The following is a 72,089-nucleotide window of genomic DNA, read 5'->3' as shown; positions in this document are numbered from 1 at the left end:
ATTTACAATTTGCGAAAATTGACGAAGAATGTTTTCGATACGAAAATTTTTTCGAATATTGTTTTCGTCGCTAAATTCTGCAGAACTATTGAAATTTTGTACAAAGAACTCTAGAACTATGGCATATCTATCAAGAAATCTGAAAAAAGTATACATTTCTGAAAAAAAGGGTGCCAGCTTCACAGTAGGAGCTCTTATGGAATTCTTAATTAAGTTGCAATTACCTCTTAAACTATTACCTGCACAAAAAAATTTCACTAGGATTTTCGATAGAACTCTTCACGTGGTGTCCAGAACTGTCATCAGAACTGTTGTACGAATATATTTATATTTTCCGTAAAGAAAGTGTGTCCCATATTAAATCAATTTATCTCAAACCATTATCGCCAGAGAAAAATGTTGTTGGGATTTTCGATAGAGCTCTTGGGGTTCTGTTCAGAACTGTCCTCAGAACTGTTGTACAAGTTTAATTTTTACGAAAATTGACAAAAAATGTTTTCGATATGAAAATTTTTTCGAATTTTGTTGTTTTCTTCGCTAATTCTGCAGAACTATTGAAATTTTGTACAAAGAACTCTAGAACTATGCCATATATATCAAGAACTCTGAAAAAAATATATCTTTCTGAAAAAAAGGGTGCCAACTTCACAGTAAGTAAAAAGATTTTTTCATTAAAATGCAATTATCTCGTAAATTATTAGCTGCACAAAAAAATGTTACTTGGATTTTCGAAAGAACTCTTGGAGCTCTATTCAGAACTGTGCTCAGAACTCTTGTACTTATTTACATTTTGCGGAAATTGCCAAAGAACGTTTTCGATACGAAAATTTTTTCGAATATTGTTGTTTACTTCGCTAAATTCTGCAGAACTATTGAAATTTTGTACAAAGAACTCTAGAACTATGCAATATCTATCAAGAACTCTGAAAAAAATGTATATTTCTCGAAAAAGGGGTGCTAACTTCACACGACTGACGGAAGAGCGCCCATGTCCTCTCGCTTCGGCGCTGTCTCGCCGACTCTGCTCCTTCTCTTCTCATCCATTCTTCAGCTCAGCTACCCATCGAAATGTTCTCCTCTCGCGGCGTTGCCATTGACGGACTCATTTTGCAATGTCTCCCAACGACTGATCGCCGTGTCATGGCCACGCCTCACTGTGCAGGGTGAAAATTTACTATCTTGCGTAGGCTGGTGTGTGCCTGGGGAATTGGTATCTTTCTCACGATTTCACATTCGTACGATGTTTTGCTGCATTCCGAAGCTGTTTCGAGAGCAGATACACAACACTTTCTTGTAACCGCTATCTCTGCGTGAGGCCTGGACAGACTCATGTTTGGGCTTCGTTTCAGAATCTGCTGGCGTCCGTGATTTACAAAGAACGTCCTTACGATTCAGAAAACATCCTTTTAAAAATGTTGACTTCTTTCACATGCTTCCCTATGGGCATTCTTTGCACTTTGTGTACGCTCCTCCTTGTGCTGGTGGGATGCTGGAATTGTGACACGTTTCTGCTTTCTAAGCCAGGTAAAACGACTGCTGTCAGGCCAGAACAACTCACGCTTTCGTGCGTACGTTTTTGACGTTCCATCCAAGTGGCTGCAGGTGTCCATTAGTTTTCGGCGCGCTTCTAATTGTCCGCCAGGCTCCTCGCAACGTGTCCATTCCTAAGCGAGACCAGGGCATAAGTCGGCTACTCTCTGTGTGCTTGTAGAATGGCTGCAGTGTCCGCTTCTCTGGCGCTCTCCGCATGGAGTGCGGCCGGCTTTCTCCTGGGCCTCTGGTGTTGTGGGTCGGCTAATGAGGCCCCGAGCGGAGGTATCAGGTGTTCGGACATTTGCCACGCCGGACATTTGCCACGGTTTTACCTGCTCCGAAGGGTCGGGTCCCTTGCCTTCGCCCCCCCCCCCCCCCCCCCCCTCCTCACCCGCACACCCAGTTTGCTTTCGAAGCTCCTAACGTGACCATAAGTATGGAAGTTATTACAACGAACAAGGGCAGGCCTCCTGCTCATTAGAAAGGTTACACGTATCTTAAACAGAGGGAATCTAAAGAAGGTGTTGTTACATGGATGTGCTTACGCCGAAAAGCGGATCATTGTAAGGGAAAGCTGCTTTCAGGGTCGAAATTATGAGAGGCACCCACATGCCTTGCTCATACTGTGGCATCAAGCAGTCAGGCCTGCAAGATGAGTGGTCTGCCAAGCGAGTGGATTCATTCTTATTTATCGAGTAACATGAACTCTCTAGTACTCACACTTCAGTTAAAAGTTATCCTCCTATATGATTAATACGCAACGGAAACACGCATCTGACTATCAGTAATTTACAGAACTCTGACTGTACACTACGCACTGGCAATACCACATTTTCTTTTTGTCTTTTATTTAACGGCTTTTATCAAAACGTGGCCACCGCACTGAATATGAATGGCGCACACATTATAAATTCGGGACATTATTACAACATACAATTCGAAGGAAAAGTCCACCAATATTTTTCTTTTCACTACCTTATTTATTTCGATAAATTCTCTAACCTAAACACACAAATTCTACAACCTACAACAATAACACATAAGAAATTCCGCCCAGTGGGCATGGCTTTACAATGGTGAATCTGTATATTATGGTCTCGTAATTACTTTTAACGCTACAGTGCACTTTCTGGATAGGATGGTGGATCTTTTATTATACCTCACGCTTCGACTCTCACAATCATCATCACTAAACTTTCCTCCAGACCGAGCGGTACCGAAGGGACAAGCATAACCCACTAATCTTTTGAAACTACCTCGCTACTCTCCCATGCAAACCACACATACGCAAATTACATGACATACACCACACTACAACATGAAATACTTCACAGAGAATAGTCACAACATTATCACTTTCAGCTTTCCCACTTCAATTAATATTTATCCCAGTTTCACACGTCACTGCCCCACTTCATAAGTCTACCTTCCTACTATGAACTCTGGAGATATTTGCACGTCTTCCTGTGCAATGCAAGCCAAGTGGCGTTGCTGGATAGACGGCCGACTCACCTTGCTTCTCTCTCAGAGTTTGAATCTAGCGTCACACGGAATCATATCACGCAAAGTAATATTAAGAACGTATTCATCACACAGGCGAGTCCTCAACTGATACCATGGACGAGTACTTCTCTTTATCTTTTGTCTCATACACAGTTTGAGACTCACACAGTACTCACCACGTGAAAGTACTCGTCTCTAATTTCAAGTCCTGCACACGCCATTTCAACTTATGGTACACACGCTATTTCTTAAATATTTCAACTTATTGTACACACGCTAGTAATTCAGCTTAACTTAAGCACACGGAAGTATTTCAACTTAATGCTATACGTGGTTTCATTGTGACCGTTGGTCACTTCCGAAGATTCCTATAATCCCATTAATATTACCTGCCTGACATTTAATTCTCCTCACAAAAGTTCCTGAAATAGAGAAATTATTATTTCAAACTACTCTTAAATATTCCACATGCATACCATGTCTCCACTCTTTCGTCATTACGGAGCACAACTAAAACAGGTCTTAACAGCACAAGATCCAGCGGCAGAGTGCTGAAACATGGCCGTTCTCTAGGTCCTCTCCCATCTCTGTCGAGGTGGGGGAAGCACCTTGCTATCGTATTAGTCAGCCACATTTCAGGTGCTCAAAGCTCTGGTAAATTTCATCTCTTTGGTCCCACCAAAGGTGGCCAAAGGATCGACTCAAAGATGATGATATATTCACATCCACTATCTGGGGTTAGCAGACGACCAAAAATTCATTCATTTCACAGATCTCACCAAACTGGATGTAGGGATTTACTTTGTGGGAGTGCACATGTGATCAATTAAATAAATAAATTGTCATTCTTTCCCACACTGGTATCTGGCTTCGCTGTATTAATTGAAATTGAGTTATTTTACAAAAAAAAATGTGTTGTTCTGACAAAAATAATGAAGTATGTTGTACCTATTTTCAATGTCGGGCGGTACTGTATCCTTTCAGTAGTAATTAAAGTAGGCACAAATGCAGTGATCAAAAAGGAATGATTAGCGTACATTCGCATTCTCGTTTCATCGTTCCTTTCTTGTTGCTCCCATGCCGATGGACTGTTTCTATCGCAATCAGTAAGCGTTAAAGGAAGCTACCGTACAGACAGAAGAATCTATATTTATACTTGGCAGAACTAATTACATACTGACATAATCGTCGGTATTGCTTTCGTTTCCGAAAAGTTATAAATATTTCGATTTCGGAAAAGAAGCTCTGTATTTGGCCAAGATGTCGAAGAAGAAGGTCCGTTACGTACTGGTTGTATCGAGTAAGATGTGGAGACGGCGGTTTGAAAGCGGACAGAGGTAGTGCGGGGAAGGACGTCCCTTACCTGAGGGATCGCTATTCAAGCTACCTGGCGAAGGGGCAAGTGTGGCAAATGTCCGGTGTGGCAAATGTCCGGCATTCGAGGTATCACAGAGTATTATAAAATACTTCCCCAGTACTATTTGCGTATATGCCACATCAGTTCACGAAACTTAGAATGGTACAAGAGCAAGGAAGAAAAAAACGAAAATAAGTCTAATACTTGGGCAAGGAGGAACTTTTTTCTTTTTCTACGTGTTCCTTACGTGATACCCATACATATGCGGCGCAATTTCTCTCCAATAAGTAGCTTCCATGCCTGAATCGCAGTTCTGGAATGTCTGTAAAATATATTGAGTGAACTGACAATTCCTTGACACCTCTGGACGTGTCGTCGTCCTTTTATTCATGTTGTCCCAAAAATTACCTTTGTTTCATTTCGATTCAGCACCTCCCCATTTTTCAACCGATCTACACATCTAACCTTCAGCACTCTACTGTAGCACCACAATTCAAAAGCTTCTATTTTCTTTCTGTCAGAACTTATTCTCCACCTTTCACTTCCAATCGGTCCTTCAGAAAAAGACTTCGTAATACACAAATTGATACTCTATTTTCAGAAACGCTTTTCTGGCTAATTCCAGCCTACATTTTATAATACTTGTCAATCTTTTACAACCATTAATTAAACTGGTGGCTTGTTAGTATTCAAACCTATCGGAATGTGCCTTTGGCGCCCATGAAATAGTCATTGGACTTAAAATTTTCTAGATACAGAATTCTCCTGATTGGGGAGTAGATGAACGCCAGAGGTCGCAAACTATTGTATTACTCTCTGCAATATAAAGAATAAGAAGAATCTCTTACGCATCCTGGACAACACTTTTAACCGTGGGCAAAGGGTCGTGGACATTGACCTAGTGCTTTGGTGTTGAGGAGTATTTGACGTTATTTTGCAGAATCACTTCTCATTCTCAGTTACAAAAAAAAAAAAAAAAAAAAAAAAAAAAAAAAAAAAAAAAAAAAACTGGCGCATAAAACCTGTTACATTGTTTTTGAAACGATGCAGATGTTCCAGAGGATTTTGTTTTCTACATTACTGCTGATCATCATTCTAAAATGCTGTAGCTATCTTACGTAAAGCTTGTTCGTAATTGGATTTTAAATTAAAGCATTCCGTGCTGTTGTCTGATACGCCCCACGCGCGAGATATTACATACGCCCTTAATCCATCAACCTATACCATGTTGCAATTAAGTCGCGCTGAATTCAGCGTGTATAACGTGACTATAACATGATATAACTGTCAAAAACCATCATGTTGTGACTGCACTGTACAGTGAGGTGACAGAAGTCATTGGATACCTCCTAATAACGTGTCGGAGGACCTCCTTTTGTCCGGCGTACTGCAGCAACTGGACGTGGCATGGACCCAACAAGTCGTTGGAAGTTCCTCCCAGAAATATTGAGCCATGCTGCCCCTCTGTCGTCTATAACTGCGAAAGTGTTGCCATTGCAGGCTTTCGTGCAAGAACTTATCTCTCGATTACATCAGATAAACGTTCGACGAGATTCGTGTGTGGCGATCTGGGTGGTTAAATCATTCGCTCCAACGGTCCAGAATTTTCTTCAGACCAATCGCGAACATTTGTTGCCAGGTGATAAGGCGCACTATCACCCATAAAAATTCCATCGTTGACTGGGAACACGAAGTCCATAAATGGCTGAAATTGGTCTCCAAGCAACCGAACATAAGCGTAGGACCCAGTCCATTCCATGTGAACACAGCATGCACCATTATTGAGCCACGATATCTTGCAGAGTGCCTTGTTGACAATCTGGATCCATGGCTTCTTGGGTTCTGCGCCACACGCGAACCGTACCATCAGCTCTTACCAACTGAAATCGGGGCTCATCTGACCAGGCCACCGTTTTCCAGTCGTGTAGGATCCAACTGGTATGGTGACGAGCCCAGGAGACGCGCTGCAGGCGATGTCGTGCTGTTACCATAGGCACTCACGTCGGTCTTCTGTTGCCATAGCCTGTTAACGCCAAATATCGTCGCAATGTCCCAACGGATATGTTTGTCGTACGCCCCACATTGATTTCCGCAGTTATTTCACACAGTGTTGCTTTTGTGTTAGCTAGTCTGTGCATACACCGCTGCTCTCGGTAGTTAAGCGAAGGCCGTCGGCCACGGCGTTGTCCGTGGTGAGAGGTAGTGACTGAAATTTGGCATTCTCGACACACGCTTGACGCTTTGGCTCTCGAAATATTGAATTCCTTAACGATTTCGGAATCGGATGTCCCATTCGTCTAGCTCCAAGTACCATTCCGCGTTCACTATCTGATAATTACCGTTGTGCGTCCATAATCACGGCAGAAACCTTTTCACTTGGATCTCCTGAGTCCAAATGACAGCTCCACCAATGCACTGCGCTTTTGTAACTTGTTTAAGCGATAGAACCGCCAGCTGTATGTGTGCATATTGCTATCCCATGACTTCTGTCACTTCAGGGTACTGCTTATATTACTGAGGAACATGTAGAAACAAGACATGAAAAAAATTTCATGCAAAGCAACGCCGACGCTATGTGGAACGGCCATTGTGATAATGTGGCTCTGCATGCCGGAAACAACGGTAAAAATAAATGTCGTGCATGATGTCATGATCAAATGTATCACAACAGAGAGAATGACAGCATGGATGCAGGTAACTGTGTTTATTGCTATCCCATGTTACTTCGCTACAACTGGTAGTCACTGAATGCGATGCTAATGACAGTTTTAATACAATGCACTTGAGGTAGCAGCGCGCTGCTATTCGATGCAAAGATCCCAGCTGCAAAGAAGGGAGCCGCATTGTGACGTACTCAAGTCCAAAGGCGCTAGTTTGAAGGAGGGGCGGCGCAGTGCTTTCTTCGCGGCGCGGCGCGGCGCGAGCTTTTGTGTGGCTTCGCTACCTGCCCGGGGCGCGAGCGCACGCGCAGTGCGGCGGGCGGCCGTGTCCCAGCCGGCTTGGCGCTGCCCGTAGTCTGCGGCGGGCGTCGTATCGAGCGAACGAGTGCACCCTCCTCGCATCGCATCGCGCCGCACCACACAGCAGCGCACCGCGTCACCTGCGCGCCACTATGATCCCCTACACGGCGAGCGTCTGCTTCAACAGGCCGGACCCCGGCAGGCCGTGGCTGATACCCGACGACTTGCAGGTGAGCGCCGCACACGTCGTTCTCACGCTCCGCCGTCTCTGATGCGCAGACAATGGCGGGACGCTTATCTGCCTTATCGGCTGTAGCGAGGAGCGTGAATGCGAGCTGATAATATACTGTGCACGAACCGCTACACGACAATTTTCAGCCCAGCTTCAAACGGCTGTTTTTAACACGTCAAAACAATCGGCCACGTTATCTCTACGAAGAACGAGTTCATGTTTCAATACCATTCGTTGCAATGTGTGTAGTTTCTTGACGTTCTAAGCCGCACCATCTGAGGCAGCGTGCCTGTCATATCTTCACTCCCCTTTCGATGCTTTTAACATAATATGAGAAATTTCGTTAGAGGAAATTTTGTTAGTCGTGTAGGTAGTATTTACAACATATGTGGCACTTACTGTAGCTTCACCATCATTAAGGACGAAAGTCGTCTGCTACAAACATCTTTGCAGTTTTCTTTGCCACAGCCGCCTCCTAGCCTCCACGCTTGTTATTTTGTAATCGCACCTTGAAAACTCACCTACCTAAGTTCCCTTAGAGACGAAATTAGTACGGCAAATACGAGTTCCAAGTTGCGGGAGGACTGACGAATGGAAGGAGTTTTCAAACAAGTGTCCCGCGAACACGTGGATAGGAATCCGTTGATTAGCTACGCCATACTGATGTTGGTGATCGTCAGCTGATAGCGAAACTCCACTGTATCTAGAGCCAAAGAAACTCAACGGGAAATATAATGTTGTATGTAGCTATCGACGGATCTATGGGTAATCTTACAAAGAAAATAGTATTTAGCATTGGAACCTGTAGAACTAATAGTAGTGTGTGTGAGTTATTTGCGTAAGTCGTGACAAAAACTAAAATAATGATATTTTAAAAAAAATTTAGTATGCGATGAATCTTGGCCAAACCGTAGAACACACTACATAACACAAATTAAATATAAAAATACATTTTGCACCTGCAGCCTTAATGTATATTAACTAGTTCTTTCCGTTTTAAGTAGCAGAAGTAACGTTAGTACGAGTGGGGCTACTACAAATGACATACAGAACTATGAATTATGCTGTTAAAAATAATCATAGTGAGCCCTGCAGAGGTTAAGTCTTCTAGCAGAGCTGCCCTTAGCATACTAGTGTTTTGAGGAGGAGTCTGCTAGCAGCAACGTTCCTTCGAAGAGCATTACGGACACTTTTTGTGACACCAGGTCAGTCGACCTTGCTGGGTACCCACACCCACAATACTTCTGAAGGTATTCGTCGACGAGAAAAGACTTGGTTTGTGGAGAGGCGTCGTCTCATAGGGTGGGATCATAAAGACGTACACTAAGAGGATGCTGTGCCTCTATACCCCCGCAGTGTCATTTCGAGGCCGGCCGGAGTGGTCGAGCGGTTCTAAGCGCTGCAGTCTGGAACCGCGCGACCGCTACGGTCGCAGGTTCGAATCCTGCTTCGGGCATGGATGTGTGTGATGTCCTTCGGTTAGTTAGGTTTAAGTAGTTCTAAGTTCTAGGGGACTGATGACCTAAGATGTTAAGTCCCATAGTGCTCAGAGCCATTTGAACCATTTGTCATTTCGACATGGTCTGCTTATACACTTGAACATGTATCTTCCCGCAGAGACTGCCTCGTCTAGATGTTTCCATTTCTGCTATTAACTGCCCTCCCTTGACCTGCAGTGTTGTGTATCTGATGGTACGCCCACTGCTGTGAGCACTGAGTTGCACTGGTCATAGTCGTGGCATACTACCTGCCCACTATACTCGATGTGGTCGCCCCGGTCGAGATGGGGTCGTGGAACCACTGCTTCAGGTCGCAGCAGTAAATGTTGGTAATCAGAATTTGTCGTACACCTTGGTCATCATAACTAGTTAGTTTCCAGTTATGTACACAGAGGTGACAAAAGTCGTGGGATAGCACTATACAGATGACGATAGTATTATGTACAAAAGCTATGAAAGGGCAGTGCATTGGCGGAGCTGTCATTTGTACTCACGTGGTTCATGTGAAACTGTTTTTAACGTGATTGGGATCGCACGTTGGGAATTAACACACAGTGGACGCGGACCATTTCGGAGATCCGTAGTGTCGAGAGTGTGCCGAAAATACCAAATTTCAGGCATTACCTCTTGCCATTAACATCGCAGTGGCCGAACTACCGAGAGCAGCGGTGTTTGCGTACAGTTGTCAGTGCTAACAGACAAGCCATATTGAGTCGCATAACCGCAGAAATCAAAGTGGGGCGCACGACCAACTTATCCGTTAGGACAGTGCGGCGAAATTTGGTGTTAAAGGGCTATGGCAGCAGACGTCCGACGCCTACAGCGATGGAAAACCGTGTCCAGATCAGATTTCAGTTGGTAAGAGCTGATGTTGGGGTTCGAGTGTGGCACAGACCCCACGAAGCCGTGAACCCCTGTTGTCAACAAGGCTCTCTGCAAGTTTGTGGTGGCTCCGTAATGTTGCAAGCTGTATTTACATGGAAGGGACTAGGTTGTATGGTTATGTTCGGCTGCTTGGAGACCATTTGCAGCCATTCATGGACTTCACGTTCCCAAACAATAATGGAATTTTTATGGATGACAGTGCGCCATGTCACCGGGCCGTGAATGTTCGTGCTTCGTTTGAAGAAAATTCTGGACCGTTGTAGCGAATGATTTGGTCACCCAGATCGCCACACACATGAATCCCATCGAACATTTACCTGACATAGTTGAGAGATCAGTTCGTGCACGGAATCCTGCCCTGGCAGTTACAGACCATAGAGGGTTAGCATGGCACAATATTTCAGGGGGGGGGGGGGGAGACAGACACTTGAAATGACTTGTTGAGTCCATTCCACGTCGAGTTGCTGCACTACGTCGGGCAAAAGGAGGTCCGATACGGTTTTAAGAGGTATCCCATATCTTTCGTTACGTCAATGTACAGTGATGCAACCGAACAGCAGAGATGGCGTTTTGCACGTGGTAAGAACACTGAAATTTTCTCTATCAGAATATTTATCTTCACTCTGAGAACCATTGATTCTTCTAGGGGCTTCTGCGTCCACTTCTACTGTATTGCTTGGCTAAGCGAATGCATAACTAAAGATGCTTCTTCATGTCCTGTTTGGTGTTGTCTTATTTGATTATAGCCGCACCATCTGAGGCCGCGTGCTCCTCTTTTTATTCTGTTACTGTCGTAAAAGAAAGACATAAGAAATTGACGAGCACAGTCAAAGAGGTCATTCGTGCACAAAAGAAGTCCGCTAATGTCAAGTATTGGTCTTCATTTGGGGAAGAAATATCTGAGAATGTACGCTTGAAGCACAGTTTGTATGGAAGTGAATGACGATTGATCGGAAAACAGGGAAAGAAGGGAAACAAGCGTTTGAGATACAGTGTTATAAAAGTGTGTTGAAAAAGTAGGTGAGCTGATAAAAAATGTTCTCTGCACAATCGATGAAGAGACAAACATCTGGAAAACACTGACAAGAAGGAGGACGTGTGAAGTTATCAAGGAATAGTTTCCACAATATTTGTGGGAGCTGAAGAGAACACTGTGTGCAAGTGACATTCTGAGACGAAGAAGTTGACACAGAAGAGGAATTCGTGTCAGGTTGCACAAACCAGGAAGAAGACGAATGATCTGTCCTTCCCTCCTGTACGAAAAAAATATTTCATAAATATTTTGTCCCTCGAAATCTGCAAGGAGACAAAAAATGGTTCAAATGGCTCTGAGCACTATGGGACTTAACAGCTGTGGTCATCAGTCCCCTAGAACTTAGAACTACTTAAACCTAACGAACCTAAGGACATCACTCACATCCATGCCCGAGGCAGGATTCGAACCTGCGACCGTAGCAGTCGCACGGTTCCAGACTGCGCGCCTAGAACCGCGAGACCACCGCGGCCGGCTGCAAGGGGACATCCCAATAAGACCTGATCTCATGTGACACAGTGACTGTTGGCCACCGTCCCACCAGTTCTGTTAAGGTAGGTAGGATATCACCCACGTCCTGAAAGTTAGTGGATCAGTCCGCTATGTGGTTCGAAACGTGTTAACTGAAACCTTTCATACACATCAGAAAGGAAGTGGTCGTTCTCTTTCTGTTGTTTGAGGAGTTCCACCCTTACTGCGATTCAATAATTATTAAATTCTTTCTTTTAACGGGTTTGTTACTGGATCACTAATGATTTCATGTATTATTCCGTATTGATTTCACTTTATCAACAGATTGCGACGCTTCTTCTTATCAGACCAAGAGCATACGCCCATTAGTACAGTTACGACGTCTGTGGAAGTGGTGCCAAAATCTGGACAAAAGCGTAGAAGTAGATCTCACTGTACCCCCCTCACCACAGCACCCTGTTTTACCATGAGCTCCAACAGTGCCTCACAGAGGTAGTTGATATAGTATCTTGGAAAAGTCTAATTATGTTCCTGTATTAATAATTTTAATCATTGTACTACTACTACTACTACTACTACTACCTTTCCTTGTTACTTATTATATGTGGACTTGAATTGTCCAGTGTGCATCTAGTTACACACCTAAATACGTACTGAGCTTACACATTCATATTACCATCTGAAATCTGTGGGTTTTATTTCTTGCCGGCCGCAGTGGACGAGCGATTCTAGGCGCTACATTCTGGAACCGCGCGACCGCCACGGTCGCAGGTTCGAATCCTGCCTCGGGCATGGATGTGTGTGATGTCCTTAGGTTAGTTAGGTTTAAGTAGTTCTAAGTTCTAGGGGACTGATGACCTCAGAAGTTAAGTCCCATAGTGCTCAGAGCCATTTGAACAATTTTTTTTTTGTTTTTTTTTTTTTTGTTTCTTGCTTCACATAACATATTTATTGATTTTCCTGCTTCTACGCTGCCTGTCCTTGGCACAGGTAGCCATGACACAACTTCTCCGCCTGGTGTGTAAGGTATAGGAGATTGCATGATTACCATCAGATTTCAGGAACAATGTAATAATTCCAGTTCGAAAGAAAGCAAATCCTGTGAGATGTGAATATTACAATGATTACAAGATACTGACACGAATTATATTCAGAAGAATGGAAAACCAGATGGAAATCAGCATCGGGGAAGGTCAGTTTTGGTTCCAGAGAAAATTAGGAACATAGGAGGCAATAAAGACTATGCAACATATCTCAGAAGATAGATTAATGTTTAGGGAGAAAAAAATAAAAAACTCTGCTGTCCCGTACGTAATGAAAGTGTCGTAGGCAACCTCAATGGACTTGGAAGAGCAGCTGATTAGAGTGGATAGACGCTTGTAAAGAGATAATAAGATGAGCAAGAACAAAATCCAGACAAGGTTATTGGAATATAATCAAATGAATTCAGGCGATGGCGTGAGAATTGGATTAGGAAATGAGACACTAGAAGTACTAGATAAAGTTTACTGTTAGCACAGCAAAATAATTTCTGATAATCAAAGTTAAGAGAATGTAAAAAACCTGAAAACACGTGGTGAATTTAAACTTACGCATTGGACTACCATAATCACGTTTGTAGGAGATGCAATCTTGTGAAATGGGAAGAATCTCCTTGAAACGAAATGTATTTCGTAAGTTGGGGTTGGGTTGTTTTGGGGAAGACCAGACAGCGAGGTCATCGGTCTCATTTCGTAGGTAATTTATTGTATTTTATGACCTGTGTCGACAGTTTTACCGATTGTACCTGTGTTCTATGCTTTCCTTCGAGGTTAGTAATGAGGGAATCTGTTACACAGACCAGGAGTAGTTTGTAATACGCTGGCAGAGCCATTCATTGTTATAATTCATGGCGTTTTTCGACCCTATCTATGCCAAATACCTCAACACGTGAACGTTTCTCCGCTATCTTACGTCATTTTACAAATTAATTTTGTATTTCAAGACACCCTGGAGCAGTATTATTGTATTCATGACTTGCTCAGTACCCAGTGTTGCATGGGTATGTTTTTATCCCAGTCTTCTATTTCTTCATCTATTTCTTCATCTCTTTCTTCACCACACTCTGTCCATTCCTTCCTCCCCCCCTCTCTATGTCCATCTCCTTCTGTTTCCTTTCATTGTCTATTTGCACCCCCATTCTCTGTCCAGTTCCTCCTGCCCCCTGTCTGTGTCCCTCTCTGATTTCTCCACGTTATCGCCACCAGCCAGTTGGATGTTGGTGGTTATTGCGGCGCCCTCTCCCCCCCTCCCCCCTCCCCTACCGTATTTCTTTCCAGATCGTAAGTATTATGTGTACCATGTTTGTGTGACATCGATTCAATGGTTTAGTAGGAAATGTATAATATAAAGACATCGTACAAACATATATGGGCAGTTAGTGGGAGCCTGAGCGATGTATTACAGGACATTCTGTAACGAAATTCTCAGTCTCGCAGCTCTACCAGGACGACAGAAAATGCCGGAGGAGGTCGTCACGTGGAAGTCAACAGTTCGAGGGCATGGCAGGGCAACAGCTCTGCCCACTAAGTCTCTCTCGGACGTAGTGCCACGCCGCAGGCCATCGGCGCAAGGCGCTGTTGCTGGCCGCGCAAAACAAGAAAAGGGGTTAGAAGCAGTGCGTCGCGTCCATTGGGGATGTCAAACCCGTCAAACAGCGCCGTTCAGTCCCGCCCTACGCAACGACGAACATGCTCCGCGCAGTGTCGATATGTCAGAAGAAACGGCTGATTCGTGTGCGCTCTGTTGGTACTGTGTACTGTCCTACGCGTTCCGCAGCAACAACTCCATTTTTAAGAACTGTATAGACATAATGGATGTTACATCTACTACAGTTTGTCATCCGAAATTGACTACGTAACATTTGTCTTGCGTATTAGCGAAAAACTTTCGACTATGCACTAACATTTTCAATAATTTGTCTTTTTTTATGACAGTACTACACGATGAGTCAGGTCTTTCAAAATGTAAATGTAACAATCATTGAGATGCCTTGCTTGGACACTTTGACGAGATACATCAACTAGTAAACAAATTTAAAAAACAAAGCTTTTGCTGTTCTCTTTCGATCACATTGCGTTCATATAATTAGTGTCTTGTTTCTTTATTAATGGTTTAATCAATCTGACCAAGTGTTGGTAGTCTTACGATATACGATAAAAGCGTGCAAACTGAACATTACATTTTTTTGGAATTAATCGACTTTACTGGTTTGATGCGGGCCACGACGAATTGAACTCTTGTGTGAACCTGTTCACCATCTCAGAGTAAGACTTGCACCCAGCGTCCTCAATTATTTGTTATACATATTCCAGTTTTTGCTTCCCATACTTTTACCGTCTATAGCTTCCCGTAGCACCATGGATATCGTTCCCTTACGTCTGATCAAAAGTCCCATCACTCTATCCCTACTTCTTGTCAGTATTTTGCACATGTTTCTCTCCTCGGCGGTTTGCGGGGATGCTCCTAATTTCTAACTTTATCATCCCACGTAATTTTAACATCCTTTCCAGCATCACATAACAAACGTTTCATTTGTATTTTGTTCTGTTTTCCTACAGACCATGGTCCACTCCACGGCCATTCGAGGTTTCCCAGTCATTCAGGCCATACGACTTCCTTTACTTTTCATTCATTTCATTCATTCCATTCATTGCTCTACTGAAAACGTACGTCCTCAGAAATTTCTTCCTCCAGTTAAGGCCGATGACTGATACTAGTAGTCTGTTTTTGGCGAGGAATGCCTTCTTTGCTTGTGATGGTTGGTTTTCTATGTTGCTTCGTTGTGTCACGTATTATTTTGCTTCGAAGATAGCAGAATTTCTTCATCTAGTCTACTTCGCCGTCCCCAGTTTTGCTGGTAACTTTCTTAGTAATCTCATTTCCCTAGCCCTTATTACTTTTGTCTCTCTTCAGTTTTATGCAAATCTGTATTCTGTTCATTCCTTTCACAATGCCCTGTAAGACTTACTCGCTTTCGCGGAGGAGAACAGTGTCATCAACGAAGTTTACTATTGATATCCTGATGTTCTCCTCCCTTCAACTTATGATAAACAATTACGAAAATAACACAAGTTTTCAGTTTCGTTTTCCATTTTTGTCGAGCTAGACCTGCAAGTATGTAAATACTTGTAAGTATGAATTATGCTATTTTTGTAGTTTTTAAATTATGATATCAACACGTGTCCAATATCCATTCAAATGTAATTAACGCTTTGTGCGTCGCTTGTGACGGCGCATCCGGTGTGGACGCGGCTAGGTGAGGCTGCCCCGCCGGCTCACTGCAGAGACTCGACGTCAGCATCACGGGGCGTGCTGTTTACACATTTTTTCAATTCCTTGGAGGCACCTCTTACCTCCTCCCATCACAGCGTACCATGTGGCACTAGAACCCGTGAGTGAGTGAGTGAGTGAGTGAGTGATGGAAGAGGAGGTGGAGAGGGATAGCAGGGGAAGAGAGAGGGGGGGGGGGGGGGGGGAGAGAGTAGTGTTGTTGAGGAAAACATCATTGCCACATCCTTTGGTCTGTGCACATTATGAATAATTTATTGCATTGCAGTTTGCTCTGTTCTAAAACTTGCAGACGAGTTAAAACTTGTTTGGAAAGCAGGGTGCAGGTTACAGGCGCACTGGCGGTTTTGTAGGTCGATATCAATTTGAGCAATGCACGACCTGATCGCTGTTAGCTTGGCTCCTTGTAATCTCAGGGGTCGGTCGTGCACCATCGCTTGAAAGCTCACACATTGAACTAGGCAAATCCTTTTAGCTGCCTCAAATCCCATGTACCAGACTGACCACCAAGAAACATAGTTCAATAATCTAAATTCCGGGAAACGTTTGCGTCCATAACTAACAATCACTTAATTATTCTAAGTCCAGAAACATACTACGGTATTTAATTCTAGCACTTCTTCTTGGCCATACAGTCTCTCGACAAAAACACACTAACCAGCACCGACGCAAGTTAGCTGAAAAAAGGCCTTGACAAGAGACTTCATTCGGCTTTTTCCGCACCTTTATGTTCCCTCCATGGCGTCACACAGTACTGAATACAAGTTACGTCTTATGGAATGACCAACATTTAAATTTAGTGAATGAATGCAGTATTTTTTCTGCTTATGGTATTACTTGTTTAGCCTTACTTTCATTCCACAACTGTTTTCGGCTTATGAAGCCATTTTATATCGATTATCTGTATAGAAAACTACACTACATGTTATTAATGCTGAAAACAGACACATATGAGCTAAGTACATTTAACTGCACTGTATCTTATTAATTCAAAAAATATTTGTCTCTGGTATCCTTCATGAAGCAGATTAAAACTAAATACAGATAGATGAACTAAGCCTCAGAAACCAGTAATCATGTTATGATCTGTCATTAAAATATTAGTGTTGAACAAGCTTTTAATAAAAGTTCATGAAGCACGCCTGCATCAGTTATATGCAGTAAACAAAACTTGGGAAAATTATACATACTTATGACAAAAAACTGTAGTTATTCACTCATAAGGAGTATTAGGAAAGGAAATGGGGAAACTCGTGCTTTCTTCATATTACAGTGGAGGATTAATAGTACTGGCACATTTGCTTATCAACTTTTAATAGACTTATCTTGTAATAATTATTAATACACATGACTGATGTTGTATCAGGATATGATCATATGACTGGAGTGCAGGAAGGATTATTAATTCTGATGAGGTTAACGTGATTCTGATTTAGCAGAATCACCAACGTACGGCCACGGGAAAGCCCAGCTGTCACCATAAACCACTACAGCAGTCCTGGTGATAGCTCAATACAGACTCTGATGGCCGATGCACAATTAAGGAAAATCCGCGAACAGCAGTTCAATTTGCCCTTGAACGCACTCCCATAAACACCAGAACAGCGGAAGGGATCAAAATAACATCTGTCATATAAGTTTTTCGTTCATTTTCATATCCAATTTATTTACTTCTTTAATGAAGTTAAATGGCTTTTTCTAATTTTTCTCCTCTTTTTGAGGATGTTTTAGTATGTACAAAATATTTTAATTTTCTTTGCCATTTTATTGAGTGTACATAGAACGGTGGAAGGGGTCAATTCCACCGCACTGTAATCTCTCTTCTGAATATCAGTAAATTATCCAATAATACAGTGGCAACAGTAAGCAGTAATGCAGAGCAGTTGCCCCTCATTGTTGCAACTTGGCACGTGTACATTTCAGTCCGCCATGGCTTATGTTGTCTCACTCAGGCAGTTTTTGTCCGTGAAACACGTTTTCGAACATGTCTCGGTAGCGTGGACTTTCTGATGAAGAAGTGTTACATCTCTTAGAGAATTCCGAAATTGAATCGGAAATTGACTTCACTGATGAAGACGATGATCATGTACCTACACAAGTGAAGATGAAGACATTGTGAACGTGAGGCGATTAGTGGAAGAGGATTCAGATGCTGGTATACGTCAATCATCACCTCTTTCACGACAGCAGATAGAGTTGGAACCGTCTACAAAGTTGATTGCAAGGGATGGAACCGTGTGGGAGATTTGAAATTATTCGTCTTCTGGAAGGCTGTGAATGATCTGAAAGAGAGAGGTGGTCCCACTGCCTATGCTTGCCAACGAGTAGATAGCTCTGTCATCAGTGCCCTCCGTCTTATTTTTGATGAAGCAATGCTACGTCTCGTGAAGAAATACACAGAATCAAATGCTGGAAAAGTACCAAAAAACAGAGACTGGACTGAGTCATTTGAGGAATTAGAGAAACTGATAGCCGTCATTTATGTTCGGGGTGTTATTGTGCACAAAAGGTATGTGTGTGGGTGATCTCTGGTCGCACTCTAGGGAGCCTGCTTTTATCAAGGACATTATGCCAAAGGACAGATTTCAGGAGCTTCTCAGATTTCTCTGTTTTGATGAAAAACGGCTGCCTGGGCTGAACGCCTGGCAGCCAACAAATTTGCTCTTCTATCTGAAATTTGGGGAAAGTTAATTGAGAATAGTATTCGTGCAACTATTACTAAGCAAGCAAGATGCAGGTTTACTCAGTTCATGTTCAACAAACCAGACAAATATGGTCTCAAATTCTGGTTGGCTGTTGGTATAACGACAAAGTATATACGCAATGCTTTCCCATACCTCGGCAAAGAGGACATGCTAGAGAGAAACAACCACTTGAAGAGTACGTCATTCTGCGTCTCATGGAGCCATTTGTAAATCAAGGGAGAAATGTGACCACAGACAACTTATTTGCGTCTCTTCAGCTTGCTAAAAAACTAAAAACAAGAAGAAAACATCATTAGTTGGTACAATGAACAAGATCCACTGTGAAATCCCCGATGGAGTAAGGAAGCCGAATGCTGAAATACACTGCAACACAATACTGCTCAATAGTGGCAACACAGACTGCACCTTGGCTGTATACCAAGGAAAGAAGAATAAAAATGCCATTCTTCTGACTATGCTGCCTGCTGAAGTAGCAATAAGCAAGGAAGGAAAGAAAAAAATCCGAAACGATAACGTTGTACAATGCTACAAAGTACGGGGTGGATGTGGTTGATCAGATGACCCATAAATATACTACGAAGGTTGCGTCTAGGAGAAGGCCAATGCATGTCTTCTACAACATATAATGGGAATGGCGGCAATAAATGCATGGATCATCTATAACATAGTAACGAGCAAGAAAATGGAAAGGCAGTAATTCGTACTTCCAGTTGCAAATGAACTCAAGGGAACGAAAGAGCACCAGGCAAAGGAAGAGGATATGGGAGTAAAAACACCTAGAAAGCGGTAGAAGTCCCAACTTAGCCTCTGCAAAGGCAAAAGGACCAGCAAAACCTATGGAAAGTGCCACAGAGGCGTGTGCAGAAACGTGCATGTGAAACAGAAATCACCTGTGCTAAGTGCGTCTAGCAGCTTCAAATGACTTGAGTGAAAAGTAGTATAAAGCTGTTTGTAAAACACATGTGAGAGTAAAATGGACCAAATATACAAAATGTCTAGAAGGTTGTATGAATAGTTAATAAATTAAAATCTGTATTTAAAAACTTATTACTAGTTGCAACAATAAATTTGTATGATACATTGTTGTTCAAATAAATTTTAATTCTTATTTATAATTGTAAATAATTGTTGTGATTATGAGGAATAAAGTATGGAATAACAAACACTAAAAAAAAGTACTTGTGTAATTCAGATATGAAAATATTTTATGTGGCGTCAAAACGACCCTTTTCCGCCGTTTTAGGGTCAGAAACTCCGCCCATTTAGTGTTAAAAGCTCAGGAGATTTAATAAAATTATTTTCCCCAATCAAAACAGTTAACTACGGATGCATAGAGAGAACTGTGCAGCCCGCCTTCAGTCTGATAATCAATGTAATTCATAGCACTACGAGGGGCGGCCAATAAGTAATGCAAAACTTTTTTTTGGGGGGGGGGCAATTTTGGTTAAATAAACAAGGAATTTATTTTGGAACGTTATGGAATATTCTCGCATCAGCCCATATAGTTTCATGAAGTTCCTACAGATGGCGGCGCTATACGTGGCCTTCAAAATGGCGTCTGTAACAGATGTGCATTCCAAGCAGAGAGCTGTCATTGAATTTCTTTAAGTGCAAAAGCAGAGCATCGCAGATATTCATGCCAGCCGCAGTGGCCGAGCGATTCTAGGCGCTACAGTCTGGAACCGCGCGACCGCTACGGTCAGAGGTTCGAATCCTGCCTCGGGCATGGGTGTGTGTGATGTCTTTAGGTTTGTTAGGTTTAAGTAGTTCTAAGTTCTAGGGAACTGATGACCTCAGATGTTAAGTCTCATAGTGTTCAGAGCCATTTGAAGCATTTTTGCGGATATTCATAGGCACTTGCAGAATGTATACAGAGACCTGGCAGCGAATCGTTGGACGAGATGTCATCGCAGCAAGGTCGTGCAAACCCGTCCGATCTTTCTCATGCAGACCGGCGGCAAACAGTTGTGACTTCTGCAGTGTTGGAACGTGCAGACACTCCGATTCGAGGTAGCCACAAACATACAAACGAACTTCTCCTTCTCCATGACAGCTCAAGGCCTCAGACAAGTCTGCGTACCCAGTAGGAGGTCCCAAAACTTCATTGGACATATCTCCATCATCCATCTTACAACCCAGATCTCGTACTAGCTGCCTTGCGGCCTGATGAAGGATGCACTCCATGGGAAGCAGTACATGGACTACAAGGTTAGTGATGCAGCAAGACGTTAGCTACGATGTCGACCAGTAGAATGGTACGATGTTGGCAAACAGGCCCTCCCAGTAAGGTGGTGTAAGGTCGTCGCCTTGAAAGGGGATTTGTCGAACATTACGTTGCCTGGCCAAAAGAATGGCGAATAATACGGCGTATTGGAACCCTGAATAAAACCAACCTGCTTTCAGAATTAGAAGTGTTGCCGTACTTCCTGACATCTCTTCATATTAATGTTTGGCGAGATACAGAATCGTATTTAAAAACGTGTATTTCTTGTTGAAGAGAATTTTGTTCCGTACACATTTACATTTCCGTAAGTGGAACCCGAAGTATCCGAATTTATGATTACCTTAGTAGATATTTTATTTCACCAGTTCATGTAAAATCTGAGATGAAATGAACGTACACATGGTGATGCCAGTAAGTCCCGAGTTAGTCATCTCTGTAAATAAATCGAAAAATTGTGAGGTAAACTACTGGTAAACAAAATGTATAAAATTTGCTGTATATTATGATGCTAAGTGTATTTCATGATACATACTGTCAAATCTTATTGCCATTAGTAAGAGGGAATCAAGTTGACTGAATTAATGTGTGCTCACAGTATTACACTCCCATAATGTGGGGAAACTGGAATTCAGAACTATGCTCCTGTGGAAAGAGAGCAAACAAAGATATTATTCACTTTAAATGCAATATCTTAGATGCGTGACAAGGAAATATGCCTCAAACTTACTTAAAATAGCTCCACTTCTGAAATTTTCAGTGTCAATGCAGGATATCTCACTTAAAACCAAAACTACGGAAGCATGGTCTATATAATGAATCATTAACAGACAAAAAATGTAATAGCGCAAGAATGTAAGGTAAATTACAATGAGAAATCAAAACTTTGCAGGATACACTTGAGAAATGAAGAGATTGGTATGGTATGGTCTGTTGCAATAACCTGTTGTATTATCAGTGTGAAGAAGTGAATTCCTACGTGAGGAATAATCTACCTTACGTGCGAGCGTGTAAACGTAATGCATGCAGGCTTAAACTGAACGTCTGGGTTTTGGAGGTAGTCGTTGCAAATAATTTCTCATCAAAACACGTGTTTGAGCGTCCCTGTGTTTCCATTTAAGATAAGTGGGCACAAAAACTGTTTTTCATACTGACCAAGATTCTAAACTACGATCTCAGTGTTCCTAGAAACCAGAAACAAATTCATCATAATTGCTAATAGTCATGGACATTGCACGTAAGCTGTCTACTGTGATTGCTGCTGCCGGATTCATCAAGCCAAGTCTATTGCGCCCAGAACATGGTAAACACACACAAAGTTGGCAGAAGTCATCAAGCTATCTTCGTACAGTTACATTGCATTTGTGACCTGCAGTGGTCCTGCAAAAGTCAAGAAATAAGTCCAGTGAAATGATATGTGCAAGAAAATACTTAAACATTTTAAAAACAGTAATGTAATTGAGGAAAAATGATTGTCACAGAGTTCATATGACTCGTGGTGTGCATCTAAATGTCCTGTGGAAATAACTTATAGCAAACAAAGTGCCCAATGAAATAGTAAACAACTGAGACCAACTATATGGTGTGGATTAAATACCTTTCAATGCAACTGTACCCGCATCAGTAATTTGTGCTAAAGCAATAACATATATTAAATAACTAACTACAGTGTTAAGCTGCACAATATCTGACGCTTTTATGTCAGTCAACTGGATGGATGCGACTCGGTCAAGACCAAAATGAAGTCACTTTAAGTTTGTTTGCATTTGCGAATAAGGACAACCATCAGCTGTGATATGGAATGGCGATAATGAAAATTAGTGCTGGACCGGGACTCAAATCTGGATTTCTCACTTATTGCAAGGGTTTGCTTTACCATTAGGCTATCTGAGCACGACTCATGGCCAGACCCAAACTTCCCTATGTCGACAACCATTCTAATGTACTCGCCTAGTTTGGTATGACCTGACCTTACCACTTATCACACACAGATAGCTCTGACAAGTTTAAAGTGCCTGTGAACCCAGACTCTGCCAGGGAAGGAGATCCAAAAGTGATGTTTAGACATCAGAATAATAGCTGTTACACATTGCCCAAAACGTGTCACTGAGAAAGGGGTATCCTCTACTTTAGATCATACAGACAATTACCTGTACTAAATATTTTTATTATAATAATAACCAAACACAATTGGTTCAGGTTGCATATCTGGCGATAAAGGAAAATCCTATTTACTTAGGAAGATCCTATAAAATTAACAGAAGAAAATCTTAATAAAACTAAATTCAAGCATAATAAACACATGAAAATTTACCGAAACAGTTCTTACACATCGTTAATAAAGTTTAATATTTACTGTTTAGAAATCAGAATGCTCATTAGCAGAGCAAGTGATTGTGGGAAATAATAATATCGCGATAATTGCGATGAATAATATGTCATAAGACAAAAATAATAATTATAATATTAAGAAATAGAGCTTACTAGAGCTAAAATGTCTGACAAGATAGAATCTAATAGTTCCAGAGGCTAACAGAAAATCGCCAGGACAACAGAGAGCGCAAAATCGGTCACCGATCGTAATTTATAGTAGTAACTGAGATGTTAGTGCCGCGCCGATCACAATAAGCTTGGCATTAACACTCGATCAGCGTTACATGATCGCAAAATATATCGTTCTTTTCACATAAATAATTAATTATTTCTACCGAGTCACAGAAGGCGTTATTTCAGTGTGTCGGCAGCGGATGTGTCGACGCCTCGTGAACCTGTTGACCTGACATATCTACTCTGGCCATGACTGGATGTACAGTCGTATACTGCCCTAAGTTTTCGTGAGGCGAGAACTATGATTGTCCCTGGCTAAATCAACTGGCAGACTCCACTCGGTAAAGCTTAGCAGTGTTCACGCTGTTGCCCTCAAATGTCCCACAAAACACAGCTCGTAATCTACAATCTGGAGATATTACGCGATTGTAAATTCAAATATAGCTGATGAACACACCCAGGTGTTCATAACAAAATTTCTCTTCTGGAGCCATGACAGAGCTGGATGCGATCCGTCCAGAACACGGCCCTTCTAGGAAAAGAATGACTCCAATTACTTACTCGTAATTGCCTATATTTTTGCAGCCCTCCCCCACCGTATTGTGGGTTCGTGTCCTGCCACAACTAGTGTGGACCAATGAGAGCTTTTGCTGCAACTTTCGTCATTCCCTTGTCTAGTTGAATTTCAGAAACAAACTAGGGCGTGCGTTAGTTTCGCCCTGTCCAATGAGCGTTCACCATTCTTTCATTCAGTAGTAAGCTCTGCCCGAACAGGAGCTGTGCGTGTAGACTTCATGCATTGTTCACGCCGCTGTCACGTGACAGTTGAATGTTTACAAAAATCCCGGTGAGTCACGCTGCTGTGCACCTTTGTGCGTCCCAGAAGTGACCTCCCACTGAATGCTTTCTTAAGTTAAAAGGCTTTTGGAGAGCAGGTGAGAGTCTCTCGCCCTGCATATGTGTCACGTGAATTTTGTTTATGTCAAGCTGATGATGCACTTTCTGCATTCTTACGTTTCCGCATAAATCGAAGGGCTGTGTTCTCTTTTGAGACCACGCAAGTGAGTCCCCTGCTGTCTAAAGGCCGGTTCCCACTAGGGCTGCCGCGCGTCAAAACCGCGCGTCAGCGGCGTAGTTGCCATGGAAACGGCGTCAGCGGCACGGCGCGGCGGGCTCTGCGTCGCGGTTCGACCATGTCGAACCGCTTCCGCTGCCGCGTGACGCGCCCCAGGTGCGCGCCGCCAATCACAGAACGCGCTGAGCGTGACATCAGGTACGGAACCCCGGGCGACACGAACTTTCGCCGATCCGCTGGCGCGGACGCGGCGGCAGCCATGAAATACTTATCATCCGATTCCAAGGAAACGATTCGGTAGAAAAATTTGATTCTTGGGCATGTTACAGTCTGATATCTTCTCTCGATAAAGGACCTAATTTCTTTTCGTTATTCGTCGTGGTTACTTGCTGTATCGCATTTACGTAAACCTTTACACGAAATTTTAATGAGTGTGCAGAGGTAAAAACGCATTGCGTGGACTTTGCGTACAGTTCATTTTAGGTACTACATTATTGCGTATGAAATTTAGCCAACATATCGAAATTGTTTTTAAAGCTGAGAGCAGAACGATAGCTATCGCCGTTCTCGAGATATTGAATGATAAGTCGGCGGATGGGCTGTGCAGTGACCGCGCGCGGGTCGCTCTCAACGCGACCGGTACTTCGTCCTGCTCGTCGTAAACCATGCGGTTGTATCAACCGCAAATTTCGTAAACGTGTTTTTTTGCAAACGATAACTTGTAAAAAGTCAGGTATTTCGTCACATGATAAATATCCTAAATCTGTTTATCTACCGAGATATGAAAGAAACTACAGTTTTTCGGAAGGGATAGATGAATTTTTTTAAACGGCATTTAATAGCATGAGAAGTTAAACCGAGACTAATTTGCTGGTATGTCATAAGATGTAATTTGCTAAGTATCTACAGCTACTGATTATTTCCTTTGGAAGTAACAAACGTTTTTTTCTTTATCCAGTGTACTTTATTGGTTCAACACGCGTTTCGTCTTTTACTTTAAGGCATCTTCGGTGGAATCTAGAATGATTCAATTTTGTTTTGATTTGAGATACTTGCAGATTATAAAACAGTTCACATCTTTTTTTACGTGAATAACTGATTACTTACAGTGAATCGAGTTATTGGTGGACATCTGTGTTTCCCCTCATCTGGTCACATGCTGGAGGTTGAAATAAAACTTAGATTATGGATATAAGCACATTTTCATGTTATTTTTTTTTCTTCTGTCACTAGCTGTAAATATTTTACCGAAAACACTGATTTGAAGTCGTAACTACAGTGTGTTCACCTCATGTCCCTTCCTGTTTGGTTTGTTTATGTACATGTTGCTAACCTAAAGAATTATATGCTGAAAACTAATGTTTGTTTATTTCTGTTCACCTTATATCTGTATGTGTGTGTGGCTATCCAGTGATAGTTACAGAAAGTTGAAAGTGAATGCAGTAGTTGTCAGACAGTGGTTGAAAGATTTGGTGTTCAGCTGATTTCAGTTTTGGTTTAAATGTTTTGTAGAGGAGTGCATGGAAGAGTAAATTCATTGCTTACATTAATAGATAAAATAGTAGAATAGCATTTCAACAGATGATTATTATCAGAATACTATCACCTAACCCCTTTGACCTCGCTCTTTGACGCCTCATAATATGTCCTGTCAACTTACCCCTCTTGTAGTCAAAGTTGTGCCATAATTTCCTCTTCCTCCTGTATTTAATTCCGTACCTCTTCTTTAGTTACACGATCCTCATATCTAACCTTCAGCATTCTTATTGATCACCACGTTTTGAAAGCGTCCATTGTCTTCTTGACAGAGCTGTTCGTCGCCCACGTCTCACTTACATACAAGGCAGCACTCCACACAAATACCTTTGTAAAATAGTACCCAGTCATTAGAATTTATATTCGATGTGAACAAATTTTCTTTTTCAGAATGCTTTTGTTGTTATTCACAGTCTTCATTTTATATCCTCTCTACTTCTGCCTTCTCAATTACTGCTTCCCTTTCAAGTCATTGAAGTCTTAGAAATGCAGTTTGGTTTCTGTACAAGTTGTAGATAATCTTGTGGCCCTGTGTTTTATCGATGACATCTCCAGAGTTTCAAAGAATGTTTTAATTGAGATTGTCAAAAGCTTTCTCTAAACATGCAAATGCTATAAACACAGTTTTGCAGTTCTTCAGTGTGTCTACTTAGCTAAGTGGTAGGATCAGTATTGCCTTGCGTGTTCAGACATCTCACAGGAATCTAACATTGTGCTTATGTTAGTTTGTACAACCCCTCCCCCTCCCCTCACTACATATTCCTTCCACTTTCTAGCCTTCTCTCATTTGCTTAGTTCTGGCTTTGCCAAATGAGTTCTTGACAGTTGCTTCTCCTTTGAGCAAAGTTTTCCTTGTTCTTTCTCATATTTAATCCCCATATGTTTTCCAAGAGCAAAATCGCATTGCAATTTTGGTCTTTCTGTTAACGTCATATATAGACATTTCTATTTCCTATGGCCTACTTTATTTGCTACATTTTTATATTTTTCCCTCGTGTCAAATTTAATATATCACGTTTTATCTAACGATTTCTACTGTACCTTCTTCCTGTTCACTTACTCTGCTGCATTCACCACTTCTTCTCTCAAAGATATCCATTCGTATTCTAGCGGATTCCTTCCTCTGTTTCTGTCAGTCGTTGCATTACGGTAACTTTAAGGTTATCGAAAAACTGTGGGTCTTGACTTATTCAAGTTCCATTTCCTTAATTTGCTATCGTTTACTGTCTTTTTAGTTGTAAACCGCAGCTCGTAACCAATAAATTATTGTAGGTTTGCATCAGCACCAGGAAATGTCTTATAATTTAAAATCTGGTTTCGAAAACTTTGTTCCAAAAATATTTTATTCTTTCATGATTCTTAAGCAAGGTGCTGGCGATGATTACTTTATGCTCTGTGCGAAATTCTATCAGGTGGCTTCCACTTTCATCCCTTCCCCCAAGCCTTTGTGTTCTTACTGTTTTCCTGTACATGCTACCGTATCACATTTTAAATTTTTGTCTCGCTTAACCATCTGAATAATCTCTTTTGTCGTACATTGTTTCAATGTGTTACGAGATAGTGAACAATCATGAACGGTAGTCACGAAATCTGTTTATGGTGAAATGAGAAAACATGAATAATGAAATATGTGAAAGAGTACATTGTACAGAAAATGAAAAATTGGTATGTCTTCACCCAGCTTCGACTTTCCTTCATGCAGTTGTAAGATATAGTTAATCAAACACACCGGTCGTTTCGGTGGGTCCCAGCCCGTACCTCAGTGGCTGTCCGTCATTGGCTACCGCTAGCGTCAGCCGCTTCCAGGTGGGAACGCCAATTCCGCGAGCCGCCGCGTCAACGCGGAAAACGCTTGCCGCTGCCGTTGCCGCACGCCGCGCTGCCGCGCTCTAGTGGGAACCGGCCTGTAGGGCTGCCGCGCGTCAAAACCGCGCGTCAGCGGCGTGGTTGCCATGGAAACGGCGTCAGCGGCACGGCGCGGCGGGCTCTGCGTCGCGGTTTGACCATGTCGAACCGCTTCCGCTGCCGCGTGACGCGCCCCAGGTGCGCGCCGCCAATCACAGAACGCGCTGAGCGTGATGTCAGGTACGCAACCCCGGGCCACAAGAACTTTCGCCGAACCGCTGGCGCGGACGCGGCGGCAGCCATGAAATACTTATCATCCGATTCCAAGGAAACTATTCGGTAGAAAAATTTGATTCTTGGGCATGTTACAGCCTGATATCTTCTCTCGATAAAGGGCCGAATTTCTTTTCGATATTCGTCGTGGTTACTTGCTGTATCGCATTTACGTAAACCTTTACACGAAATTTTAATGAGTGTGCAGAGGTAAAAACGCATTGCTTGGACTTTGCGTACAGTTCATTTTAGGTAATACATTATTGCGTATGAAATTTAGTCAACATATCGAAATTGCTTTTAAAGCTGAGAGCAGAACGATAGCTATCACCGTTCTCGAGATATTGAATGATACGTCGGCGGACGGGCTGTCGGACGGGCTGTGCAGTGACCGCGTGCGGGTCGCTCGCGACGCGACAGATACTTCGTCCTGCTCGTCGTAAACCATGTGGTTGTATCAACTGCAAATTTCGTAAACGGTTCAAGAAATCTAAAAGCGTTTTTTTGCAAACGATAACTTGTAAAAAGTCATGTATTTCGTCGCATGATAAATATCCAAAATCTGTTTATCTACCGAGATGTGAAAGAAACTACAGTTTTTCAGAAGGGATAGATGATTTTTTTTAAACAGCATTTAATAGTGTGTGGAATGAGAAGTTAAACAGAAACTAATTTGCTGGTATGTCATAAGATGTAATTTGCTAAGTATCTACAGCTATAAATTATTTCCTTTGGTAAGTAACAAACGTTTTTTTTTCTTTATCGAGTGTACTTTATTGGTTCAAGACGCGTTTCGCCTTTTACTTTAAGGCATTTTCGGTGGAATCTAGAATGATTCAGTTTTGTTTTAAATGCATAGCTGATTACTTACAGTGAATCGAGTTTTTGGCGGACATGTACGTTTCCTCTCACCTGGTCACATGCTGGAGGTTGAACTAAAACTTATATTATGGAACATAAGCACATTTTCATGTTCGCTCTTTTTTCTTCTGTCACTAGCTGTAGACATTTTACCGAAAACACTGATTTGAAGTCGTAACTACAGTGTGTTCACCTCATGCCCCTTCCTGTTTGGTTTGTTTATGTACATGTTGCCAACCTAAAGAATTATATGCTGAAGTTGTTTGTTTATTTCTGTTCTCCTTGTATCTGTATATGTGTGGGGCTAGCCAGTGATAGTTACAGAAAGTTGAAAGTGAATGCAGTAGTTGTCAGACAGTGGTTGAAAGGTTTGGTGTTCAGCTGATTTCAGTTTTGGTTTAAATGTTTTGTGGAGGAGTGCATGGAAGACTAAATTCACTGCTTACATTAACAGATAAAATAGTAAAATAGCATTTGAACAAATGATTATTATCAGAATACTATCACCCAACCCCTTTGTCCTCGCTCTTTGACGCCTCATAATATGTCCTGTCAACTTACCCCTCTTGTAGTCAAAGTTGTGCCATAATTTCCTCTTCCTACTCTATTTAATTCCGTACCTCTTCTTTAGTTACACGATCCTCATATCTAATCTTCAGCATTCTTATTGATCACCACGTTTTGAAAGTGTCCATTGCCTTCTCGACAGAACTGTTCATCGCCCACGTTTCACTTACAAGGCTGCACTCCACACAAATACCTTCGTAAAATAGTACCCAATCATTACAATTTATATTCCATGTGAACAAATTTTCTTTTTCAGAACGCTTTTCTTGCTATTCACAGTCTTCATTTTATATCCTCTCTACTTCTGCCTTCTCAATTACTGCTTCCCTTTCAAGTCATTGAAGTCTTAGAAATGCAGTTTGGTTTCTGTACAAGTTGTAGATAATCTTGTGTCCCTGTGTTTTATCGATATCTCCAGAGCTTCAAAGAATGTTTTAATTAAGATTGTCAAAACCTTTCTGTAAACATGCAAATGCTATAAACACAGTTTCGCTGTTCTTCAGTGTGTCTACTTAGTTAAGTGGTAGGATCAGTATTGCCTTGCGTGTTCAGACATCTCACAGGAATCTAACATTGTACTTATGTCAGTTTGTACAACCCCTCCCCCTCTCCTGTCTACATATTCCTTCCACTATCTAGCCTTCTCTTATTTGCTTAGGTCTGGCTTGCCAAATGAGTTCTTGACAGTTGCTTCTGCTTTGAGCAAAGATTTCTTTGTTCTTTCTCATTTTCATTCCCTTATGTTTTCCAAGTGCAAAATCACGTTGCAATTTTGGACTTCCTGTCAACGTCATGTTTAGACATTTCTGTTTCCAATGGCCTACTTTATTTGCTGCATTTTTATATTTTTCCCTCTTGTCAAATTTAATATTTCACGTTTTATCTAACGATTTCTACTGTACCTTCTTCCCATTCTCATACTCTGCTGCATTCACCACTTCTTTTCTCAAAGATATCCATTCGTATTCTAGCGGATTCCTTCCTCTGTTTCTGTCAGTCGTTGCATTACGGTAACTTTAAGGTTATCGAAAAACTGTGGGTCTTGACTTATTCAAGTTCCATTTCCTTAATTTGCTACCGTTTACTGTCTCTTTAGTTGTAAACTGCAGCTCGTAACTAATAAAGTATTGTAGGTTTGCGTCTGCACGGGGAAATGTCTTATAATTTAAAATCTGGTTTCGAAAACTTTGTTCCCAATATGTATTATTCTTTCATGATTCTTAAGCAATGTGCTAGATAGTGTAGAATGATGAACGGTAGTCATGAAATCTGTTTATGGTGAAATGAGAAAACATGCATAATGGAATATGTGAAAGAGTACATTGTACAGAAAATGAAAAATTGGTATGTCTTCACCCAACTTCGTCTTTCCTCCATGTAGGTGTAAGATATAGTTTTTCAAACGCACCGGGAGTTTCAGTGGGTCCTGACCCGTACCTCAGTAGCTGTCCGTCATTGGCTACCGCTAGCGCCTGCCGCTTCCAGATGGGAACGCCAATTCCGCGAGCCGCCGCGTCAAAGCGGAAAACGCTTGCGCTGCCGTTGCCGCACGACGCGCTGCCGCGCTCTAGTGGGAACCGGCCTAACGTGTTCGCTTCAGTGGAGGTGTGAGCCAGACGACTCGTCCACCTAAAATGCCGGGTGCGGTCTGCGCGTCCCGTTCCTAATTAATCTCAGGCGGTGAGGGTTCACTGGTTTATGGCTTCCCTGAGTTCCGTGTCGCTGTGCTCGGGTTGGCTGGGAAACCTCGCTTGCACTTCATTCCACTGCTACAAAAAATGCTAATTGTGTTTCAACGTGCAAATTTGCTGGATTTTGTTAGTACGAGTTAGTGTGAGCCACACATAAATTAATTACTCCCTGTACAATGCAAATAACGTGATTCTAAGCAAAGTATAGGTTGTGGGGTATCAAATTCATCAGCTGATGAGTAGAATCGATTTATTCACTTGAGTTATGTTAGATGTTAAAAATTATCCTGCCACCTTAAACCATGAGTCTTGAGTCTACAGCCTCGGCTCATACATCAGTTATGTCTACTCCTGTACAGGGGAGACACTTTATTTTAACTTTTTTTTTTTTTTTTTTAAAGTCGCTTGCCTGATGTAGGCGGATAAGATATTGCAGTGCCTACGTTATTCCAATTTATGATGCAAGGTTCCTTCGGACATGCATGCATTCCCAAGGGAACAGTGCTTCATAAATCGGGATAACAGAGGGACTGCAATACTGCATAAAAACGTAATCACTCCAAAACACTATTCCACACCCAGAATCGTCTGTCCACCCAACAAAATAGTCCAGAAACGCAGCAATCGTTCCACACTAAACTATCTGCTGCCTCATCAAGTGACTATGCTCCACAAGATTTACTCAAATAATCGATTGCAGAAAACGACCAGATGGAGGAAGTCCAAAGCATTAAACCCATTTGAGATTGTAGGTGTTCACAAACACAGTAACACTTGGTTCAGATGGTCAGCTATGTGAACTAAGCGTTAATCAACACTCCATCACAGGATCAAAAAACATATTTATTATGCTTAGTATAGCTAAAATGGTCGTACAGCTTCCGTTTGTGTATGCTGTAGATAACTCTACATACACTGCAATGGCAGATGACACAGCATATCCTTGTACAAAATTTTTATTGCTTTCTACACACACATTTACACGCAGAAAACAAATTTCTTATTTTTGTTTAGCATAGTTTCAATAACAACTTTGAATTAGGAGATTTCAATGTAAATCTAAATTCTTTCTTCAGTTGTTAGTTTGACAGATACAAAAAAGACGTTCTCGAATTCCAATACATATCAAGGTCTTTTCCTATAAACTACCTCTTTTATAGCTTTAAAAATTAGCAGTTATCCTAGGCGAGGTGATTCAAGGATTGTAATATTACCTCTGATTATCTGCATATCACTATTGTTACAAGATTCCTCATATTCCTGAGTGTACGCTACCAGCTCTTTTGCTGCACATTATTGTGGAATTCCCGTATAGTACTTTGTTTACAACTTTTGCAAAAGAGTGGTCATTAAACGTTGTTATTCCATTGGTTTTAAGCTCTACGAAAGGTTGTTCTGTTACCAGGTCCCCAACTTCCAATTCACCATCTTTCGATACAATGTAACCATTCTTTTTACACTGGATTCACATTCGGGAGGACGACGGTTCAATCCCGCGTCCAGCCATCCTGATTTAGGTTTTCCGTGATTTCCCTAAATCGCTCCAGGCAAATGCCAGGATGGTTCCTTCCAAAGGGCACGGCCGACTTCCTTCCCCGTCCTTCCCTAATCCGATGAGACCGATGACCTCGCTGTCTGGTCTCCTTCCCCAAAACAACCAACCAACCATTCTTTTTAAACAGATCCAGGTGGGAATGTAACTTTATAAACAGATGTTTATTCTGTCATTTAATACGGTAAACATGTTCCACTATACAGTTTTTGGCCAACACTTCAACATACGGCCACTTAGCATTGCTATTAACACTTTGTGGACCAAGTCCGAGCATTGATTGGGACGCTAATTTGTGGAAAAAAAAAGAAAAGTTAGGTCGGACCGCGATTTTCTCGATGCATGAGACATCCGTGCTCGAAAACTGCACTCATTGCATATGAGAACAATGTACCAGTGTCTCTCTACCTGTCCCATTGTACTGCCTTCTTTGATCAATTTCTGGAATTATTTCGAAAGAATCACTAGCGAACGTAACAGTTGCTGTCGTGAATGGCTGAGGCAATATGATCACGTTAACGTAATTCCGTGCATGTACTCTTTAGATTTTGCAGTTTGCAGTGACTCTGCTACAAATATGTCATGTTTGTTGAGTTGTGTTACTTCTGAAGATGCATTGTGAGGTAACGGGTGAGTTGCGGCGCCCTAAAAACATTGTAAGTTCGGAGTTGGCGTGGCGGCGCTGGGGCCTCTTGGCGGGACGCGGCTCGTCGGCGGCCACGTGGTGCCGAACGTTACCTGGTGCCCACGCCAGTCACGGGCTGGGAATTCCTTGGTGATGCTGTGTCGATGAAAGAGACTTGTATGCCGAGAGTGCCAAAGATGGCGGACTTTGTGAAACTATCACGGCAGACATTTCACAGTGCGTATAGAAATTAATAGTAGCCATATGAATCATGATACCTTAAAAAGACACATGTACATTACCATTATTTGCACGACGATTCTGATGGTGTAGTCAGGTTTTCAATATCTTTATTAGTTGAAAGTTTAGTATCTGACGATAAATCATACAAGTAACACCCAGCAACGAATTTCCAAAATCTAAATGGTTCATCCGATTTTGTCGATCAACGTGTCTTTAGAAAGCTATTCGTGTAAACCTAAATTGGTATAAATTACAGGCATGTAACTTGAATAGTACATGAGTTATTGGAGGTCAAAGTTGCTGATTACAATTAATCGTGTCAGGCCATAAGTACTCCACAGTGACACGAAAAAACGGTAGTAGCATGCTTATAAATATATTTATTCATCTATGTCTTTGTTTATATCAGATATATACCCTTCATGAGGAAATTGGTCAAATATTTACTGTGTTGTAGAAAGCACAGAGACATTAGGCTACTGGCTTACTGCTGTTCTATTCTTTTGATATATGTTTATTTAATTTTTTATGTTTTTCATAATGTGTGTTAGAGCGTGTTTATGGTCCAGTCGTATAAGTATTTATTTAATTTCAAGTTATTTAAATGTAAATCCTGTTTCAATATGTTTGTGAGTATGCGTTGGCTTGAAGACATGGCTGGAGCGCTCTAGCCAATCACAGCGCTCATTACTACAGCAGGCGACTACCGAAGTGGGGGGAGGAGCACAGAGAGTACGGGAAAGGACACGAGGAAGTGCTGGAGAAGGAGGCGCGACAGGCAGTCGCGGGGGAGACTGGGGTAGTGGAGCATTTTGTGCGTCGTCGCGTGAGAGAGAAATATTTCTTAGTGTCGACCTGTGCACTTGTCAGATTTTCATGGCTTCTGCAGTGAAGACGTAGTATGCGTTTAGAGGTGAATGTCTCGCGAGCTGTGTTGTTGCTCTTAGCTAATTACGTGAAGTAGAAATGTATTGTTTCCCTGTTATTCAATTTGTATTTTATTTAATTGCTGGACCATCGACACCAGTAAGTGTTTTGCAGTAATATATGGCATTCTTAAAGGTACTTCTGCTATCGCACTCATCATTTAAAGTTGTTAAAAATAGTACCTGCAGATTTTGTTTAATTGCAGTCTTTCATTTATGAATTTCAGAGTCACATTCAAAATTCGCAGTTGCCGAGTGATAGGAACCTTCGACATTCAATTCATGTGTATATTCATATTGTATGCTGTAGACTCAGCAGTATATGGCTTGTAGTGCTGCAACTACGTATCCCAGCCCCTAGACAAGGAAACCAGCCAAAACTTTTAATATTTGAATCTGAGGGTATGTAGTGGAGGGCCGCAACATTTCATTTTTATTTTTATTTTTGAAAGCCCGCATGCATAAATTACGTATGTGCCAGTAACGCTATAAACAATGGCGTAAATGCCGGTTTCGTAGGCCCATTACTCTTCTAAGCAGCTGATCTGCAAAGTGTTATAGTAAATGCAGATATTGAGAATCCCCTGACATAGACAGATTTCGCCATACACTGTGAGTAAAGCAATCCCTGCACATCCGCAGCAGTTTCTTCTTTGTCCAGTCGCAGTTTATGTTCTTCTCTGATGGCAGTAGCCATTGCTATATATTCCAGTTTTCGTTTTTTACTTCGATCTAATCCAGTTCCAATTTCCTTTGTCGTCCGTACAACCTAGAAACTGCACTTAAAAGGTGTAGTCTCTTTAATGACGAATGGTTTAAGTGTGTGTGATACATTTACTCATTTAATAGAACTGTGTGAACCAGTCCTAATTTAGTGATATCTACACTGCCGGAAAAAAGTAGTAGACTCTTCTAGAAGTTTGCAGATCAGTAGCATAAGCGGGTTCAAGGTACCCAGAATAACGACCCATCCTGACACAGTCATATTAATATGCTTTGTATCCTCCAAGGACGGCAATGCAGGCACTGTCTCTGGCATCCATTCGATCATACAAACTGCGAATACTGCACTGGGATATGTTAAGCAGCGCCTGCTCGAACTGTTAAAGTAGTTCGGAGTCGTCGGTTTTCGAGTCGCACTAGTCACTTCTTGTCCCATCATGTCACACATATGTGCTCGACAGCAGACAAGTCCGAAGGTTGCTGTACGTCTTGCAGAGCAGGCTGGGTTTCACGGGTAGTGCGTGGATGAGCATAATCCTCATGTCACCTTACTACTGCAAGAGCTGCAAATGAACTGACATAACAACATTCTGCACGCACCGAGCACTAGTTAGCTTCCCTTTCAGAAACACCAAAGGTGAACGAGAGTCATAGCTTACCGCACCCCAGACCATGCCTGGGGTGGGGCCAGTTTGTCTTGAAGAAATTGACTCTACGAGACAGTGTTAACAAAGTCTATGTCATACATGCGAACAACCATCACTTGCCTGCAGGCAGAATCTGCTTTGATCGCTGAAGACCATGGCGCACCATTCCGTCTTGTAAGTGATCCTCTGACGGCACCACTCGAGCTTTACACTTCGATACTGTGACGTGGTTGGAAGACGAGTTAGAAGTGTGTACACCCGTCGTCCCACAGCTAATAACTGATTAAATCTGTTAGTGTTGGCACGTCTGGGCTCACAAGCCCTCTAATCTGTGTTGTGGTAGCCGTATGACGTACCACTGCTGCCCTTACAATACGACGATCCTGGCGGGCGTCTGTGCTGCGTAGAATCCAGCCATCATCGGGTCAAAATCGACGTCGTTTTTGTAGGCGTACTGATTTTTTTTCCGGCTGTGTTAACGACCGGTATTGTCGAGAACCATGTTGTGAGTTGAGAGAAATATGTCTTTTTCTGCTTTATTATAACAGTTGTGTGTAATGCCTATACCGTCTTTTATGGGGTCGTATTAACAATCTCCGTATAGTTTACAGGTAGAAAATTAAAACTGTAAGCGGAGAGAGTGGGAGGCTTATTTGTATAGTAGTCAGTTTCTAGGTATTCTCATCGCCCCAGTAAACAAACTGCGGAACACTGTTACGCACGACACAGCAACTATTCTGTAAGTTACACGTAGTTGACATCACATGCATATTATTGGCTCAGAGTACAGTGGAGTACTTTGTAAATACTGTTTGAAGGAAGGAAGGAAAGATTGGGTTGAGCGTCCCTTCAGTATCGTGGTCTGTAGAGACGGAACACTATCTCAAATAGTGTCAAGAATGGGGAATGAAATTGGCTGTACCCTGTCAAAGAAACCATCCCAGCATATGCCTAGAACGATTAAGGGACTCACGGAAAACCTAAATCTGGATGCGCGATGTTGAACTTCGTCTTCCCGAATGCGAGTCCGGTGTGCTGACTACTGCGCCACCTCGCTCGGTAATCCTGTTTGTTAGAGTGTGAAACACTTAAACAGTCTTCCAAGGAGTCAAACATTCGATTCACTTTGTAGTTGTTGATTGTTGCTTCCAACCTGGTAATATACCGTTATTGACCCAAGGAGGATGTAAAATCACCTCGCAGTTACATGTTTGGACACTTTATAAAATCTCTAAGGTGGTTACCAAAACTTTGCTTGTGACCTGACATATACAGGGTGACAGTTATTGAACAATATGAAACAAAATCGTGTAACTTCTGAGCGGTTTGCGTTAGGACGTTCAAATTGCACAGTTCGCCGCGGGGCATGATGGGAAATAGTATGCATATGCATGGTTTGGTTTAGCGACGAAGCCCACCTTCATTTGGCTATGTTTGTCAATAAGCAAAATCGGCGCATTTGGGGGACTGAGAGTCTGCATTTCGCGATCGACGAGACTCTTCACGCTCAACAGGTAAAAGTGTGGTGTGCAATGTCCAGTCACGGAATAATCGGCGCGATATTCCTTGATGGCACCTTGACTACCCAACGATACATGACGGTTTTGGAAGATGATGTCATCTCTGTTATTCTAAGTGACCCTTATTTCGAGAAGATGTGCTTCACGCAAGACGGAGATCGACCCCATCGAAGCAGGAGACTGTTTAATGTCCTGGAAGAGCATTTTGGGGAGAGTATTTTGGCTCTGGGGTACCCAGAGGCCTGTGGCACGGGCCTCGATTGGCTGCCACATTCTCCGGATATGAACACATGCGACTCCTTTTTGTGGGGCTATATTAAAGACAATATGTACAGAAATAACTCCAAAACCATTGCTGAGCTGAAAACCGCCATTCAGGAGGTCATCGACAGCATCGATGTTCTGACGCTTAAGCGGGTCATGCAGAATTCCTCTATTCGTCTGCGCCACATCATCGCCTATGATGGCAGGCATATCGAACATGTCATAACATAAATGCGAACATACGTAGTGGCGTTCAGGTGTTGAATAAAGTTTGTACACGCCATAGCGGTTTTTTTCATACAGTTCAATAATTGTCACCCTTTAAGTTTATTGTGTATCTTTATGGTTGGAGGTTGAAACTTCCCCTTAGAAAAATTAATGAATTACTGTGCTGATTAACCCCTTACATTATTTGACTTTCAAACAGCTGAGAAGAACTAAACGTACTCAGACATTTCGCTCTTTACTTATTCTGATCAACACTAAGCTGACACACAATATTTTTTAGCGCAACGCAATCTGACTTTGAAAAATCCCTACAAAAGAATGGCCCTGACTAACAATAACCTATACCTTTCATGAATCACTTACCTCACAAAAATCTTCGTTACTCAAACTACTGCAATACAGCGTGCGCCAATACTGCCAGCTAAATAAAAGATTCTAACTACTGAAGGGACTAACTACTGATAGGCATAGTTAGCAAATGAAAGATTTTGATAAAGAACAAACAATGTATTTACCTTAATAGTGTTCAAAAGTCATATATATATATCAGTTCATGACATCCAGTCTTACAAATTTACTGTCTCTGATGAACACACGTCCAGATCATTCGCTCTCAAAACTCCGCCATCTCTCTCCCCACATCCACCACTGCTGGCGGCTCACCTCCAACTGCGCAACGCTACGCGCTGTTAACAGCCAGCTGCCCAACGCTACAAAAAAAATGGCTCTGAGCACTATGGGACTCAACCGCTGAGGTCATTAGTCCCCTAGAACTTAGAACTAGTTAAACCTAACTAACCTAAGGACATCACAAACATCCATGCCCGAGGCAGGATTCGAACCTGCGACCGTAGCGGTCTTGCGGTTCCAGACTGCAGCGCCTTTAACCGCACGGCCACTTCGGCCGGCTCCCAACGCTACAATAGCGACTATTGCAACAATGCCGACCAGCCTCAGACTGCACACAGCACAGCCAGTGATTTTCATACAGAGCGCTACGTGGCGTTACCAAAATAAAAACCTAAACATCCTACTTAGGTCATCGATATGAAACATGAAAAACACTGTTCCAGCTTCCTTATCGTTGCCCACAATCACATTACTTTTACCCTGGCAGCCTCCTTCTCTGAAGATGTTGTAGTTATTAAAATTCCGGCAAAATACTGCGGTATGCCCAAATCCAAAAGGTAATAGTCGTCCAAACAAAGCTGCTGCAATATTTGAGGCATCTATTCCGTTATAACATCCATTTTGACATCAGCTAATTTCACTGTATATTGTATAGTGGCAGAATTTTTATATTTCCTCGAAATAGTTTTTAGTGCTTCCTTGCCGATTTTTTCCAGTACTACTGTCTCAGTGTGGTTTCTAATTACTCCTGATAATCCGCTTGATCACAGGTTTGAACTATCATAATTGTATTGAAAAACGGTTCTGTAATGGATATAACTGCATTTAAATTCTTACTGCTGCGGAGCGTACATTGTCGGTGTAATTTACGTTACCAATGTCAGTAACTAGATTTTGCAGGTTCTCCAGTAATAAACACAAACAAAAGCATTCGTCGGTTGGTGTCATTCATCTCCCTCCCTAAGCTGAGGGATGTTTGGCACTTAGGATGATTCCTTGTTGACACTTTTAATACGCCAGAAGACTGATCAGTTGCGAATGTCATGCCTACTTTTATACTCTATAGATCCAGAATGGTGGCACTTCTGGTCATGTGGTCTTTCGGACATACATTTATTGACATGTTCCACATCCACGAGGATCTCCTCAGCACGGATCTATGGAACGAAAAACTAATCTAATCTAATTCTAAATTTTGTTGTACTTGCAATTCAGTTGTAAACTCTGAGCCCATTTGTGCTGTTTTGTGTGCCAGATGTCTGTGGGAGGGAGGGATGCTGCCGCTCAGCATTACCGCCATATATTGCGCCACATAATCCGACTATCGCATTTGGGTACAGCGCTATACTATGCTATACTGCTCAGCGCATTGTTGTACTGTGTGGACCAAAATCGCGTCCAAGCACAGTGCCATACAATACATTCTGGCTGTACTGTCAGGGTATCACATTCGAGTACAACTTCATACTGTACCATTTGGCTAAGGTGCTGTACCATCCTGTAGCTAAGTGTGTTGCGTTGGAGCACTGTGCTGTGCTATACCACTGTGCTGTTGCATTGTAGTCAACCGTTTGGGTATCGCATTGAAGTACAGTAGGTACTATACAACCCAGCTAACGTGCTGGAACTGTACTGTTCTTAAGGATGGTAATCGTGATAGGGAGCGGACTCCCACGGACAACTCTCACACCAAGTAGCGCAATTGGGCTAGGAGTGTACAGTTGGATTGCAAGTACAGCTAGATTTAGAAGTTATGACTGGAAGATCACGTGGTCGAAAGTTCCACAGTCTTGGATCATTAAAGTATAAAACGAGGCTTGACAACCACAATTGATCAGTCTTCTGTTGTACAGTTGAACCCCTCTAATACGTCACTTTCGGGACCAGGACCAAGGTCGGAACGAAAAAAAGGTCGGATTATCCGAAAAATCTAATATTTATCGCAAAAAAATATAAAAAGACATTTAGTACAAAAAATTAAATGATTTAAGAACTAAAAGACGTCTGCAGTAATAGAAAAGATGTTTTTTACACATTGTTAAACAATATATTAACTAAAAAACGTCTACACACACTATAATATGTATTGGTTTTAAAAGGAAAAACGACAAACAAATGACAGTACATTACTGTACTTAATAGCGTATAAACGATATATACTGTAAACTAAAAAATGTTTACAGCACTGTATTTAAAAAATAATTTTTTTACAAAGAAATGAACTACTGTATGTATAAACTAAGAAACGATTATACTGTATGCATTGTTTTTACAGAAAAAACGAAAACAAATTACTTGGAAAAAACGTCAGTGATACATTTTTGTTTAATAAATGTTATTCTAGATTTAGCTGCAGTGTTTCTCCATTTTTTTATCCTCAAAATGTCCATTGGAGTTGAAGCTGGATTCTGATCGATGTATTGAAGGGCGATGTCAAAACTGTCTTTTGCATCGTTGTGTGAAATCCGGGTGGGGGGGTTCGTCTTCGCCGTCCGAGTCCTCATTCACAGTTTCCTGGCTAACAGCGGCAGCAATCTGTTCGTCATTGAGCTCTTCAAAAGTGTCATAGTCTTTGTCACATTCGTTGGTCCACTCTTCAACTTGATTGGCAGGGACGTTCGCTCCAGAGTTTGTAGATCTTTAACGATTTGTTTTGCTCATCTGCGGTATGCTCATTTTCAGTCATAACTTGTGCCCAAAGCCTACGCCACGATTTCCGCAGTGTGTCATGTTTGAGTTCATCCGATGCTGCAGCGATTGTGTAGATCGCATCTTTGATGTTCAGGGATTTCATTGCCTCAAATAATTTATGACCTCCTTCAGATTTTTCCAAGATTGAGGTGATATACTTTCTGCGAAATCGCCTTTTTAACCATTCGGTAACGCCCCGATCCATTGGTAGGATGATTGAGGTCACATCAGGAGGCAGAAAGAGAGATTTTATGTCCCCTATCACCAAATCTTCCTCAGGTGGATGTGATGGTGCGTTATCCAACAGCAGTAGAGCAATCACAGGCAGATTTTTTTGCTTCAAGTCTTTTGCGACCGATGGCACAAACTCGTCGAAAAAGCAGGATTTAAAAAGGTTGCATTCCATCCAAGCAGATTTTTGATTGGGTTAATAAACCAGCAAGGAAGATAAGTTTATATTTTTGAATGCCCTTGGCTTCTTAGATTTGCCAGTGACGAACAAGGGCAGCTTGTGGGTACCATCTGCGTTGCTACAAGGGATGATTGTTATTCTATCTTTTACAAGTTTCGTTCCTACTGCGGATTCATTTGAAGCTGCGAGCGTTTTTGTTGGCAACATTTTAAAGTTCAGCCCCGTCTCGTCGATGTTATACACTTGGCAGGGTAACAGTTCATTTACTTCTAAAATTTCTTGAAACTTAACAGAAAACTCCTTAGCAGCTGCGGCATAGGCAGATAGTTTTTCACCAGTAATAGAAACAAATCGGACACCATGACGAGTTTTCCAACGATCGATCCAGCTATCAGTGACAGCAAATTTACTTTCGGCTTCCAGTTTTTTGTGCAGAACTATCGCTTTTTCTTTGAGAATTGGCCCGGATATTGGAGTTCATTTCCTTCTTTCTTGACAAAACCACATCCACAATGCGTTATCAAGCAGTTCATGTTTGGGCTTTTCTAATGTTTTGCGATTGTTCACAATGTTTTCACCATCAATCGTAACTGTATAGGATTCAATGTCTTTCCGATTCTTCCTCCAATCCTTAACTGTCGTAACACCTACATTCAGTTCCTTTGCAATTTTTTGGAGCGATTCTCCTTCGTCCAGTCTTTGTAGCACTGCTAATTTTTCATTTAGTGAAAGAGTTAGTCCTACGTGTTTCCGTTTGAATCCAGACATGTTGAAAACAGACAGCCGTACATACAATGAATGTACAGTAATAAGTACTGTATGGAACACGGAGTAAAGCATACAACGACGTTTTTTAACCTCAACAAAGGATAAAACTGCACAATAACGTACAGTATAACAATATGCACAGCGATAGACACCGCAACAATGGCCCGACAGGCGTCCAGTCAGTGACAAGTCGGCACAGGCTTCCGAGCCTCAGCGTGATCGGACTAACCGGAGTGACGGACCATCCAAGGTCGGATTAGAGGGGTTCTACTGTAGTTGAAAGTGACAACATGGATGCCTCCAAACTCATAAATGGCCCTCAGCTGTTACGGAGGATGACAAGACCAACCTATAAATCCTCGGTTTGTGGTTATTACTGGAGATCGTGGACAATCTTGTTACTGACGTTGGTAAAGTAAATTACACGGAAAATGGTACACTCCTTCGAAAAAAAGTGCTTATATCTATTACAGAACCGCTTTGTGATAGTATGGTGATTAAAATATGTGTTCAAGTGGACGGTTGAGAGAAATTAGAAAAGGGACGGTCTTTAATGTTAGAGGAGACGTGGGGCTCATTGAAGTATTATCTATCTAGTAAATTGTCCAAGTTCGTCACGGCAAGACATGGTATCAGAGGCAACTACCTAATATCAAACAGCGACTTGTGCACAAAAGAAAACGGTCAGGTAAACAGCAATGTGATTGTGGACAACAATAAGGCAGTAGGAATAGACTGTTTGATATGAATCACCTCCATTTATAGAGCAAAGATGTATAATTAATTTGTGCTTCAAATCACAAGCCCAAACATGGACAGAGTTATTGGTAACTATCTTACGGATTTTATAAAGTGTCCAGAGATTTGACTATGAGATAATTTTACATCCTCCTTGGCTAAAGAACATAGTATTACCATGCTGGAGGCTACAATACGCAACTACAAAATGAATAGTGTGTTCGACCCCGTGCAGGATTGTTTGTGTTTCAGACTAACCAGCAGTACTCTACTGTACTTTGAGCCAATCAGATCCATGTGGCTGCATCCAAATTACAGAACAGTTGCCGTGTGGTGTTTCACAAAGTTCCGCAGTTTGTTTACTGGGGTAATGAGAATGCCCAGAAATTGTCTGGTGTACAAACTAGCCTTCCAAACACTAAAGACCAAGGAATGTCTTCAAATTACGTTCTATCTGCGTACAGCTTCGATTATCTACCTGTAAACTATACGGAGATTACTGACAATGACTCCATCAAAGACGGTATATGCTAAGTGATATGTTAAAGCATAAGAATCATATTTCTCCCTATCCATGACATTGTTTCCGCCAATACTGTCCGATACAGATGTCGCTAAATTAGGACTGGTACCTACAAACAATGTCATTCTACAAGTTCTAAGAAAAAGAATAAATATATCTCGCAGACTGTAACCATTCCCCATTGAAGAAATTACGCCTGTTAAGTGTAGTTAGTGCGTTGTGTGAAAGACAGAGGAAACTGAAAATTGAAGAGGTCAGGGTCAAAAAACGAAAACAGGAGTGTACGGCGATGACCACTGCCATAAAGAAAGAATAGAAACTGCAAAAGGAAAAGAAAGAATCTACTGCGGACGTCCAAGCGAAGCTTACATGTTGCTTTAAATATGGGATATGACAAAATATGGCTACGACTGGTGATATAAAATATCTGTACTTACATTAATAACAGCGCTAAATGGGCATATTTTAAGTCCTGGCCTAAAACTATAGAGTGAAGCGTGTTCACTATATTAAAGGACACACGAAATAACTGTTTATAATGCTCCTTGCGCCCTTGATGTGCTTGAATAGGATGGTTACATTGTATCTAAATGTGGTGGCCTGGATGTTCTGCATCTAGCAATAAAACAACCGTTTGCAGAGCTTAAAACAACTGGAATAACATTTTTAGCTAGTTGCTTGCAAAAATTGTAATCATAAAGATCTATATGGAAATTCCACGAGAGTGTGCAGCAGAAGGTCTAGTAGCGTACATCCTCAATGGTTTGGAGTGTTACAAAGAAAGTGTTATGCAGGAAATGAGAGGTTGAATGAAAATACTGAATGTCTCACCTAAAATAACTGCTGAAGTGAACAGAGCTAGTTGTTAAAAGTCATAAAAGAGAGTGTTTACAGGAAGAAAATTAGGTATGTATTGGTATTTGTGAACATACCTGCTTTGTACCACTTAGATTACTGACTGGAGAAAGAAATTCCAATGTAGATTTAAATTATAAGTTAAAAATATATGAACTGCTTGTCTTAGTTGTGTGTATGAAAGTACACATGCCTGATTGCACGCTGTGTGTATTCATTTTTTACACTACCATTGCCTGTGCTCACGAGTAAATAATGTATTTATATTTTTTTGTGTAACAGGCAAGAAGGGTTTACTTGGTTATAAAACACAAAAAGTAAGGTCCTGGAGGAAGGGTTGTGGAAAACCATTGAACATAATTAGTTATTAAGTAGCTCTTCCAAACCTTTATTAACCAACAAGAAATTAATTAATATTTGTGCTCCCAAACTGATGAACCATTACTGTTTTCAGAGAACATGAATCTTTTCTATTTAAAAAAGAAAAAAAACATGTTAAAGCCCAGGTTTAAGAAAAATTATTAAAGTTTAAATTCTAGATGTTAAAAAAATTTAGACATGTTTCGAAGTTTTAATAGGATTACAAAAGACCAATAAATGAATTACAATTGACCAACATGGCGTCAGATCGGGGCACAAGCGTGTTGGGGCACAACTGTCCCCACACATAAACCTTCGGGCCCCAGCCCTCGGCGACAACAAGGCAAGCGAGAGCAAACTGACTGCTACAACATATATAGGAAAAACTCTCATAAACAGTGAAAAGATAAAATAAAACTAAGGCTTTTGTTCCAGCTCTGAAAGGTATCACACTTAGTGTGGATATAAACCCAAGCATCACAGGTTATTTATGCCTAAAATGTAAAACAAATATTTCGTTACGTTTAAAACATTCCACTTATCTGGCTAAGGAGTAAGGAGGAAGATATTTTGTTTGCTGCAAGAACCAAGTCACTATCACTGAGTAAAGTGGGTCTCCTGTCTGAAGTTCAATACAGTGGCAAGATGAAATCTAAACTTAAAATTGACCACATGCCACAAGCCCTTACAATCTAAATCACTCAAAAAGGAAAGTTTGAACTTTTACTTAAAATCGGGCGCCCAAAATTTTAAAAAAATATGAATTCTAAATATATAAGCAATTTTTTATGCGATAGGGAGTTAAGCACATGCCAGTTGGTCCTTCAAACAATTACCAATTAAATGTAAAACGCGCTAATGCAGCACACTGAAGTTGAGAACCAAGCAGAAGGAAAGCACCAAGCTGCTTCAAACTAACTGTAGACAACCAGCTCAAGTTTCTGGCAAACATTACAACTGACCATCACTCGTAAACAGGAGGCGGCTGGACGTGTATCTGTCCTCGTCCAGAAACCAAACAGGCGTTCACCAGTGTTCGCCAATACCCCACAATGGCGGCGTTCTGAGCGACTAGGGCAGCCCAGGGCACTATCCGTGCGTCTCGGCGAGTCTCGCCGACTTTTCCAGGAGGAACTCCGAAACCACAGGAACTAGCACAACCAGGACAGGGACAGCCTTCCAGACGCATCACGTCAACCATCGTAGCATGCTGTGTACGGTAAACGCCGGCTCAAAACGCTCACTCCAGGAAATCCGTACGCCAGAAATCCTGGCCAATTGTTCCCCAAGAAGCACGTACGCCCTATGGTGATCAGAAAGCATTGATTAAATTGTAATTACGGTATATATAGAATGATTAAATTGTAAATACTGTTCATAGAAAGAAAATGGGAAACTCTGTATTAAAATCCTTCTATCTTTATTGTAATGTATCTGATAGTCGTAACTCATCAGAAAAATTGATTCCCGGCCGTGTTAGGAATTTTCTCTGCCTGGGGACTGGGTGTTTGTGTTGTTCTCATCATTTCATCCTCATCATCATTCGTGACAGTGGCTAGATTGGAGTGTGAAAAAATAGGACTGCATAAACTGGGAATTTGTACGGGTGCTGATGACTGTGCAGTTGAGCGCCCCACAAACCAATCATCATCATCATCATAATAATACGTATGTAGGAAACAAATGGCTGTGTAAATGTACCAACAAAAAAGAATTGTAAATAAATGGATATAAGAAAAAGTATCTTTGTAAAAAAAGTGTGTGTCACAGAGACAAATAGCTGTGTAAATAAAAGAAAAAATTGTTAGTAACAACTAATTTATTGTAAATAATGTATTTCAGAAACAAAATTGTCAATAATAAGTAAATTTGTTATATCATTGTTACTATTTCCAAATTTTGCCACTATAGAATTATTGTTCATAAGAAACCTGAACCTCTCCCCATGATGCACAGACCTAGAATAAAGAAGCCTACACAATTGAATTAATTATAAAGGGCGTTAGGGAGGAGGGGAAGTTCAAATCGTACCAGTCCATGGAGTTTCTCACCATTTGAAAGTGCTCCCATTAGACCGGTGTTTCCAATTAGTTTTATATCAAGTTACAGCTTGACCTGGTCCATTTGCCTGGGTAGTGCAGCGCTTATCCTGGATTTCCTTGAAAGTACCTCACACAGTATCTTACAGTGCGTGGGCATGGTGAGGTTTCCGTGGTTGTCCTTGATCAATTGAGTCAACTGTTATATCAGTATCCCTTATATTATACCTCTTTAGTTGAATAGAACCAGGAGGAGGTGGTTGAGAGTGACTTCGATTGTAAGTCGCTTAAGTGTGTAACCTGACACTAGACCTTCGACTGAGCCATAACTGGTACTAAAAACATGTTGCTGGTATTGCCGCTCTGTTAGCTAGGTGGCACAGTGGGTATGTTTTTGTAAGAGGTGGAGCCCCTCCACGCCCACACCGGCATGATGGCCAACACAAGGTCTACTGCCATCCCTGGATAAGGGTTAGTATTCACTAAAGTGAGGTGTCGCAGGATGTGGGTACTGCGATGTTTGCGTACGTCTGGTTAGGATTAACCATTAATACGCGCTCATCTGGAGATAGATTGGTCGAAATCTGACGAAGGGTAGCGGTTTGAAGGGCAGTGAAAAAAAAGTGCCAAGGCAAGAGCCAAGGGAAAAAAACCTCTGCGAAAGTTAGGTCAGGTGGTAAGAGCAGTAGCGGTTGTCTTGCTGCCTGCGATAGGTTGTGCAAGGATAGGCTTTGTTAGTAGTGGGTATCATGGATGTCGATACCTTGACGTTGTGCGTTTGTGCTGCTCGGCGGCTGGCGCTGGGTGCTGGTACAGAGTCCTTGTTCAGCGTCAGCAACCTGCAACAGTTAGGTTTGTTACCGATCTTGTGTCCGATAGGTCATATACCGGAGGCACAGTGTGAGGGAATGTTGGCAGATTTTTTGTGCGTCTGTGGGCGAGCTCGTCAGTGTCCCTGCTGTGGTCTGTTGGTCGGCTCTAATAGCAGCTGGTAGTTGCCAGTCAGTGTTGCTGATATGCAGGGGCTTACCGACCTTTGTCGCTGTTTGCGTATGTTAGTTTACCATAGGTGGCTATGCCCTAGCTAGCAGTGTCTTTGGCCGCTTGTGCTTCCACCTGTGGTTGTGATCGTAGTTTCCCAGAGTGAGGATGAAAGGATTGTTCGAGTGTCTCGAGTTTCTGTATAGTCGTGTGGCGTGTTTTTTGAATACTTCCTTGGGGGTATCAAGGCGGTATTCATGGTGAAGATCCGCGGTGCGTGTGTAGCGTGGAGCGTTGCTAATGATTCGTAGCATCTTGTTCTGTATGATCTGCAGGCGGCGCAGTCGTGTAGGAGCTGCATATCCCCAGACGGGAGCTGCGTACGTCATCAGAGGTCTAATCAGTGTCATGTATATGGACCTCGACACCCTCCTATTCAGTGTGCTTTCCCTGTTGAGCATTGGGTAGAGCTGTTTGAGCCTCGCGTGCACTCGGTTGGCAACGTATTCGTTGTGGTCCCCCCATGTAAGTTTCCGGTCCAGCCAGACTTTCTCTCGGAAACGTATTGGGCGTGTATGTAGTGTTATTGGTCTACAGTGTTGGTGTTTGCGCAGTAGTTTCGGTCTGCGTGTGAACAGAACTGCTTCGCACTTGTCGACGTTTACTTTAATACGCCATCGCTCCAACCAAGGCTCAGCTGTTCTGAGTGCTGTCTGTATTCGTGAATTGATGTTCGATGGTTTCCAGTCTTGCGCGAGGATGGCTGTGTCATCCGCGTAGACGGCTAACGTTGTGTTTTGTGTCGCTGGGAAGTCATTAATGTACAGGATAAACAAAATGGGCCCTAGGATGCTCCCTTGGGGTACTCCAGCTTGGATACCGTGTTGTGTTGATTGTTTATCCTGCACGTTAGTGTTGAAACATCTGTTCGTGAGATATGAGTGTATGAGACGTACGAGTCCGTCCGGGAAACCAGCTTCACTTAGTTTGCGTATGAGTCCATTGTGCCAGAGACGATCGAAAGCCTTTTCGATCTCTAGCAACACGGCCCCTGTGGCTTTGTTCATGTTGTAGCCGTGTGTTATATGTTCGACTACGCGGAGGAGTTGTGTTGTCGAGTGGTGATTCCTAAAGCCGAATTGCTCCGGTCTTAGGGTGTCGTTGGCGATGCAATGCCTAGTGATACGTTTTAGTATTACCTTCTCAACAATCTTGCTGAGCGAACACAGCAGACTGATGGGTCGGTAATTTTGTGGGAGGGAGTGGTCTTTCCCTGGCTTCCTGAACATCAGGACCTTGGCCGCCTTCCAAAAGTCAGGGAAGTGTTGGTGTGTCAGGATGGCATTCGTTAAGTGTGTGAGGTATTCTATGGCTTTATCCGTGAACTCCTGGAGGACACGGTTTTGAATGCCATCAGGCCCAGGGGCTTTTCTAGCGTTGGTGTGCTTGATAGCCCATGTGATTTTATTTGGGTATGTTGTTATGTTACTGTACCATGAAGGGATTGGTATGACAGAAGAAAAGCTGTATTTACTTTACTACAGTCGCATTTTATTTACAGACTGCTGTTGTTTTCAGATGAAAATCTTTATAAGAAGCATGAAAAACCATTTACTGCAAGCAGGTATTTTACTTGACTATTGAACGAGGTGGTGCCTTGGTAAGGACATCGGACTCGCATGCGAGGACGATGTTTCCAATTGCCTTCTGGCCCTCCCAGTTTAGGTTTTCTGTCATTTCCCTAAATCACTGAAGGCAAAGGCTGTTATGGTTCCTGTGAAAAAGGCATCTCCAATTTCCTTCCCGTTCCTTCACTAATCCGAGCTTACGTTCCAACTTCAACGACTTACTGTCGACGGAACGTCATACTCTTAGCTTCATCTCTTTAGTTGAATAGCTGACTGAAGATGGTCGAAATTTGTGGAATGCAGCTATCTGTGAAGACCCCCATCTGTTAATTGCTAGCTCTTTGATAGTATTGCTAGTTACCAGGAGTGTGCTGGGAGAGGTTATATAGTTTCAGCAGTATACCAAAGCGGACCCTTCGCTGCACATAATTGTCAACTATGTCCCACGGCAGCTGGGTTCTGTTATGTTCATCATATCTCCATCCCCATGTCTCACTGGTTCCTCAGTCTATGGCCATCACATGACACTTGTCCTTCGCTGGTTGACTGCATCCCGAGGCTGCGCATCCTCGCTCGTGCGTTTCCTCCATATGCAACCGGACAGATACGGGGTGTAGACACCTGCGAGTCCGAAATGCGCGCGCCTGAGTAGTGCTGCAACTCCGCGCGACGCGCCCGCCACTCGTAACGGGCTTTATCTCGCAACGCCAGATACGGGGCTGTAATCGCTCGCTCTCTCTCCTGTAACAACACGGCGGCCGCATGTTGCCATCCAGTTCCATCTGGCTGTCCCTTGTTGTGGCGCGGCACCGCCATCCCTTTGTGAGCACGTCTGTCACTCGAAGCCAAATGGCCACACGCCACAAGGCACTTCCGTCAACAACAAGATGGTTCGAATCCTCGTCCGTATTCCGTTGGTCCTCATACGGAACATATTAGTTATTTGTATTTCAGAGAAAATAGAATTCAGTTAGCAGTTTCTTGATGGTCGTATAATGTCAATTCAGTATTCTTATCAACCATCCATTCTCTATAGGTTCGACAAAGATGGTAATCTGTTCCAACTTTGGCAATGTAGAATACAAATGGAAACTTTAACTATACAACATTAAATATTAAACTTTAATTAGCCTTAAAGGAAAATTTTCGAATGCAACTCGGGAGTTATGTGAATAACGGTTAATGTTCTGAAAACCATCTCAATTTCGTAAACTGGCCACTGAAAGAGGTCAACTGGAAAATTTTTCAAACGTTGGATAATTGTTTCCAAAGGAACAAAGAAAAAGAGAATGAGAGGATGACTGGGGTTCAACTTCCATTCGACAAGAATGGGCAAGATGTCAAGTTCATCCTTTTCAGTGGAACCACCATGGCATATGCATCCATCAATTTATGAAAACCGCGGAAAACACATACCCGGAGGGCCAAAAGGACATGAACCCGACTTCGTTTGATTGTGAATCTGGGACTTTAAATAAACTGCGCCAGCACACTCAGTCAAAGATAATATTTTTCCTGTGTTGGAATGCCTCACAGAAAATCCACCAAATAGAAATGTAGAAAGTGGAAGAAGTGTCCAGGACTGATCCAAATATCGCATTAGCGTAGAAGTCATAAGACAAAACTGAATCTCGCACTAGACGAGGATGGCGAGGTAAACAGGATTGCGCTTTGTGTGCGGAGACTTTCCATTATTCGCCTCAGGTGATCTGTGGAGACCATGTTGAACCTAACCCAGATAATTGTTCAGGGCTTTTAACACCGTCTTTCCAATATACGAACGTTCCATTCGCCAACCTGGTTTCAGCTACAGCTGTGTACCGTCCCGCGAATGGAACATGGATTTCTTCTCTGGAGGAAGACACAGGCGTTTTCGAGTTGCTTATCTTCTGAATTGTTGCCAGCGAAGGACAGGAATTGTGGGTGGAAAATTTATCTTTCATATTACCTTATTACAAAAAATCTCAGTTTTGAGGAAGATACACGAGGAAAAGATTAAACGCCCAGAATTATAAATTTTCCCCCATCTAGGACGTTGTATAAAAAATTACTTTGGCAGTAAATAATACGAACGTCCCATTTACTGCACGGCCTTTCAGTTCGTGGTGAACATTGAAAAAGGCAAGCACGCATTTCCTCGTAAACAGAGAACTATTTGATGATCCTTGTTTTGTTTCTTAGCTACAAAAGATCGTAAAGACAATGAAACCAGTTTGGTGTATTTTTTCCTTGACATTTTTTGACTATCGTATCTGTGCGATCATTCACAAACAAGAGTTGTTCTCAGTGACATGTTGACTAAAGAGAGATGTCGTACGAAGATTATCGTCTATTTACAAATATATTGTTTTATGCACTTGCAGACAGTCTGAATATTTTTTGTTCTAAAAAGTCGATTTTTTTGTGTGGTTGCACCTGTTGAATGGTCTGATGGAAGTCCAAAAAACACACAGATTAGTGTATTCCACTTCACAAGCGTATTATTCATTTCAAGTTTATTCAGTTATGTTGATTTGGCGTAGGAAATGTTCTCTAGTCTTGTATTCTTAGTTCATAGGAATTTAATGGTTAACAATGGCACTTCAGATTGGTGCCTTAGTTTACGCTGTCGAAGATGAAAGCGGTGTATTTGGTTATTAATACAACAGTATTCCACTATTTTAGATTGAACGTTTCCATTCATTTTAGCAAGAAACTCCGTGCAGTTAATTTAAATTTTTGGAACATGTATTTAAAAACACTCTAAAAACCATGCATTAACCACACAATTTGTCAAATGGTCTTACCCCTTCCAGACATTATTAAAATCTAGCCATCGTATGTTTTCACGACTTCATCTAGCAGTCGTTTCTGCTACATTGTTTAGTGAGGTAAGGAGAAAAAAATCTCGGTCCTGGGAAGACAGGAAGTGACTTTTCCGTAGAAACAGCCCAGACGGAACCCTGGAAGCTGGCCCTGGTAAGCACTTGTATACCTGGCTAGACAGCTACCACTTGAAGGTGCAAATAAAAGGGTAGATCGTTTTCCACCTAGAACATACTTCAGTAAGGAAACAGATTGTGTACGTCGCATGTTATTTTCAGCAAGACTTAAAATTTGTCTATTCAGTGCATTAATTCATTCAGGTGCCAAAAGTCATGGATAGCTATATGAGTCCCGAGTTCGGTTGGTGCGAGCTGATGGTAGATTCGAGACCCCACGAAGCCATGGACCCAGGTTGTCACCAAGGCAGTGTGCAAGGTGGTGGTGCGTCCATAATGGTGTGGGCTGTGTTTACATTGAACTGGCTGGGTCCTTTGAGTTAATTGAACCGATCATTGACTTTAAATATTTATCTTCGGCTACTTGGAAACAAAAAGGAAAGGGTAGGTAGGTTTGGTTTGACGTCCCGCCGACATCGAGGTCATTAGAGACGGAGCACAACTTGAATTGTTTCATGGATGGGGAAGGAAATCGGCCGTGCCATTTCAAGGGAACCATTCCAGAATTTGCCAAGAGCAATATAGGGAAATCACAGAAAACCTAAATCTGGATGGCTGGACGCTGGTTTGAACAATTATTCTCCCTAATTAGAGTCCAGTGCGCCTCCTCACTCGGTTACTTGGAAACCATTTGCAGCCACATGTCAGTGGAATTTTTATAGATGACAATGCATCGTGTCTCCGGGCGATAATTGTCCACGACTGGTTTGAAGAACATTCTGGAGAATACGAACGAATTGTCACCCACACTGCCCAACGTGGATCCTCTTGAGCATTTATGGAACATATTCGGAGTTTAGTTCGTTCAAAAAATTATTGCACTGACAACACTTTTGCAATTACGGAACGACTGTTGGGGCAGAATGTGTCAATATCTCTACAAGGGACTTCCATCGACTTGTTCAATCCACACCACGTCGAGCTGGTGCTCTACGCCGGAAAAAAAGGTCCGACACGATATTAGGCAGTATCCCTTGACTTTTGTGACCTCAGTGTAGTTCCAGCGCTTTGACATGGAATTCAAATTTTCAGTAAAAAAAAGTAACGAGAAACTATTAATTACTGAACAAAAATAACGGCAACCTAGTTCGATAAATTTATTAGTGAATAAGACGCAAGAACTGTATGAAATGATGTAAGAATCGAAGTAGTGAAAATAATTGTAGTTGCCTGACATTACAGATACGCACAGCGGGAATCAGGATCAGCTACACCACAATTTGCGGTAGTTACTGTGACAAATGCACTAATGTGAAAGAGTACAGTTTCTGTGCAGTGAACTAAAATTATACAACGATGTTAGAACTGCCAACTAGGTCACAGCTTTGAAGCAAACGATCTTGTTTGGGTCTCGAGCTTAAGTTGTCGTCACAGACATCGGTAAGAGGGCTCCGTGTAGCCGTTTTGTATTAGTAGCTTTCGAGGAGAAGGGGCTCCAGTCACAATGAAATACGTTCCATCCGAACATTCGTCAAGTTTCAGTAGCTGATAAGGCGTGAAAACTGGACAGTACCGAGTAGCTTCATTCTTCACTTATCGTTTGTATCTGAAAATAAGGCATCGTGGGCACTGCCGAATTCAGCGCTTGCAACATTTAACCGTAGATCAGTTCTGAAACATTCAGTGTTGTGTAGCTGTAAGAGGATTGAAGTACTTCGGTTACAGGCGTGAACACGTCATAGGCTTGGTTGGCTTACCTTGTTACAGTATCAGATTTGCAACTGCAGGCATATCTGGCATTAGGAGCTCTTCTGGTGCCAAATTCAACCATATTAAGTCTGTGCAGACTTGTAGCAGTTTTATAGAACTAATTGTGGAAGCAGTTGCCACTGGGGCGCGTTTATGCAGAGCACTTCTGTCGGAAACCATTTTTGCAAAAGTGCTACCGACAATGGAAGATTAGTTCTGACATCCACAGCGGGCTCTAACTCCACAGCATCACTTGACTGAACGTCTTAGCGCGAAGAACATGTGTTTTTATGCAAGGTGAGTAACGAGAAGAAGTAGATATTCGTTTTTCCGCGCGATGTAGTCGAATTAAATCGGGCGATGCTGAGGGATTTAGATTAGGAAACGAGACGCTTAAAGTAGTAAATGAGTTATACTATCTCGTGCAGTAGTAGTAGTAGTAGTAGTAGTAGTTGTTGTTGTTGTTGTTGTTGTTGTTGTTGTTGTTGTCTTCAGTCCAGAGACTGGTTTGATGCACCTCTCCATGCTATTCTATCCTGTGCAAGCTTCTTCATCTCCCAGTACCTACTGCAACCTACATCCTTCTGAATCTGCCTAGTGTATTCATCTCTTGGTCTCCCTCTACGATTTTTACCCTCCACGCTGCCCAGCAGTACTAAATTGGTGATCCCTTCATGCCTCAGAATATGTCCTACCAAGCGATTCCTCCCTCTAGTCAAGTTGTGCCATAAATTTCTCCCCCATTCTATTCAATACCTCCTCGTTAGTTACGTGAGCTACCCATCTAATCTTCAGCATTCTTCTGTAGCACCACATTTCAAAAACTTGTATTCTCTTCTTGTCCAAACTATTTATCGTCCATGTTTCACTTCCATGCATGGCTACACTCCATACAAATACTTTCAGAAACGACTTCCTCACACTTAAATCTATACTCGATGTTAACAAATTTCTCTTCTTCAGAAACGCTTTCCTTGCCATTGCCAGTCTACATTTTATATCGTCTCTACTTCGACCGTCATCGGTTTATAGGATCACGCGTTTAACAAGAAGTCAAAAGGTTTAGATTGTGACTATGTGAAAGGAATTACTGTTTCATGTAACGACAACATGATGCTGAAACAGGGAAGAGTGCTCTCGGGCAAGATTCAGAGACCAAGGATAAGATTGTTTTTTGTACATCAAAATTCAGTTACCTCTGAAAGTGGTCACGTTCATGACAGTGGCATTGGTTTAACACTTTTGCAGTGAGAACATTCCATTCTTGGATTGCGATTGTAGACAGTGTGACAATGGCCGCCTTGACCTCTTCTCTTGACTTAAAACGTTTTCAATCGTAGACTGAAGGTGTCTGATCTGGGGGATCGGATGGATTTCTTAGATTTTTATTCATCGATCGTTCAGTACCATATTGAGTATCTTATTTATGTTGTCAGCTATAACAAAAGTTCTTGGATGTCTGTAATGCTACCACTATTACTCTCTTGAGTGACGTCATCACCCCTACCCTCCAACTTGAATCCTGGTTACAGTGTTAACGTGTACTGTTCATTTTGACCTTTCCTGTAACTGCTGCTTACCTGCTTGGTAAGAACTGAATGTTGGGATGTTCAGTGGAGATATCATTGAAATTAAATACGTCTTTACACAATTTATTAATATTCAGCAGATTCCTTATAATACCAAATTGATTAATTTTTTGTAGAAGGTACTTTGGTGCCCGAAGAGCTACCTACGTCCATACTACTACTACTACTACTACTACTACTACTACTACTACTACTACCACCATCGCCACCGCCACCACTACTACCACCACCCCTAATTCTGTTCGTAAATAGTTTTTCCTTGCATGCATTCCATTATTTCAGTGATTAGTCATGCGGCCAGCGACTCCTCATAACGACCAGCACTTGAGACTATATCGTAGCAGGCGGCCAGGTTCTCCATCATTGTAATGTTAGATTAGTGTTAGGAAATATACACAGTGCAACCAGCAAAAGCTCTGTTGAGTAACTGCGGAAGGAAAGCTGTTGTAGGTCACAGTCAATAGAGAAACTGTTGTCATAAGAATTACAGGATACCAACCTCACCTACAAGTTGATGGAGATACGGATTGATTGTGAAAGGGGCAATGATATTTTGCTATCATAGGATATGGATTGATTTCGCGCAGGTAGCAAAATCTTCCCTCTTCCTCCCTCAAGCAGTACCACCTAATCATTAAAAAGCACAGTCAAGTGCGGATGAATTCACTGTGACGATAAAATGTCTACACAAAGAATTTTACGAGTGCACAGTACTTCAGTTACTGTATTTATGCGAGACAGACCCAAGGCGGCTGATTTAAGCAGATTATACTGCATATGACGTTACATATTAATATGTAGCATGCTCCGAAATAAAGTAGCCAACTTCCATTTATATCAGTATCATCATTGTGTCAGACCGAAGTTTCTTTTCCTTTACTTTTCACTCTTATAGCTTTCAGCTAGTAAGGAAAGCTTGAATGCAAATATCTAATTTTGCTCGAGAAAGCCGGCCGCGGTGACCGAGCGGTTCTAGGCGCTTCAGTCCGGAACCGCGCAACTGCTACGGTTGCAGATTCGAATCCTGCCTCTGGCATGAATGTGTGTAATGTCCTTATATTAGCTAGATTTAAGTAGTTCTAAGTTCTAGGGGACTGATGACCTCAGCTGGTAAGTCCCATAGTGCTCAGAGCCATTTGAATCATTTTTGCTCGAGAAATACAGCAAGTTAGAAATGTTAGTACGTGCAGCAACAGGTAGCACAACAATGTGCGGGCCTCGCTGATTTGATCGATCGGTAGCACTGGCTGAACCGGCGCAGGTGGCGCCTGGTTGGCTGCAGACCGCAGTGCAAAGCAACGCAGCGTGGGGGCAGAGCGGAGCCAAGCCGTCTGGAGCGCGCAGGCCACGGGGTCAAGGCGACGCGCTGCGTTGTCCCGGCTACCCGGGCGAGGCCCGGCGCACGGCCATCGATTATAACTGGGCTCCTTCGTCGTTTCGCTATTCTACAGAGTGTCAATATTTTCAACGCCAACGCAAAAGTAACCGCGCGTTAGACGATGTACTTTCCTGGTCCTTATTGCCGATGTTGATAGTCGCAGTAGTACAGAGTGTCCGAAAAGCCTTTCCCTGATTACATAAATTGATAAGTCCGGCTAGAACTTTCACATGAGCACCCTTGGTAGCACGTAGCACATCTAGGCGATATTCAATTTCCGTTCACACATTAGCGAACATCACTGGAGGGATCGATTCAACGACTGTGGTTATCCGTTGCCGCAGGGTTTCAAGATCTGGTACACGTGTTCGGTAGACCTCGTCCTTGACATAACCCCATAAAAAGAAGTGTAATGGGGTTATGTCAGGAGATCGTGGAGGCCGAACCGTTGGCCCATCACGACCAACCCATCGCCTAGGAGAGGTCATATCGAGATAGCTACGGACGTCCAAACCCCAATGAGGCGGTGCACCGTCTTGCTGAAACAAGACATCGGGGTGATACTGAAGCAGCTGAGGAACAGCATACAGTTGCAACATGTCCAGATACACTGCAGATGCGATGGTAGCCTCACCGAAGACGAATGGCCCGATAATTCGATCGTGCAATAGCGTGCACCAAACATTCATCTTTGGACTGCCTCTGGTGCACTCCATGACCTCGCCAGGGGGTTGTGAACCCCAAATGCGCACATTATGGCGATTCACTACTCCACTGATAAGAAAGGTCGCTTTGTCGGAAAAGGCAATTCGTCTGAGATAACAATCATCTTCCACGATACGTGATAGCATTTCGACCGCAAAGTTACATCGACGTGTACTGTCATTGGGCAACAAGGCCTGAAAGATTTGCACTTTGTATGCACGAAACAATAAACGTGTGTGTAAAATGTCATGGAGAGAGTTTTTTGGCATCTGTAATTCACGTGAGGCCCTGCGCACCGATTTCTTCGGACTTCGCAGGAAAGACTGCCTTACAGCTTCCACCCTGTCTGCTGAGGTTCTTGGTCGACCAGACCTCGGAAGGTCAGCAACCGATCCTGTGTTTTTGAACCTCTCATACCAGGCTTTAATGCTCTTGACATCAGGTGGATTCCTTCCAAATGTTCTCTGGAAGTGTCTCTGCACTGTGGTTGGTGATAGTGTCTCATGGTACCACAGGACACACTGTGCCTTCTCCTGATTGGTTAACATGGCTTCTTGGGCACTGCACCTCATCCACTACTTACGTACTGCGAACCTAAAACAGAAAAAAAGCTTTAATAGTAGTAAACAATTCGACACAAGTTACATATTTGTATCTTACTTGTAGCCTGAGTTATCAATTTATGTAATCAGGGAAAGACTTTTCGGACACCCTGTATGAGATGACGAATTTTTACTCGAGGCCTAAAGAGTGATTCGATGTGTTTCTTGAGCAGTTTGATAATTTTCGGCCGTCACTGAGAAACTAAGTGGTTAAAAAACAAGCTTATTGCTGTGTTCTACGTGAAATGTGTGGTAATTATATCGATCTTCGTGGAAGTAAGTGGATCGCTGTATGTAACCTTGGCGTCGCGAATAACCTCCCTGAGAAGGTTTTCGCAGTCTCCACGATGTTTTAAAAGGGGTCCGACCTGTTAACTTTATCTTATGTGCCAGCGATTACACTGTGTCGATTGTCTTGGTCTTCACATACACTGCCTTTCCCTTTACATGATTCAATTGTTCTGTCACTCTTTGAAGATGGTTAGACAGGTGGTAGCGCTGTGTTCTGACACTTCACAAGAATTTAGAAGTTGGGTGGGTTAGATTGTTTTTATATTGGCAAATTTGACTCTTCTGAATAATGTGTAGATATTACGTATTAGGTTAAGATATTTGCTTTTTTGAAGTTACGTAGCGTAGCGTGTCGTTCAACGTTAACTGTGTATCCACACAAATACTGTGACATGATAACTGGCAATTAAACTATAGATTTTTCATATCACCTGATATTGTTTTAGTATGGTTTCCGATCAAGATTTTATTTATGGTTACTGTTGTTTGAAGTTTTCAACATATTTTGATTGGAATGTTATTGTGTATTTATTTGTACTGATGTGCTAAGAGATATAACTGAAGTCACGAGTTTGACATCGAGTGGTTGACACCGCAACCACAGCTTTCTCCGTGCTGAATTATTGTCTGCCTTACGAGCACGACACAGCGGCGAGTTGCTCATTGTCATTAAGACTATACGGAAACATTTACCACGTTTTGGACGTGTTAGGTGTGTGGCCCTTGGTAGCCAACTAGGTTAAATTTCCATTGTGCAAACGGAGAGCCAGGATAGGATTCATATGACTTGATCGTACGGGGAAGTGGGAGACAATCAGTACAGTCAGCAATGGCTGTTCGTTTTTGTAAATCTATTCCTGGTACCTGTGGGAAGTTTTAGATAACAGAGAGTATGCAGTACATAGCACAGTTGGTCCCACTAAGACGTGAGATTGCAGGACAAACAGTGTGACACGCTTTGAGAACCAGTAGGAAGCCTTTAGGAGGCTCAAAAACTGAGTGCAAGTGCTTGCAATGTATAAATAGTGAGACGGATTGTCATTAAAGTACATCAGTCTCATCAAAACGATGCTGCTTGCAGATAAAAAGACTAAAATTGAAAAGCTTATTTATTTTTACCTGTGTCCATTTACGCAATTTATTTTGTGTGGGTAGCACATATGAGGAGAGGGGTGATGTACACAAACCAGTTACACAGTTGAAACACATTTTCATGCTGTGGGATGGGTGGCAAATACCGTTAATTTCATTTATTTCGTAGTTTCAAGATTTGGAAATTGTAAAGTTATTGATCTATTCTGATGAAATTTTTCACTTGTTTGTTGCGGAATATTTATTTCAACTACTGACACGACACGATACACTTAATATTTTGACGGGTATGATGGTATGTTTTTATTTATTTATTTCATCGTGTAAGAAACATACACTGCAACAATGATAGGCGAAATGTTGATACAAAGATGCAGAGAAGTAAGTGGTGCTTCTTGCCCCGCGGTCTTATACACAACTAGTATATAGTTTTAAATAGTATGCAGAATACACTGATAAAGTGTTTCTAAATACGTCATGTTCCATCCTTGGTAAGCTTGGTGTGTGAGCACACGTAACTTCCACAGTCAGTGAGCCATAAATCTCAGCGCATTTCACGAAGACGAAGTTGTGTGGTTTCCAGATTAAGATACAGCCTAATCACAAAAGATTTGACATATAACAGTGTTCCAAACATATGATCACAGAAAGTTTGCAACTAAAGACAAACTTGTTCAGGAAACTTAACAAAACAGGGAAAACTTTGACAGCGGACCTTGTCGCTGAAGTTAACCCGGGTGAGTAGGAAAAAACAAACCAGTGATGTTGGGATACAGGATTAGTAGGTCCTGCTTGGCACAGTTACATCGTTTAAATACCTCTGCGTAACGTTGGAAAGTGATACGACCTGGAACGAGCATCCGAGGATTGTGGTCGAATTCGGTTTATCGGCAGTATTTCAGGAATGTGTGGTTCATCAGTAAAGGAGGCGGTATATAGGACTGCCTGTTCCTGAGAACTGCTAGAGTGTTTGGGATCCGCACCAGATCGGATTAGAGAAAGACATCGAAGCAATTCACTGACGGGCTGCTAGATTTGTTACCGGCAGGCTCGAACTAGGCGCAAGTGATACGGAGATGCTTTGGGAACTCGAATAGAAGTCCCTGGAGAGAAGTCGACGTTCCTTTCGCGGAACGCTGCAGAGAAAATTTAGAGAATCTGCATTTGAACCTGACTGCAGAACAATTCTACTGCCGCTTACATAAATTTCGCGTAAGGGCCACAAAGATAAAATACGAGAAATAAGGGCTAATTCGCCCTGTCTGCGAGTGGAACAGGAAAGGCAACGATTAGTAGTGGTACAGGGCACCCTCCGCTACGTACTATGTAGTGGCTTTCGGAGTACGTATGTAGACGTAAATGTAGAAAACGTGTGAGGAAATCCGGGAGGGCCCCGGGTGGCAACATCTAGGCTGCAGCCCTGACGCTCTTTTTTATTAGTTGTCGTTTATTATTAACTTATAGGTACTTAGGTAACACAGGAAGAGGGAAAAGGTTTTCCACTTGCTTCGAAATGTCAACTGCGTAAGAGACTGATATGTTTTGTACCTCGAAGGGGCACCGATCTGCAGCTCTACTGGTCGGTGCGATTTATCTGGAACGGGATTTACCGCTATCTGCGTCGTAGCAAGTTACTGGTATACTGGAGGCAGCTCAGTTACGGCGTTATATGCAAGATTCCGTTGCAACTCTGCAATGCTAGAATAGGTGCTTTCAATCAACAGAAGTTATTTCAGGATCAGCGTGATGTCCTCCGCCGGTAATTTCACCGCCTGAGGCGGCCACAGGTCGTTGGGAGAGGCACCGTAATGCGCCTTGGTTGCAGCAAGTCTCTCAGCACGGATACAGAGCTTTGTCAAATCATCACTCCGTAGAGGAGGAGTGTAGTGATCCGGTGTGCAGCGAATGCAACCGTGTTCTGTTCTCTCAAGAATCGTATTTCCGCTAAATAGGGACGAAGTGCAAATCAGTACCTCGCTCAAATTCCCAGCATCGTGGCAGTGAACTACAGTGTGAGCACTAGCCAGCATCGGCAGCCGTGCCAACCTCCACATTAGTACTGTTCTCTGCTGGGGTTTACAGTTTCCGACTTTTTATTCTTTCGTTTTCTGGTGCCAAGCGTGAATATTTACGATACTCAACCAAATCAGTGTGCTACAAAAGGTTAGTTTCAAAGACTTCCTACACCTCCTACAGCAACAGCGATTGTTCTTGACGTTATGTTTCTTTTCATCAGGAACACTGAAATGTCTTACGGAAACTCTTCAGTAAACTCACTGAATCAGTGCTATACATCTGTGAAGTAATATCAGCGTTTGTCGTTCCGTACACTGTGCAAAAGGAACAATCTAATGGTTCGATCTGTAGGTTCTATGTTATTCACTCGTGCGAAGATTGTCGTCCTATTTGTTCAGTCATATAGACAAAAGTTACATTCTACGTATGTTCCATCATATTATAATTTATCTGAACACTTTGTAAATAGATCTATAGTATGAAGATTGAATGAAGTGACATGGAGCCACACTAGACGCCGCTTAAATGTAGTAAATTCAAGGTAGTATCAAAACAGGGAAATGTAACAAAATTTGCATTTATTAATACCCAAATCATAAATGCAAAAGTCTCAGGGCGGATTTGACTTACTATAGACAGGATTTAGTAATTGGGCATGTAACTCAAGTGAATTAGCTATTTTATCTCACCATGCAGTGGGATTGGAGGTACAAGAAGGTGTGGGTGGCTAGCTACAAGTTGTCGCGTTGTAGCTAACTGGCGTGGTGCGACGTGGTCGTTGACTGACAACCAACAGCTTTTAACTCCTTGTACCCAAGGCTTTACGGGTGACGCTCGGAGCAGCTTATCCGCTGTCTTGGCCATCGCTTCTCGTTGGTCTCGACTGGAGCAGCCACTCACTGCCTACCGAATCACTTACAGCGTCTATGCTTGTAATAAATATTCCAAAGCCGACGTTCAAGCTGTATTTGGAAACGGAGGTCAAGTGGCGGAAATGCAGTCGAATGCTCGTGAATCTGAACACCGGAAATAAAGGAAAATCATCAGATACAGAATGGAAATAGACAGATGAATACAGGAATCAGACTCAGTCGGAAAACTGAGAGATGCCTCCAGAATACAAAATCAGAACACACAAAAATCGAACAAAAAGAAAAATACAGAGTGAACCTTAGAACTACCATTTGAGAGCTCTGAACAACTGTCTCAAAGCCGTCTGTCTCACTGTTTCCCAAATGACGTCTTGAATGTGTCTGCTCAGGAGTTTTGTTGTTCTTCCCCAGCCTTGTCCTCCAGAACACTGAAATTCCCATCGTATCACCTTGTTTTCGGTGGACACGATTTGAAATGTCATCAAATGTACGATTGATGCTAGCTGATTTCATCCTACCAGTCGTGGTTGCGGGGTACCCACTTTTTCGATCCCGCTTCGAAAAGTCCTTGTGTAGTGGATATCACAGGACATGTGGAGTCAGGCGGTGTTCCCACGCCATCTCATTCGCAGCGCCAACCACTGCGCACAGCAAGTGTCGTAGTGGCTTACACGCTGGATTTTGTTGAGGGCGCCTCCAAGTCCTTCATGTACATTCCTAAGTCAGCAACAGGAAGGCGTTTAAGGCACCTGCTCGAGTGTCTTAAGTCTTGAGGAACGTGGCAGCATCCTTCAGCTCTCAATCTTTAAAGGGGACACCCCGTTCAGAGCGCAGCTGTTGGCCTTCTCTGGCGTTGTGAAAAGTCTCATTACAAAAAGGTGTGACTTAACTGCCGGCAGAGTGGCAGAACGGTTCTAGGCGCTACAGTCTGTAACCACGCGACCGCTACGGTCGCAGGTTCGAATCCTGCCTCGGGCATGGATGTGTGTGATTTCCTTAGGTTAGTTAGGTTTAAGTAGTTCTAAGTTCTAGGGGACTGATGACCTCAGAAGTTACGTCCCATAGTGCTCAGAGCCATTTGTGATTTAACTGGAAGAGGGCTTGAGAGTAAATTACACACTTACCTTAACAGACGTGTCGTATCTTATGAAGTCTACTAGTTGTTTTGATTCATGGGTATTTTGAAAAAAAAATAAAAAAATATTCCTCCTGAATGGCCAAACGAAAACACAACACTCTTGTCAAGCAGATTGTTCCATGAATTGCAATGTGAATGCTATGGTTGGTTCGTTGAAAAGTACTGTTTTTCCGTTGTATGCTGCATAAAAACCGAGACAAAATGATTCAAATGGTTCTGAGCACTATGGGACTTCACTTCTGAGGTCATCAGTCCCCTAGAACTTAGAACTACTTAACTAACCTAAGGACATCACACACATCCATGCCCGAGGCAGGATTCGAACCTGCGACCGTAGCGGTCGCGCGGCTCCAGACTGTAGCGCCTAGAACCGCTCGGCCACCTCGGTCGGCAAACCTGAGACAGCGTAGTTAAACTAGTGTTCTGCAAATATAAAGGTCCGTAACATATTTTCTCTGCAAAGCGGTTACCTGGCCAGGTGGCAGCACTGTCGTGTTCACTCCCGAGAAGCAGAGAGTGCAGACAGTAATAGAACACTCTCCAGTACTGTTACACGTGGAGCGCTGTCGCATGTGTATGAAACTGAATATTGTGCCCATTTAGAACAAGAACAGAAAGATGATGTACAGGTATAATGTAGCTCATCTTGGCTGCTAACGATGCTTCTTTGTAAGGATCTGTATGTTACTTTCCACAGCTGTGTCTTTTGGCCTGCTGTTTCATTGGTGGATGAAAATGTCGAGTCTTTTTTCGAATCTGTTGCAAATGATTGTATTATCTTTTCAATTTCTTCGTCCGTCGAAGTATCGCTTTTCCCATAGTCTCTACGCACTACAATGGTGTGATATACGTCCTTGATAGTAGTCTAATAGTCTAATGTCACAACAGTAAAATCGAGCGTCAGAGTGGTAACTGTCCACTTGATGTTGACGCGTCCCTTTAAATTCTATTATCTTGAGATGAATGTCTCTCTATATCTAGAATCGGCCCTTCATGAGTGCTGTGGATTCGATCTAAAGCGGATTTTCTCTTAGCCGGGAACCGTTTCTTAAACTGTTTTGGCATTCGCCTGCTTTGTATATGGTTGATAGTCCTCGGTGTCGATGTACTGCATTGTTATATTGGCTGAAAAAGGGGGTGTGAAAATTCAGCACTGATCACTGTAAATGATGTAGCCGACAGTTGCACAGTTGTGTTTCACAGTTCTTTACTTCGCCCCCCATTTTACACGGCTATATGGCGAGTTAACTATTGGCAAATTTTGATAAGCCTCATTAATAGGTCGCAGGCAAACATCAGCATACTGCTACAGTAGTTTACCCTACAAGAAGTAAAACCTAACCACACAGATCATGCAAAATAATACTGTACTTATTGAAGAGACACCGTCATTGTTTCAACACACGGCCTATTTGTGTTACCCTTATTTCACAGTTAAATTGATGCGTTGTTGTTGAACTAATTAGCACGGGTTTCTCGTCTGAAAACCAGCCGTAGACTGACTGTCTCGGGACCAAAAATCGGGCCTTTATATATCATCACAATAATAGGCACTGAAACTACACATTGTTCGATGTTTAAGTTGCAGAAATTACAATTAAAACGTAACTCATTTAATTAAAGGAATACATCGAAAAATTGGTTATTTCTAACAGTTTCTTCTACTACAAGAGTTAGACCAAATTAACAGATATAGTTACGCAAACAATACTTTGGACAAAACGTAATTACTTTGGAATTAATGAAGAGCTGGATTTGCGAACATGTTTTCGAATAGAGCCACATAAAAAGTACTTTAAGAATCCTAGTGATTCTTTTTCCAAATTATTACAGAATTTATATTTGTTTGTAAGTCAGCAATAGAATTTAAGTCACGGAGCAATTACTGATTTCACTCTATAAAGAAAGATATTAACTAGGAATAGTCAAAATAAATCAGGAAGTTAATTACATACACAAAACTAAGCACAAAATTAGATGTCATGCAATATTTTTTAAAACTGAGGGCCAACATTTCTCTTTTATGAAAATGCAGGTTATAGTCCCGTATGTTAATGGTAATTAGTCAAAAATGAAAAAAAAATTTAAGGAGGCAGATGGCAAAACGAAAGGGGAAGTGAATATATTCCAGCTTGTTTCGTCACACTGTCTTGTTGATGTCATTGAAAATTTATTTCAATCGCTGCAATAGCTCGTTTGCATAGCCGTTATGTGTAACTTTCAACAATATTTTAGATATTTTTTCTGAATTAGTTGTTCGGATGTTTAATATTCCAGAACCCATTCGTCAATAGGATAAGGCCGAAATTTTTCATACAGAGTAAGTGCCTTTTCCTATTTCCAGCCGGCCGTTGTGGCCGAGCGGTTCTAGGCGCTTCAGTCTGGAATCGCGCGACCGCGACGGTCGCAGGTTCGAATCCTGCCTCGGGCATGGATGTGTGTAATGCCCTTGGGTTAGTTAGGTTTAAGTAGTTGTAAGTATGTCTAGGGGACTGATGACCTCAGATGTTAAGTCCCATAGTGCTCAGAGCCATTTGAACCTATTTGCAGAAATATTTCGTCTCTATCGTCTCTCCGAAATTTGCACTCTCATATTTGTCGTTAGTTTGATGTTTTTGTGTGCTACCAGAGTGTTTTGTACAATCGTTCATTTCGTTTGCTGATGGCGATCTGGGAATAAGATACAGCGTTTGAGGTAAATTGCCGATAATGTTACACTGCACCTGTCCCAAAATGGGCCGCGTTTTATTCAGTGCTCAGAACGATAGTCAGTAGGTCATTGTGCATTGGTCCCATATGCTGACCTTAAACTGTTCTAGTAGTTTTCCACATGCCGATGATCTTTCGGTGTTACATACCGGGCATTCACGTTCACCTACGTTTAAAGTAATTAAAGTCTGGAGTATGCTGGACGATCACCATCCACAACAGAGCGAATCCTGATGATAGCAGAAAAAGTATTGTTGCCTTCGTTACACGTTTTTCAGCCTGATTTAATTTGATTAAGTTCTTTTTTCCTTCGCCGCCGTATACAACCAGATACATTCTGCCTCCGTTCCGTATTATGGTGTAATACGTTATTGTGCCGTAAGCCTGTTTTCGACTTCGTTATGTTGGATGTTGAATAGCACCTTGTTGAAGTTATAGCTCTTCTCCCTAAATAAATCGCTGTCTCAGTTGTCAAATTGTGGTCGCCTTGTTAGCTAGCGCCACCACCACTCTCGTTACTCAGTACGAATATTCGATGATGGTCAGTGATGCCTTAGAATGTAATGTCGAAAAAGTTGCAGAAGTGTAGTCATGCGGGAGCCAAGTAGAAAGTGCTCTCTTGTGAAGCTGTCACCTGTGACCAGAAGCCGTGCTGAGGGGGCCGGGAACTGCGTGGGCGGCCCCTGCGAGCCCCGTCTGCTCTTCCCACGCGCACCTCATTTCCTGAAACCGTGCAGCTATTCATTACTTTCAGCACGAGGCAGCGTTCATCCAGATGGTGGGAGGTTCCAGGAAAGCTGCCATTTCACGGGAAGCGCTGGATCACAACTGGGGTAGGGGTGACCTGTGCCGTCTGACGTTGCGGGCACGTGACCTGCGAGTGAAACAGGCCGTGTGACCTTACGGGGTCACGACGGTTCCCGTGGCAAATACCAGCGCATAAAGGTCACCGCGTGCTGGACTGTGTGCGCGCGTCCGCTGCTACGCTGTCTGCATGCCAGAGCTCTGCGCTGGTTGCGGTAAACCTCCGCAGGCGCGCACCCGGCCTCTGACGTGGCCCCTGTTCATCGGCGCAGCTTCCCAGACACGTCGCTAGTTAGCTTCTCACGCCGTAAAAAGAACGCATTAAGGATGGCGTGTGTTGGTGGAGATGAAAATTGTGTAACACTATATTTAACACATTTCTCGTTATTTAAGCTAAAACCGTAAGACAAATTTAGAAAATCGGTATCAGATAATGAACAAGTCTCTGGGTATTTTGAAGCATATTATGTAAATTATATATAATGTACAAAAACTACGAAACCTGGAAGAGGTGGTGGTTGGTCCACTACGTAACTTTTCCGCAAGTTGACTGTTCCGCACTCGTTGTTGTATACAGAAACAGAAAATTTTGGGCACAGTACAGATTAGGAGCGCATGACCTATATTTCGGGCAGTTGACTACTCGGCCGATAGCGAAAATCAGCGTGCATTGACCTACTGGGTATCGAGCACAAAGCATTTTTGTGTGCCGTTCGGGTGTGAAACAAGGACGTCGTGGAAGATAGAAATGAAAGACAGAAGCCTTTCAACTGTGGTATCACAGGAAATATTTGGAGAAAAGATGCACCTACCAGGTATAGAACCTAGCAGTTCGACAAGGCGTCGAGAACAACATATCTAATAAATAACACAACAAACGAAAGGACAGAAAGGTTGAACATCATGCTGGAGGAATGGTGGAGGGAGAATTGCTGGGACATACCTAAAGACGAATACTTTCGACATATAATCGATTATGGGCGCTACAGCAGTTAGGCTTAAGTGGAGAAGGTTATCTGATAAGGCACAGAAACGGAGAGTTGCATTAAGTGAATCTTAAGGTTGCTGACGACAACGCGCACAGCAGTTAAAGCATGAGATAGGAAAAAGTGTGCGCTTGTACTTATAAAAAGGAGACTAATTAAATGGCAAATAAAATGTTTGGAACATTCATTTCTGATAGACAAGTGAAAAGTCAAAGTAGGAGGTCATACATACAATTACGATTAAGCCCATCAAAGTTTGGAACACCAGAATGTAGGTCAGTTCTTAGATACATCACTTGAAATTATGTTAATGTATTACATTAACCATCAGAATATCGTTCGTGACAGTACTTGAAGTACGAAAATCCTTTTAGTTACCTTAGCGTAAATGAAAATACGAACTCAAAAACATTGCCAGCAATACAAAGTCAGATTTTATTTATTTGAAATTTGGAAAATAAGTCAAACAAAAAATGAACCCACTTCGCGTTGTTTCTACAAAATGTAATTCAGTCGGCCGACTAAGAACAGTATATGAGCAGCCTGGCAAGTAAAATTATATTCCTACCCCTTCTGCGCTGTGGCGGCCGGCCGAAAATTTTATCTCCGGTTTCAAACTCTATTGTAGACCGATTTTCCGATCGTCCATGCGCTCGCTGTCGTAAGAAAACGATACTGTGATCGCCCGTCTGGAAAATCGTGCATTTGTGCCTAGCCTTCCACGATCCGAATTCCCCCCGTTCGTGAACGATTACATTATGAGGGCAACAGACGTCTGATAAAATTCTTATTTTCCCCAGTATTTGTCGGACGACGAGATACAGTGGATACAAGGAGGAGTCATGAGCATATTTGCATTAAGAAAGACTTCATGAGATGAATAACAACGCAAAATCAAAGTGGAGCCTCTATTTCTTTTAAATACATTGAAACAACGGAATACAAATAGATTTGTGTAAGCCAGAAGGGTGTTAATACACGAGAAATCGTTTAATTATATTCCAATGGAATTGTATAGGAAGATGTTGCATTGTCTGTGAGCCATTGCTACTCAGGCAGAAATGAAGGAAAACTGTCTTCTGCAACATAAAGTTTTAGATACTTTGGTTGTAAACGATACACAGATTTGATGCACACTAGGAATTTTAGTATGTGATAAGTATTAAAAGATTTTCCGTTTATGTGTTTTTCTTGCGTTTCTGTGAATGATCGTTCTTCAGTTTGCTATGGCAGCTAATGAAAGTTTTTTCAGTATATGCCATGTGCTGACATAATTACGTTGTGGCTGTTTTTACCTCCTTGTTCAAAGGAATGCGAAATTGCTGTTCTCGTTGGCCTTCTTGCTGACAATGACGACTACGAAGACGGTGACGACCATGACTCATGCTTTAAATGACGTTCTGTAAGTTATTAGTACGTGTTCATTATAGCTTAGCACGGCTTACTATTGTGTAATGCGGAATGACACTTTCATCCCTCAACACAATGTGATGAAACTTTTGAGAATCGTGCTCAGATGTTGGTAACAACATCGTGCAAGGTATGTGAAGGCCTTTGACATTGTTCATTCTGCCAGGAAATTTCATTTCGGCGCACACTCTCAGGCGCGATATACGTTTCGTTCTCGAAGCACTCACTGGAATGTGAAAAACCTGTTCCCTGCCCTACGCTTTTCCTACTTACTGTGGATTTTGGAAGAATAGGATCGACTTGAAACTTTGAAAGGAGCTGCGAGGCACTCCTCGATTAGCTGAAGTTCATATTCTCGTCTTCTCACCTTGGACTGACTTCATGTTTTACTCCGTTATGTTGTTTCAGGCAGTCGTTAAGTTTACAAAGAGAGAGAAGAGCACATGCAACCACACTGAGAGGTCCCAACTGCCATTTCGTTCAACATTACCCAAATAATTTAAAATCCAGATTCAGATTCCAGTTAACAGAGACGATGACGAATCAAAAGACTGTAATCACAGTTGAACTGCGTGCATACTTAATGAGATGATAAACTTTGTAGGCAAATTTTAGCCTTAAAAATACGTTTTCCAGGAATTCCTAAGCGACCAACTTATTTTCTTGATAAAAGATTATTGGACCAGCAGGACCGCATAATTTTGAGTTTTATGGAAGCCAGATCAATAAAATAATCGTAAAATTGCGTTCTGTTCAAAAGGTCTACTTGAGCCGTTACGTTCAAACTTGCTTCGCACACAACGTCCGTGTATGGAGACGTTTTTCGTTTTGGCGCCGCCTCGGAATAACAACCAAAAGCGCCGGTGGTTGGCCCCACCCCCCTCTGTTTCAACTTCCGCAGGAGGGACAGTGCTGCCTCCTTAGCCAGGCTGGATAGAACTTCTTTTCTCTCGGAGGAGCCACATTGGTGTGTGGCAACCGAGGTAATGAAAACGAGACACAAACCATCCGAAGACCCACTCTGAAGAGTTTCTGGGTGCGCTCGGTCGATTATGATACGTCGGAAGATTGGCGTGCAAGTCAGCCATTAACTTAGTCCTAGAATCTTCTGGATTTCTTTGCTTTGAAGTCAGTCGTGTCCAGGAAAGGTGCGGTAAGAATCCGGTTGCGATTTAAGGAAACACACGGCAGGCTCGCGAAGCAGTGACGACACACACTCGCTTCTGGATCTGCAATCACTTCGTCGACTGTTATTCAATGTATCTGTGGTAAGGAACACGCTAGAGGCCTTGTTATCATCTCAATCTCTCACTTAGCTCAGTTACTGTGTGTGTACCTCTCTTTCGTTGGTCCTCTTAATAACGCGAATATTTTCCCTAAAAGCTAGACGAATTGTGATTTCCTTTTGTAGTTCTTGTAGTCCTTTCCCGTGGGCAACTTGTTTGTGCCAATAGTGTACCAGAGTTGCGCATTCGTAGCAGTCCCCACTTCGTGAAGGTTGACTCATGTTTTCGCCTGTCCTTAAAAGCAATACACACATTTTAATTGAACTGTAGCATCACAGTTATTTCTGTTGCCTTTTCTCCTGTCCCCATAGAATTTAATCGTATCTCAGCTGAAACACCTGTTTTCGTTTGCAAGATCTGATACTGCCGATCAAAGCGAAAAACTGTTTTCAGGTAAGCCCTAATTTTTCTGTGAAATTGCAGAAAGGAGTGACCTAGTTGAAGATAAGTTTGTCATCAATTCATCTTTTCATTTAATTTATCGCCTTACTAAGAATGACGAATCATTGAGATAACTCCCTCCAAAGTTTCACAAGCCAGGACACTCCTAATAATTTTTCCATTCAGAAAGCTACAGTAAAATACCAGGCATTGTTCCAATGTATGTTAATACGACTACGTAAGTTTTGAGTTTCTTTTGCGTATTAATAGTAACATTACACTTACTCTCCTCATCTTTCGGGCGTGCGTCCGAGTTGGTATTATTTATCCTTCCCATATTTCAGCCGACAACTCATAGCCATCTTCAGGATGAGTGCTGGCAGAATTTAAATCACTTGACACGATATTGTGACATAAACGCGCGTTGTGAGGTAACGGGCGAGTTGTGGCGCCCTGAAAATATTCTAAGTTAGGAGTTGGCGTGGCCGCACGGACCGCTCGGCAAGGCGGGACCCGGCAGCAACCGCGTGGTGCCGAACGTTAGCCGGAGCAAGAGGGGTAGCCCCAGCGTGTGATCCAGGCCGACCGCGTGGCTGGGAATTCCATGTTGACGCGGTGTCGAGGACTGTGTTTTGTGTCGATGAAGGAGATGTGTATGCCGGGAGTGCCAAAGATGGCAGACTT

Source organism: Schistocerca serialis, chromosome 5 (genome assembly GCF_023864345.2).
Source record: "Schistocerca serialis cubense isolate TAMUIC-IGC-003099 chromosome 5, iqSchSeri2.2, whole genome shotgun sequence".
Taxonomy (NCBI): domain Eukaryota; kingdom Metazoa; phylum Arthropoda; class Insecta; order Orthoptera; family Acrididae; genus Schistocerca; species Schistocerca serialis.
The sequence above is the reverse complement of the archived record's forward strand: the minus strand, read 5'-3'. Positions refer to the sequence as shown.